The following is a 71878-nucleotide window of genomic DNA, read 5'->3' as shown; positions in this document are numbered from 1 at the left end:
AGGCCGGAGCATGTACACTGGTACAGATAAGAGCTCAGGACACACAGAATCCAGGTCAAATAAACCCTCCAGGAACAGACATGGGAGTAGCGATACCAGGAGAGTAGGAACAAGGTGGAGAGAAGAGGGGACGACGAGGAAATTAATCACAATGATGGACACATAACCACACACACCTGTAAGGGGAGGAACACCAGAAACCATGGGGGAAGGAAGAGAGCGATCAGAGTAAGATATGAAAGTAATAATAATTTATAATTAATTAAGGGGTCATGAGGGGGAGGGGGAAGGACAGAAAGAAGAGGAACTGATACTAAGGGTTCAAATAGAAAGTAAATGTTTAGAAAATAATGATGGCAACATATGTACAAATATGCTTGATATAAGTGATATATGGATTGTTATGAGGGCTGTAAGAGCCCCCAATAAAATGATCTTTAAAAAAGTGATCTCTAATATATATATATATATATATATATATATATATATATATATATCACAGAAAGTCTCTAGAATTTTTTTTAAAAAGCAAGTAAGTCTGTCATGGAAGAAGTGCAATCGGGTTGCCCCCTAAAAGTGAGTCTATTGAATATATATATATATATATATATATATATATATATATATATATAGTGATCAATTTAAAAACTGTGATTTGGGTGAAAGTTTTAGAACAAACATTGCACAATTTAGTTTTCCATTTCACAATGAATACACTTGTGTGTGTGTAACTGATTGCAATTCCCACAATGTAATAGCCACTCTTGCCACTTTATTCCTGTCGTTATCATTTCCTTTCTTTCTTCTCTGCTCTCCCTTTTGGATTGTCTTAGTTTATGCCTGGGCAAATGATGCCCTTTTGATTTTTGCATGATTAACTCTTCTAAGAAGTGTGTATTTCCCTGGTATGATTGTTCACTGTACAGGCAACTCTATCATGCTGCAAGGTCAGCCACAGGGATAAGACACCCTTCAGGCCTAGAAATGGACTCATGTCTGTGGCTCGACTATCACCTGAAGGACAGAGAGGCCTAGAAAGTGATCACTAGCACCATGGAGGTATGTACTTCTTACAATAATGAACCATATAAATATCAAAAGAGTAGGATAAAGCTCAGGAGTTCCACCAGTCTTCATTAGACTCCTCAGCTTGCTCTTTTTCATAATTTTGAGACTTTTGTTCCACATTTTTCTCCCACTCTACCAGGACCTTCCACGGGGACCCCTTTCAGAGCAGGTCGGTAGTGGTAAGCAGACACCTTCTAGTTCTTCTGGTCTCAGGGTTGTGGAGACTGGCGTATCTTTGGTTTTTTACACACTTCTTTGCTTCGAGTGGAGAGAGACCAATAATTGCATCTTAGATGGCTGGTCACAAGCCTTTTTAGACCTCAGCCCTTACTCACCAAACAGGGCATACAACATTGTCACTGTGGACTACATTGTGCCAATTGACCCTAGTGTCCCCAAAGATTATGGTACTAAGCCTCTAGGGCCACTATTTAGTTGTGAACAAAGGGGTACCAATGTGCATTGCTTAAGAACTACCTTAAAAAAGAATACCTCACGCTGACTGGGGTCACTCTTTCCAGAAGGGGGAAAGGGAAGATGACCATCCACTTAATGCCATACAACATTGAGACATTCCACAGGAATGAGAGGAGAACCTTACTGGAACATAAAGCCCAGGGAGGGGAGCATCTACATTTCAGAGGAAGCGCTGATATTTCTGAGTGGGTATGGTGCATAAATGGGGAGGAGCAATCTCACATCAGGAAGCGATGCTAAACAAACCGGTTCTGTGTTTCTGGATAGACATTTTGAATAAGTTTCTACCCAACTCTCAGTGAGCCAAGCCATGGACTAAGCACTACAATGACCTTAGACACTGGCTTCCCAAGGAATATGACATCACCCGAGGGCCACAGCAAAAGAATTCCAGGTGGAAGCCTGAATGAATGAACTGGTCCCTACTTCAAAACTACCTGTAGCCCTTGCACTTAGGATGGAAACTCCCTGATGGGAAAGAAACAAATGATGGCCACCCCCAAACTGTGGAAATGGCAGTCCTTGGACATTGGATGGGACCCCTTGCTTAGTGGACATCCACTGAATAGGGGACCCAGCACCACTGTTTTTTCGTAGCTCAATGTTCCCCTTGCACTAATATGACAGGTATTAACCTGCCCTTGTAAGGAATATTACAGGAAAGTTTCTCTAGCAGCAAACCCCATGCTCATTGTAAACAGAGCTCAATCAATTAAGAAATCAATTTATGCAAGGGGCCAACTCATAGACTGTAGCTCCAATTGCATTATACTGGCATAAATTCACAAACTCAACAGTACTGTAAACACTATGACATTGGATAAATTATTAGTGTTACCAATGCAATAGCCTTATGCCCCAGAGGGATGATTGACAACATTTTTCCTCTTTGTTTCTTTTTGTGCTTTTGTTTGTTTATTTTTGATGTTGTTCTTGTTGGATTTTGTATGGATCATAATAAGACCTCTGGAGTAAACCAGGCTCCTTCATAACCATGGATATGCAGATGGATTCTGGACTCCACTTAATTCAAGCCCCAATCCAAGGACAGTTAGTTCTTGTAACACAGTCCTGCTCGATATTTGCCTTCATGAAGAGATTGCTGACTTTAAGGATGCTACAGCAAATTGTGGCGAGGAAAGCAGATGGAGCTTGGCCATCAATTGAAATAGTGCCTGGGGTCTTAAAGGTTTGTATTCAAACAAGCAGCCATCTAAATGAGACATCAACTATATCTACATCGAAGAAGCACACCAGCTTGTGTGATCCAAATATGATTAATGGAAAAGTAGCAAAGCTTAAATTGTGAACACCCAATTTGTAGAAGGCTATGGAGGACAGTGTGGGCCTGAAATCCATCTGCACAGTATCTAGTCAGATTAAAGTCTGGCAGATCTTGACTAGCCAAAGGCAAGGGACTCGAACAACTTTACTATCAGACAGAGATTATTGGAAACTTGATTATGATGGATCAAGCCATGGTATAATATAATACTTGGTTAGTTGACTTCCCTCTTGACCCAATCTGAATTTTCTCTAGGCTCAAATATTTCTCACTTATTCCATGACAGAAATTTCTTCTTTTGTTGGTAGACTCTTCTTTCTTACTCTTTATTTTATTTATATCTTTATATTGTTATTTTCTCCTTTTTGTTTCATTTCAGCTTTGTTTTTATTGATTCCGTTAGGTTTCCCAGATTTTAAACCACAGAAGGCGGGTATGAATAGAGAAAATCACTGATGCAATGGTTTAACAGGGAGGGCAGGGAGGGTGAGGGGATTTAGGGAGCAAAAATGAATGCGGAAGGTGGGAGGGAGCACTAGAATTGTGATTATGTGTATACAACTCTTTTTAAAAGTGACTTATCTATGAAAGTGTCTGATATGTGAATTTTATGTCAATAAAGCTACTAAAATTAAGAAATGAAATCAAAGTTGACCAATGGTTATGAAGGGTGAAGAAGGAAGAGTATTTGCTTAGGGGACATTGAGTTTATGATAGTGGTGGTAGAACAATTTGGAAAAGGATATCAATAACGGTTGGACAGCACGAAGAGTATAATCAATGGCACTGAGCTATACGTGTAGACATTGTTGAATTGGAGAATGTTTCATTGTGTATATTTTTGCCACAGTTAATAATAATAATAATTACATGAATTAACAATGAGTACAAGGAAGAAGAGAATGTTCTAAATTTGTGGTAATGATTGTATAACTCTTCTTAGTATGACGGAACTATTGAGTTGTATGTTATGTGGAAGAAATGCCAATAAAAGTGCTAAAAATATTTGGTTGTGACTAAGAAGTTTTCATAATTTTGTCCCTTGCATGGTCTACTAGATTCATGGGTATATCTGCAGTACATATAAATACATATATAGAGATGTCCTCTGTCAAACCTATTTTTATAGTTCTGAGTGTAGTCACATTTGCCTTCTTGTCCCTGTTCAGTTTGCCTAGCTATGTATTCACTCACAGTATGTAAAATATTAGTATTAAAAATATATAAAAATTTAAAAAATACTGTTATATTTATGTGGCAGATTTTGAGCATGTAATAGAGTTTGCTTTGATGTCTTTAACTTTTATGATCCTTTCAGTCTCTTCCTTTGCCTTGATCATTTTGTGCGGGTGTCCCCCTTACTACGCATTGCCTTTCCTTTCATCCACACTGATACATATGTTGGGGCTGTTGGGAAAGCATTGGCTTGATAACCTAAAACTCAAAGGTTCAAACCTCTAGCCGCCATTGGGAGAAAGATGAGGAAATCTGCTCCTGTAAAGATTCACAACTTCAAAAATCCTATGTAGGCTTGCTATGTGTCAGAATGGATTCCGTAGCAGTGGGTTTAGGTTTAACCTCTAGGTAGTGATTCGGATATCTTCCTTGGATCTCCCAGTCCTTATAACTGTCAAACAATGATCCTTGTGTGCATAAATCTTTTCTTGGCTTTCTACAGTAGCGGTCTCATATAATATTTGCCAGAAATTCAAACCAGATTCAGAAGAGGATGTGGCACAGGGATATCGTTGCAGATGCCAGCTGGATCTTGGCTGAAAACAGAGAAGACCAGAAAGATGTTACTTGTATTTTATTGACTATGCGAAAGCATTCATCTGGGCAGAACATGACTAACTGTGGATAACACTGAGAAGAATAGGAATTCCAGACACCTCCTTGTACTGAAGGTGAAAGCTGTACATGGATGGACCAAGAGACAGTCATTTGAACAGAACAAGGGACTTCTGCATGGTTTAAAATTAGAAAAGGTTTTTGTAAAGAATTTATATTGTCACTGTACTTAATCAGTCTGTTTGCTGACCACATAATTAGAGAAGCTCAACAATATGGACAAGAACATGGCATCATAATTGGAGGAAGACTAATTACCAACCTGTGATATGTAAATGGCACAACCTGGCGTGCTGAAGGCTAGAACTGGAAGTACCTGGTAATGAAAATCGGACTGCTGCTTTCTGTATGGATTGCAATTCAATGTAAAGAAAACCCAAATCCTCACAACTGGCTCAAGAAACAACATGAAAAGAGAAAAGATTTAAGTGGTCTAAGATTTTTTTTGCTGGAATCCACAATTAACGCTCATGGGTGCAACAGTTAATAATTCGAACTACATATGTATTGGGTAAATCTGCTGCACACGATCTCTTTAAAGTAAGGATGTCACTAGGACCACTGAGGTGGGACTGACTCAGCTATGGTTATTTTCAATTGCTTCATATGCATGTGAAAGTTGGACAATAAACAAGGAAGACTGAAGAAGAATTGGTGCATTTGAATGATGGTGTTGGTGAAGAATATTGAAAGTGCCGTGGAGTGCCAGAAGAACAAATCTGTCTGGGCGGAAATACAGTCTAAATGCTCCTTAGAAGCAAAAATGGTGAGACTTCATCTAACATACTTTGGGGGATGTTATTAGGAGAGAAAGCCTCCTGGCAAAGGTTATCATGTTTGATAAAGTAGAGGGTCAACAAAAAAGAGGAAGATTCTCAACAAGATAAATTGACACAACGGGTGCAACAATGAACTCAAACATAACAATTGTAAGAATGATGCCGGGCCAGGCAGTGTTTAGTTCTGTTGTACATAGTGTCACTAAGATTGGAGCCAACTCATTGACACCTAACAAGAACACCCGTTTCAATCAGCATAATGTCCTCTGGGCCCACTAATGCTTTGAGGTGTTTACTAGCCACCTTTAGGGAAATGAAATTGCTTAAAAATGACTCTTCTATCAAACCCTCTAAGGAACCCTGGTAGCATAGTGCATTAGGGTTTCGGTTGCTAACCCAAAGGTCATCCATTTGAATCCATTATCGATGATATGGGAGAACGATGAGGCTCTCTGTATTTGCAGCCTTAGAAGCCCACAGGGACAATTCTACTCTGTTCATGAGGTTACTGTGAGTCAGAATTGCGCTGCTAAGAAGTGAATTTGCTTTGTTTGCTTTTGATCCCTCGCTCTATAATTCTCACCAAATGATTGAGGGTTAGTTAGGTGCTGTAGTTAGGTGCCCTTGAGATGGTTCCAACCCACAGAGATTCTATGCACAACAGCAAGAACCACTGCCGGGTCCTGAGCCATCTGCACAACTGTTCCTGTTTTAGCTCATTGTTACAGTTACTATGTCAATTCATCTTGTCCAGGGTCTTCCTTTTTCTCTGCCCCTCTACATTACCAAGCATGATGTCCTTGCCTAGGAATTGGTCTCTCCTGACAACATGTCCAAATTATGTAAGATGAAGTCTCGCCATCCTTGCCTCTACTGAACATTCTGGCTGTACCTCTTCCAAGAAAGATTCATTTGTCCTTTTGGCAGTCCATGATTGAGTGGGACCACACAAATAAGTTGTAAAGAACTCCAACTCGGGGGTTGGTCCATTTTGCCAGTTCTCTGGCTCTAAGAGAGCCATCTTGAAAGCAAGAACAGAGAGGATCCCAGGACCATGGAGAAAAAGCAGCCACCAGGGGAGTATGACCAAGATCCCTGTCGGAAGTGGCAGAGGCTACAGCATGAAGACCATGAGAAAGAGCAGAGGAACGTTGCAGAGCCTACGAAGCAGAGCGGCAGGTGGGCTTCCTGACCCACAGAGACAAAGGCTAAGGAACCAGGCGGCTGAAAAGCGGAGGACCAGAGAGAGGTCTGACTGCTGCCTGCGAAGAGCTCCTGCTGGGAGTCAAAGATTCATTCTTAATATGTTCTGATCCTGGTTGTGGTAACTTGCTATCTCCCCTCAGAAACTCTCACAATTGCACGTATTGTCTGGGAGTTCTGTGTGACTGTTGCGGTGGCTTATGGAGCCTAGCAAAGAGCAGCGTGCAGGGAGAGGACTGATCGGTGTTAGAACAGGATATAGGAAGGATGGAGGGGGAAGGTATGTCTGACCTCTGCCTTGTGACAAGCAGCCTCGGCCTGCTGCGGAGCCGGAGTCTTCTCCCTGATGAAGCAGAGGAGGTCAGAGGTGGCACCCATGTCATTTCCTCTGGCCTGAATGTTTTCATCGGGGAAGTATCTGTTCATGTCCTATGCCCATTTTTAAATTGGATGATCTCTTTGTTGTTGAAGTCTAAGTGATCAATTTTTTTTATCAAGAGCCACTTTTAGTCATCTACTAATTCTTGGTCACAGATTACACATATTTTTTTCCCTTAAAACATTTGGGGCTAGGAGGTGGAGGGGGAATCACAGAAGAACTAGTAGGATTAGAAATGTTGACAAGTATCAGATAACTGCTCTGGAGTTTAATCAAGGTAGGAACGAAATGGTGGCCGAGGATATCACTCTGTGAGTCCAGCTCACCACTGCTCAACCTCTTTCTCCATAACAAACTCTCCATGAGGCCCCTCAGCATCTGAGGGCAAAAGGGCCAAGTACACAGGGGTCTCTGCCCCTTCTTCTGGGCTTTTGGTGGCATTGGGTCCCGTCATGTCAGTTCTCACCCACGCTGGGCAGCAGGCATTCAGGAGGATCTTGTCGCCTGGCCTCTGTGCACTCAGGTTCCTGGCGTAGATCCTGAACAGCACGGTGACGCTAATCTTTGACACATCATGTGCATGGTGGGGCCAACCCTCCTTCTTGTGCTCCCCTTTCTTTGCGTCTCCTATGAACTTGTTCATGAGGGCCACCAGCTCTTCCTCTGTGATGGTGTCACTGCGGAACTTCTGCTGCAGCTCTGGGCTGCAGGCTTCAGTGCAATGACACGAGCCTCACCGGACACATTGACCACTCTGCCTTGGGGTTTTACGAGAGGCAGTAATTCTGTGCACACGGTCCGGGTATCAAAAAAGTTGGTTTTCAGGGTCACCTCTGCTTGGATATGAAAGGGTGTGGGATCAGCATCTTTGAAGGCGATGGCCGCGTTGTTGACCAAGTCCAGCCCGCCGTACTTGCGGCGCAGGAAGTCCCGCAGGGCACCGATGCTCTGCCGGTCCTCGATGTCCAGCTGGTGGAAGCGTGGGTTCAGGCCCTCCATCTGCAGCTGCTGCACGGCCGCCCGGTCGCGCTCCGCGGTTGTGGGAGGTCATGGTTGCAGGTGGAGCCGGCGGTGAGTGGAAGAGATCTGGAGACCTTGGCAGAGAGCGGAGCCCCTAAGTGATCAATTTTTAAATGATGTGCTCCCAAACGTGGCTACAAAGCATTGCTGAGTGTTTTTCATAAAGCCAGTGTGGACAAAAGTAAATGGTATAAGACTAAGTTGTTAAATATTCAAAGAATTGTGGTTGTTTTCTAAGTTATTCTAGGCCACCATTTCCTTTCAAGGAACTAATCTTTTGTGACTGTACCTACATGTGTTGTTAGAGATAATTTTACTTTTATTTTATGGTTGCCTGTGTTTGTGTTCTAAGGACACATATCAAATCCAAATCCTAATAGAAGCAAAGCTTCGATCTTCCTGACACATTTCCAGCAAATCATGATATGCCTAGCTCAATTGCACATTAAAGCATTCAGTACGCATTTGGAAGCATGAAGGAAACAGGAGTAGCGGATGCCTTACAGTGAAGCTAGGCTTTTAAGAGCAGCACGTGAAAAAAATCTATGGCAAAAGAACAAACCACATGTGCTAGCTCAGCCAGAATTCGGCAGCATCAAATATTTCTGGAAATAAATGGAGCATTGTCTGGGACTTAGAAAAATTTAAAAAGCATTGTTATATAAAGTTTTGTTGGAAAGTCATTTGTATAAGGGGATTTAACGGCAAGACTAAAAGTCAGATATTAAAAACTGAAATAAATCTCATTACATTTGCTACCTGACCCATTCAACAAGATAAAATAAAAACATCTTTGGTTCTACATGCCCAAACTGTGCAAGAATTTGGCAGCATTAAGAGCACTACAAATATATAGCAGATGCCCAAATTTAATTATAGTGGTGTTTCCTAAACCCAGTAAGGAATTCTATACAGCCTGTTTTCCAAGGTTAAATATACATACACACACATATATACATATATATACACAATTGTTGTAGTCTGAACCTTTTCATCTAGCATCTAAGCTTGGAGAGACTTTTATGTAAGTGTGTGAGTGTTAAATTTCTTTTAGATTATTGCTTATAATTTTAGGCTAGAGAGCCCTGAAAGTTAAAAATCTTTTAAAAAACTACTTCAATATGCATGGGTGAAAAGAGAGAGAGGGTTTACACTAATATGATATAGTACGTATTGATAATCATGCACTCAGTAAGTACACTATTAACATTTGTTGATTTGATTTTCACTCAGCATTATAAATCAACACAAACTTAGAAACTTTTTCACCCTAAAAGCAACTTTAATCATTAGAGAAATTTTCAAGATAAAATTAGGTTTTTTTAAAATAATGCCTGAAGACTACAGATTTGTATATGCAATTCTTAGAAATGATAGAAATCAGTGAGTTATTACAGTATGCCTTGCACTGTAAGGATCGGTCACTCAACGATCACACAACGCAAAGTATTTCCTATTTCCCAAAGAAACAATGGCTAAGCAGATCAACGGTTCAAACTTTCTCACTTAGGGCTTTCTAAAAAACCCAAACCTAATGTTTGTTTCTCATTTTCAACACCCACTTATAACCAGAAATTCAAATTGGACTTTCCATTTCAGACACAGGTTGCAAGCTTCTCCTAAACCCACCCTTGGAGATAATCCAAAAATATCTATGTGTTGAGACGTGGGAGGTTTGAAATCTCAGAATCGAAAATAGAAACTACGGGAAGACTTAATGAGAGAGAAATTAGTGTGCACCAGTGTGGGGAAGGCTGAGCAAATAGAATTGGAAACAGAAGGACACAGAGTATCACCTAGGCACCAGCTCAGCCACCAGCAAGAGCATATAACCACAGCTGTATGCCAACACACATGTCATTCTACTTTAACTTCATGGGTTTAATGTTTAGAACCAAGGAAAAAGAGAAACTCCTAGGGTAGAAGTGGGAGAGGCACAACAAATACAAAGCTCATATTATAACCTCAGAGGTTCCCTGCTTGATAATAAGTCCTTCCAGACACACACATATCTATGCAATGTACATCAACATATATACACACATGCACAAATAACTCCATGCCTGAGCTTTTATAATTTCTAATAGAAAACTAAATTCAAAAAGGATACAGATGAGGTGAAGGAATTGTCCAAGAAGGCAACAGAACAGGATAAAGAGATAGAAAATATAAAAGGCTCAATATTGGAAGAGAAACACGGAACCTGCAACATCTGCATAACAGGAACTCCAAAACCAGAAGGGAGAAATTTGGAAACCAATAACACAAAATGTTCCTGAATTCTGGATGTAAGACCTGAAAATGCAAGGGTTCATATAAAGTGTCAACCAAGATAGATAAACTCACATTTAACTATATTGTAGTGAAACTTATGAAAATACCAATTCAAACAAATTAAAAACATCAAAGTAAATCCTAAAAACTTCAAAGGAGAAAAAGCAGGCCACCTTCAAAGGAAAAACCACATATTTTAACAGTAAACTTGGTAACTGCAACAACAACAAAAAAATTTTTTTAAAGGAACAAAGACTAACTATTATTTAGTTGCTACAAACTCATAGTGACCCAATAAGACAGAGTGGAACCACTCCATTGGGCTACCAAGACTACATGTTCACAGGAGTGAATAGACACATCTTTCTCTCAGAAAGTGACTGGTAGGCTTAAACCATTGATCTTGTGGTTAGCAGCCCAATGTTTAACCTGCTGTGTCACCACATCAACAAACAAACAAAAAAACACTGCCATCCCGCCAATTCTGGTTCCTGCTGACCTTACATAGCATTTCCAAGGTTCTGGGAGGAGACGGCCTCATCTTTCATAACACAGCCTGTGGTTAGCAGTCCATTGCTTATTCGGCAGTGCCACCTGAGCTCTTTTTGCCACCGTTGTGCAAATGTTTAATAAATGGTAGCTGTTACTTTTGTAATTTGAGGGGGAAAATGTGTTATTTGAGGGACAAATTTCAAGTGAGAATGCTATCTAATATAGCATGTGCTTTTCAATTTTAGCATAAAAGTTCTCTAGCATGTCTTTAAACAACTATATGGAACATATACATGCATGGTTCAAACTCCTACTGAACTATGATTTTTCCTTTAATGTCAAATCAAAGGTACCATCCAGACATAAAAAGGACTGTTTTGTGTTTAATATATTCCAAAGTATGAATTACTAATCAGCATTTATTGGTGTAAAAATGGTACATGGTTGTTAACGTGATTACACTGAATGGATTTAATCTTCTTTGGAAGCTATTCATGTGTTATACTTCTTATTTTAAGGCAACAGGCTTTTTAACAAGGCATAAAGCACAAAGTGATTTAAGCAAGAAATATAAGCAATATATTACTCTCTAGACTTATGGGATAAAGGTTCAGTAATAGTAATAAGAGAACCTTGAATTTGCATAGTGCTTTTATAATTTCCAAAGAATTTCCACACAACCTCTTTTGAAATGACGCTAAATCGCACATTTTAGTCCCAATAGTGCAAAATCTGACTCCACTTAAAAATGGACTAAAAATATAAATCTTTCATTTTTATACAACAATTTTTTTTTCTAACAAAGACTGCACTTGTGTCACTAAAAGAACCTACCCCAAACCCCAATGATATGACTCTTTTTCTCACCACAAAACTGGGGGCCAAAATAATGTAAGGAATAAGGGGAAAAACTTAGAAGGTAGTTTAAAATATTTAGCAATTTTAGATGTGTAGAAATTATAAATATTTCATAAGTGAGTGAGAAGTTACATTCACCTTTTTTAAAACGTAAAAGATTAATTGAAAAAGATGTCATGTAAAATTTATTTTTTGCCAACCATTTATTAGTATGTTTCTCTCCCTGGCTCACAAACAATACCCTATGTGGGGAGAAAGTGGGTACTGATCACAATGATCTACCTAGAACACCCCCACCCCACGGGGGGACCAACAACAGAAACGTGGATGAAGGGAGACATCGGTCAGTGTAAGACCAAAAAAATAATAATAATTTATAAATTATCAAGGGTTCATGAGGGAGGGAGGGGGGAAAATGAGGAGCTCTTATCAAGGGCTCAAGTAGAAAGAAAAGGTTTAGAAAATGACGATGACAACAAATGTACAAATGTGCTTGACACAATGGATGGATGTATAGATTGTGATAAGAGTTGTACGGGCCCCCAATAAAATGATTTTTTTTTAAATAGCCTAGTTCATAACTTTTGCTGGTATCCTTCTTGCATGCCCAAATAGGCTACATTTGCTTGTCATTTAATGTTTTCTACTCTAGGACCTAGTCCAATCCACACTCCACCACGGAAAGGGAGTAGGAGTGGACAATGTTTACTTCCATTGTATGTCGCATCACCATGATGAGTCAGGCGGACTCAACAGCGGCAACTCTCAGACCACGTCTGGTCTCCTACTACTCCCCTCCCCTTCAGTTCATGAACACAGTTGTGATTTCTCTCGCTCCCCTGCTGTCATTTCCTTTGCTGGCAATTTCCCATAAAATTTTAACCCTACCCTCTTTTGTGGAGGCAGAGGGGAAACTTCTTTAGCGCCCATGGTTCCAGGGGGTCAGAAATGTAGACAGACAAGTAGGAAAATGTGTTCTCTGCTCCACAAAGTCAGGAGCTTCAGCTGGGAAGACTTGAAAGACTGGGGTGATTGGATGGCTGGGGGCTGGAAATGTCCAGAGGTGGCTTTACTCACTGGCAATTTCACTTATGTCTGGCACCTGGGCTGGGGTCACTAGAAAGCTCAGCTCAAATGGGACTGTTGACAGGATCACTTATACAGTGGACTCCCCATGTGGCCTCAGCTTTTCACAGCATGGTGTCCACGGGGTTCCAAAAGCAAGTGTCTCAGGGAATGAGTGCTATGCATTCTTTAAAGCACCTTTCAAAGGCATCTCTCCTGTATGAAGCCTTTCCCTGTTTCCCCAACCAGATGGATTTGCTCTCTTTTTAACTTGTATAATGGTTATCTTGGTGGCCTCATTTATTTATTATAAATCATTTATGGGAGGCTCTTACAGCTCTAATAACAGTCGATACATAAATTTTATCAAGCATTTGTACATATGCTGCCGTCATCATTTCCAAAACATTTTCTTTCTACTTGAGCCCTTGGTATCAGCTCCTCCTTTTGGTGCCCTCATTTAAACAGGTTTTTCCTCATCGTGCCTTGGGGTTTTTTTTTGTTTTAAAACATTTTATTAGTGCTCTGGTCAGGGACTGACCACATAGATGATGATTTCAGGAGTCATTTTTAAAAAACATTTTATTAGGGACTCATACAACTCTGATCACAATCCATACATACATCAATTGTATAAAGCACATCTGTACATTCTTTGCCCTCATCAATTTCAAAGTTTTTGCTCTCCACGTAAGCCCTTTGCATCAGGTCCTCTTTTTCCCCCCTCCATCTCCTCTCCCCCCTCCCTCACGAGCCCTTGATAATTTATAGATTATTATTTTGTCATATCTTGCTCTGTCCCAAGTCTCCCTTCACCCCCTTTTCTGTTGTCCATCCCCCAGGGAGGAGGTCACATGTAGATCCTTGTAATAGGTTCCCTCTTTCCAACCCCCTCTCCCTCTACCCTCCCGGTATCACCCCTCACACCCCTGGTTCTGGAAGTATCATCCACCCTGGATTCCCTGTGCCTCCAGCTCCTCTCTGCACCAGTGTACATCCTCTGCTCTATCCAGACTTGCAAGGTAGAATTTGGATCATGGTAGTGGGGGGGGTGCATTTAGAAACTGGAGGAAAGCTGTATTCTTCATCGGCGCTGTATCGCACCCTGACTGACTCATCTCCTCCCCTAGACCCCTCTGCGAGGGGATCTCCAGTGTGTGCCTTGGTTTTATAGGCAATGCTAAATTTATATGATGTTCTTGTATTAGACTATGAACACCTTGAGGGCAGGAACTTGGTTTTACTTAAACTATATATAGTTTAAAGCAATTAAGAAGGGGTCCGTCTAGTAAATTGTACATGTTCAATAAATATCTAGTGAATCAAGAAGAAAAAAAGTTTCCTAATCCTTCTGATAAGGAATACTCAGTCGAAAGCAAAAAAGGAAAAAAAAGCAATAGTTTCACTTGAAACATACATGTGCTTGGACGTATGTTTTGGTCCAATCATAATAATCAAACAAAAAAATATCATTAGGCAGTTGGCAGCGAGGAATTGTGTAACCACTGTGAGGTGGTTATTTCCAATCAACCATGCATCCATGGATGGTTTGTGAACCATGGTTAATTTAATATCCACACATGCTTATTAGAAGTATTCAGGCTCTTGCTATAATCAACTTGTTTATATATTTACAAGTAATGACTTTCTGGTTATTTCCATTAAGAAACCCTTCATTCATCAGGATTCTGTTTACTATTATAATCCCTTCCAATGGGCAAACTAGTATTTATTGCAGTTGTACGAAGAGCAGGTTGACAAATTGCCATAGGCATCCATGAAAAGGTTTTGCTATTAACCTGTTAATGGAAGAATTGAATCAGATAAGGATTCTGGAGGAGGATTCTCCAGTAGATATGAAATTATGCTGAGTTGCACATCGCCCAAGACCCACTAGTGGCGATTTTTGGTACATATACTATAACACTTACCCATGTAAATGAACATGATATTAACGGCAGCATTGGTTAAAAGAATATACATTTGGAAAAAACATATTTGTGATCAGTTCTGTAATGATACAATGGACTGCTACAGAGTTGTTAAAATGAAGAAAATCTGTATATAATACAGATACATAACCATGATATACTGTTAATCAAAGTAAGTTGAAGAGCAACATGTATATTGTGCTCTTTTTTCATATTAAAATCAGAAAACACCTACATGAGCTCATGATGTTGTTAGGTGCCATAGAATCAATTCTGACTCATAGCAACCCAATGACCAACAGAAGAAAGCCTTTCCCTGTCCTGCCCCAGCCTCACAACCATTGCTTCCTTGAACCCATTGTTGCAGCCATTTTGTCAATCCATCTTGTTGAATATCTTCCTCTTTTTCAATGACCCTTCAGTTACCAAGCACAATGTCCTTCTCCAGGGATGGGCCCCTGTTGATAACATGTTAAAGTACTTGAGATAAAGTCTCACCATCCTTGCTTCCAAGGAGCATTCTGGTGGTACATCTCCTAAGCCAGATATATCTGTGCTGTCCAGGATACAGTCAGTATTCTTGGCCAGCACACAAATTCAAAGGCATCAATTCTTCAGTCTTTCTTATTCATTGTCCATCTTTCACATGCATATGAAGCAATAAAAAGCACTATGGCTTGGGTCAGGCACATCTTAGTCCTCAAAGGGATTTTTAAATTTATAATGTTTTTCATTTATCTTTTGCAGCAGATTTGACCACTGCAAAATGTCCTTTGATTTCTTGACTGCTGTTTTCAAAAGCATGGCTTATGAAGCCAAGTCAAATGAAATTTTTGACAAATTTAGTGTTTTCCCCATGTTTCATAATGCTGCTTAGTGTTTTTTGTTTTCCTTATGTTGAAGGGTAATAAGATAGTCTTTGATCTTCATCAGAAAGTACGTAAGTTCTCTTCAGACACATCTATCTGCATATTGTAGGTTATAATGAGCCTTCATACCATCCTCATGGCTTCCAGTTTGAGAAGCCGTGGTGGCAGAGTGGGTTACATGTTGGGCTGTTAAACTGACTCTCCTCAAAATGACTTGAAATCCCTAGGGAGCCATTCTACTCAGTCCTACTGTCAGAATCGGCTCCATGACCGTTGTTCAGGTTTCATCATTTAGTTTCTCGGACTTGCTCTACATGCAGTTCGAATAAGTATGGCGAAAGGATACAACTCCTTTCCTGAGTTTCAACATGCACTATCCCTTCTTTGTTTGAACCACCACCAAATTTTCACTCCCCCTCACATTCAGTACCATGGAATGAATTCGGACGCACAGCCACCCTGTATGGCAGATTAGAACTGCCCCAAAGTGTCTCTGTAAATCTTCATGGGAGGAGAAAGTCTCATCTTCCTCCAGCATAGTGACCAGTAGTTTCGAACTACTGACCTTGTGGTAGCAGTCCAGCACGTAGTCCAATGTTCAATAATCTCTGTGTTCTGTTTGATCACTCTTTGTTGAAATGGGCACAAATACAAATGGTAGATATGTGCATTTAAGTTAGAGAAATCTAGCCAGGAACAGTTGTAGTGCTTTGAGAGGGGAGGAAGTAAGAGAGTAGTTCAGATACCCCAAAACATGCTGTCACCTTACTCAAAAATGGAATTCTAATACCAAGAAGTTCCTTCAGGTTTTTCCCAGTGCGTCTTTTTGCTGGGGCGGGAGGGCGGGGCGGAGTGGGGGGGCAGGGTTTGTTGCTTGCTTTCTTTCTTTTGGATCCTCCGTTTTTCTGTCAATCTGTCTGGTGTAGATCTCTGACTGACCACATTCCAGTCTGTCAGCCAAACCTGCCAATTCCATTTCCCTTTCTCTCTTGCAGTTTTCTTCCTTTCTTTTCAATTCCACTTTCTCTCCCCAGTAGTCCAAGTCCTTGTTTCCTTGTCCCTTGAGCATTTCTGTTGCCTTCTAGCAATCTCGCAGCCAACAGTTTTTCTCCCGAGCCTGCAACTGCCCCCCACCCTGTGTTTGCCAGGCTACCAGAAGGGTCTTCCACATCCCCAGGTCTGTGCACCCCGTCTTCGGAGCTTTTCACTCGGTGTGTAACCCACACTCCAACTCGTACAACAGCCTTCCGCAGCCTGGCCCAGCTTTCCTGATCCCAGAGTGAGGAGCCTCCTGTAGCCGGCAGGCTTCTTATAAGGAAAGCACCTCTTATCGGTCTAGCTTTGTGAATCACTTGGGTTTTTTTTGTTTTTTTTTTTAATGGTGGCCAACCTTCCTCAGGAAACTCTTGTAGTCCCCACTTGTCACTTTTGATAAACCTTCTTTTACTGTGAAGTCTGTAAGTCCCTCAGCCGTGTGTGGAAGCTCTCCAAGAGGGGAAGCCATGCCCGTTGCACTGATTGATTGATTAGGTTAACGCGAATTTCCTTAGGCTTTCCCAGTCAAGGGACAAAATAGATCTATACTTCCCTGACTTGTGTCCTTATCAGCTAATGTAAGACCTTAGGCCCTGACGAAGTGTCCCTCGGGTATTGCTGAGCGTTTCCAACTGGTTCAAGTTGTCTACCATCTGGCAGAAACCGTTTCTTTCCTCATTTTCTGCTCATGTCCACTGCAGGGGCACCAGGGACCCCCCACTCTGTGCCACTGCTGTGTCTGCTGGATATCATCGTGTTCACTAGACACTGACCTCCTGTAGACACTACAATTATATTTCTTTGTGCTTTCCACACTGCTGTGAACCTAACAGTCTTTTACAGACATTAGTTGTTGAATGAAGGATGGCATTCACTAGGACATGCTTTGAATTGCTTTCCTGGTGGTGGAGATAAGTCCCACTGATTTATCCTCACGCTCTCTCCAATCACCCACGGCACCAACAACAGACAGTTGTCAAGTGGTTATGCAGCAGGGCTGCAGCCCCCTCTCTTAAGCGGTGGAACGGAGTAATCCTACCTGCCAGGGTTGCCAGGCCAAATCAGCGTGCCCTGCTCTGACGCGTTTTGATCCTCATTTGGAAACTTTCTATCTCTGGGTCTTCAAAGTTCAAATCCAAGGAGGAGCTGCTCTCAGATTTCAAGAAAGTTCAGCTCACACCTAAAACAAAGGTGCTTTGTGCCCATCTGTTAGGTCAAGAGAGAGCTCCCTACTACGGTTCTCACAGGGAGAAAACTGAGGAAGTAAAACAATCAGAGAAACACTTCTCCCTGGTGAGGAGTGAGGCATGGAAGTGCACCTAGGGGTACATGGACAAATGCGCTGCGGACCAAAGCGTGGTGGAAGGATGATCAGAAGACACTTTATGAGTGTTTGTTTCTTAGACCAGGCAGTGCTTAACAATATTACCATTCAAATGGTCCTCCTGAGGCTTTGAAGTTAACAGACCTTGGGGAAAGAGACCTGTTCACACTTGGGGTTGCAATCCACTGGACCCAAGGTCAAGTAAACCTGGTGGTGTGAAAGACTCGTTAGTAGAAGCTCAAAAGGTAGGAAATCTATCTGAGCCCTTCTAAAATACCCGAAAGAATATGGAAATACTCTATCCTTATAAATAACAAAGGGTAATTCTGCATGTAAATTAGGTTAGTAACTTCCCAAGATATCTCATGATGGGTGTGACATGTTTTTTAAAAAATGCTGCTTGTCTGAAATGCATATCTAAAAGGCAAGAAGGTGTCAACTTTTCCCAAACTCAATTCTCATATAAACATTTCTGGCATTTCTATTATGTGCTCCAATACATGGGTCTCACCCAAGGAAACTACCATAAATAATTCTGTATTCATACAAAGGAGAAATCTTGAGTGATTCTTTACTTAACAAAAGGATCTTCAACTCCTGGAGAGCATGTAATATGAGATGTGATTTACACAAATGTATGTTCTCATCACTTTTCTTCTTCTCTCTCTAGTAAGAAAAAAACCTACTTTTCTATTCTTTTCAAAGTATCAAAGTCATGCTCATCTTTGAAGAGCATTGAGGTTGTGTGACAGTTTCTGCTACTCCAGCCTTTCCCATCCTCTCCTCCTTTGGTTCTGGCTGCCTTGTGAAGGAGGTAGTCAGGGCAAAAATTCCCACCTCTTTTTAATTTTGTTTCATCTTTACATTAAAAAAAAAAAACCCTATACTCATTATCAACATGAGTCAGAGTCTAGCAGAGCAATCTCTCTTGCCTGTACCCATCAAGTTGCACATGGTTTTTCCACCATCAGAGAGATGTTCTAACTTTTCTTACTACTCCCTAAGGAACACAGGAGGGGAGGGCCGCTGGTGTCATGTGTTACCAGTTGGCCTGCTAACTGCAGGTTGGTGATTCAAAAGGAGGAGAAAGAAGAGACTCTCTGCTCCCATAAAGAGTGGAGACGAATGGACGCCGTTGGATCATGGTGCTGCTGAAGACTATGGAAAAGGCCCTTGCACTGCCAAAAGAATGAACAAACCTGTCTTGGAAGAAATGCGGCCAGAATACTCCTTAGAGGCAAGGATGGGGTGACTTTAGTCTCACACACTGTGAATACGTTGTTAGGAGAGACCAGTCCCTGGAGCAGGACATCATGCTTGGGAAAGTTGAGGGTCCGAGACAAAGAGAAAGCCCCTCAAAGAGATGGACTGACACAAGAGCTGCCGCAATGGGATTAAGGATAAGCACGATGGTGAGGATGAAGCAGGCCAGGGCTGTGCTTCCTTCTGTTGTGCAGAGGGCCACTATGGGTTGGAATGGACTTGACGGCACATAATAACCAAGATGTACAGCCCTGGAACCCCAAACGGGGCAGTTCTCCTCTGTCCTAATAGGGTCACTATGAGTCTGAATCAAATTGATAGCAGTGAGTTCGGTTTAGTTTTGGAAGAAGCAGAGGTCATGTTTTTAGCCCAGAGACCCAAAACCAAACCCACAGGCATCAGATCAGGTTCATTCAGACGCATAACGACCCTATTGGACAGAGCAGAATTACCCCTTTTGGTTTCTGAGGTGGTAATCTTCCGGGAAGCAGGCAGCTTCCGTTTCTCAAGAAGACTAGGTGGTGCTCACCTTGCGGTTAGCAGGCCGGCTTCATCATCCACCAGGGTTCCTTAAACAAACACAACAGGCGTGGATCCCAAACCGGCCTGTGCATTGGAATCACCAAGGAGTCTGCTAGAAATAGGATTCCAAAAGCTTATTGCAGGCCTACTGGCTCAATCTCTGTTAATAGGAACCTTGTGGTAGTCCGTTGCCATGGAGTCAATGCTGACTTACAGCGACCCCATGTGGTGCAGAATAGAAATGCTCCATAGGGCTTTCAGGACAATGATCTCTCAAAAGCAGTTTGCCAGGCTTGTCTTCTGAGGCACCGGTAGGTGGATTTGAACTGCCAACCTTTTGGCTAATAGTCAAATGCTTAAATGTTTATGCCATGCAGGGACTCCAGGAGAGAACTGAAATGTTTACTTCAAATGATACTCCTGTACCTACCTCAACAAGAGGATCCTTCTTTCTCTAATTCTGCATAACGCTGCAGGTTAGGCTGTGAATCTATTAAGAAGGTTTGTACATTCATCACCACAATCAACTTTGGAACATTTATTCTCTCTTGTAGCCACTGCTGTGGACTTCACGTTCTCCCCAACCTCTCCTTCTGTGCCCCCCAATACTTATTAATCCTGTTGCTGTCTTGGTGGAGCCACCCAGCCTGACTTCTCTATACAGAAAAATCCCTAACTTTGGCATAGTATCTGCTCTGCTCCTTCTCCAACTAGGGAACTTCAGTTTTCAGTTCAAGGGAGTCTTTCAGTCCCTTAGCTCTGCTACAGTGAGTTTAGGGTAAAAACTCCAGTTCACTTTGTGAGCGTCCGTCAGGTCCTTAGGGTGAGGTCTATGAAGGGTCTATGTGTACCTTGAAAGGCTAGAGTCTAATGTCCCAGTGTCGCACGCCAGGTCTCGCCAGCAAGAAAAGAGGCGCCACAACAGGATTCTTCCACAGGCGTTTAATGTGGGTTCGATTGCAAATGTGGAAAAAGACCCCGAAGCCCCAAACTACTGCTGCTTATATATGCTCTATGGGGACGTGCTGTGCCTTGATTGGTGCATTTGCCAAAACCTCATACATTGATTGGTGCATTCGCCAGAACCTTCGTTTGCATACTCCAGGGTGGAGTTATGACTACGTCATCTCAGCAGCACGCATGCGCTAAGTGGTTGTTTACCACTTAGTTGGGCCACCGCCCTGACTGCCCGGCGCCATCTTGTAATGGCGGCGAGAGCTACGGCTTCCCACATCGCGAGAGCTGTGGCTTCCCACATCTCGCGAGAGCTGCAGCTTCCCACTTCCCAGTTGCCTATAGCATGGTGCCAAGGTCATTAGGAGTTGGGAGAAACTAAGTCAGGAATGCCTCGTTGGGAACATAATGTTCACTTGGAGTGTATAAGTAACATTGAGGATTTTTCTCACTGGCTGGTTGTCCTCTCCCCTCTGTTTACTCACCATCAGAAGTGTAATCGCCTTCGCTGATGTAGACATGTCCTCCCCTACTCTTGATCACAGTTGCCAGTGAGGCTGACTAATTACCCTTGTAGGAGTGTCTATAGATTTGGGATGACTGTAGAACTCTGCCATATGGCAGCAATTGTTCTCCAATGGTCACTGTGGCACAGTTCACAGTAGCAGGAAAGAGAAAATAGCCCAAGTACCCATCAGGTGACCAATGGATAAAGGAACTCTGGTACATACACCCAAGGGAATACTTTGTAGCCGGAAAAAATAGCTATGAAATCACGAAATACCTCATAACATAAATGGAAGTGGAAACTGTTATGCTGCGTGGAGTTAGTCAATCGCCAAAGGCCAAATATTTCATAGGAGTCCCCTTAATAGAAGGATTAAACTGAAGACCAAGACAGGCTTCTGCACTCAGGTCATGTCATCTTCTAATATTGTCCCCCAAACAACAAAGTAGTATGTCTGCCTAGTTCCCATAGATCATACATCAGGCTGTAATTTTTAACAGAACTTTATAGTGTTTGGTGGGGTTTGAAAGGAGGGTGTGGCATAAAGAGAACTGGGGAAAGCTTATCACCATTAGTTGACAATTGACAATCCCTGCAAGTAAATGATGGCTTCCTGTAATTTGCACTGTTCCAATCGATCTCCGGATTAAAGGACACCATGTGAAGTATAATTTGACCCAAATATTTCGTACAACACCAACTGTTTTTAATACAGCCAGTATGCACTTACCTCCATCTCAGGCTAGCTAACATTACATAAAAATATCCTGGTTTGTTTTTATGGGTGAAAAGAGGGACGAGTGGTTTGGAGCATATGTTCTATATCTCAAAAGCCGGAGCTGATAAGGGAACACTGGTTCTATTTTTGGAATCAATGGGTCAAATATACCCAGAAACAAGTGTTATAAATGGAGGCACCAAAGTGTATGCTGGCCAGGGGTATCAATTTCCTTCTGGGGAAATCTCACTCCTCACCTCTAGATAAAAAGGCTCATGCCCTCTTAACTAATACTACGTGAGGCTCCCATTTGCCTGTCTAGCAAATACTAGCCATGTCCAGCTCAGCACGTTCCTCCAATTGCAGTCCACAGGAAGACAAAACCTCTTGCACCAGACTGATGGTCATGCCAAATCTATTGGGAGAAAATCAGTGTGCAAAAAGATACACCCAACGCCCCCAAACAAATCCTAATGTAATTGATCTTTAGAAAACGGGGAATTAGCTATGAGAGGGTAGTTTGCTTAAACCCAATGGACATCATCAAGCAGACTGGTTCCCATCTCGTTTGTTCCAGAAGGCAGTCTGAGGGGCTTTTATGACTGAAGCACTCACTCACGTGGAGACGTCCCACACAGAAAGAGAACCTGTTCGCCCTACCCGGTTTATGTTCCTGCCACCCTCCTCACATTTTCCCTCCTGTTCAAAACTCTGTACGTGTGCCACCTTCTTCTGGCGTGTCCTACATCCTGAAAGCATTTTGCCCATAGAATTTCTCAACATCGCCACTCCAAGCTTGACTTTTTCTTCAGTGTAAGATATGCTGCGAGCGTTCTTTCCTTTCGATTTTCTAGCGCGAGGTAACGTGAGGTGCGTGCACATTGCATTATATTATGTTATTTTGTCTTTTTGAGCTGCCCTGTGACATTTTCTGTTCAGCTCTTTGACTTCAGCGTTTCCTCCCAAGTGTCAGAGTCTCTTCTGACCTCTGATTTCCTGTCCTCTTTCTCTCCTGGCCTTTTAAGGGCCCTTTGCATCCTTGCTGTCTGGTGTCCTGATGGCCTCCCACAGCTCATTGGGTTTTAGTGTTCAATGCATCAAAACCATTCGTGAGCTGGGGATACAGTGACATGTTTTCATTTTCTTCAACTTCAACCTGGCCTTACATATGAGCCATTGTTAGCCCCTGGTCTGGTTTTAGCAGCTGATATTGAGCTTCACCATCTCATCCCACAGATGTAGACAACTTGAGTTTGGGGTATTCCATCTGGAGAAGTCCATGTGTATAGTCCTCTTTTGTGCTGTTGATAAAAGTTATTTGATATGAAAAGTCGTTGGTCATGAAAAATTCTACCGTTTGATATGTAGTTTTGTTTCTAACACCAAGACCATATTTTCCCACTACTGTTTCTTCCTCTGTTTCCAACTTTCGCATTATCACTGCATCTTAATTGCGTGTTTGATCAACTTTTGAAACAGTTGGTAGAATTCTCCAATTTTTGCATCACTGAATTTAATAGTTGGTGCATAAATTTCCATCATAATTATATTAGTTGGATCTTCTTGGATGTGGATAGGCATTACTTCGATAGCTCTTGAAATGTTGATTGTGTCATTCCCAGCCTAGTAAGTCGTATGATTTTCTGATGAAAAATGGCCAATACCTATCCATTTCAGCTCACTAATGCCTAGAATAGTCTAACGTGTTCCAGAACATTCTCAACCACTTCCAAGGTTTCTAGATTCATGCTGTGTGCAATACAAATTCCAATTATTAATTGATATTTGCAGGTGTTTCTCACTTTCAGTCGTGTCCACCAGGTATTAGTGATCTTTACTGTAGCACAAAAAGCTCCAGATCTCTTCTTTGAAATAGCTGGTGGGTTTGAACTGCTGACCTCCTCACTAGTAGCCAAAGCCAACCATGGCTTCTTGATGAATCTGACAACTGTGTGTACAAAATCAAGACTGGTGAGAGCCTACCTGGGGAAAGATCAGTCAATAAGCAAAGACAGTGGTCCAGGTGAAACAGTGATTAGGACTTGTGAAAAGAGGTAGATGTACCAGAGAAAAGTGGAGAAGGATTATAAAACATTGCACTGATTGCAAAACAATCTACTATGCCAATTCCTGGGATCCAAGACGTGAAGGAAAGAGTGATCTCTCTGCATTAGATACAGTGAGCATGCTTTTACTATGCTTTTTTTGCACATGTTTACTTCTTTAGCCTTGAAGCTTCAGTTACAGTCATCTTATACAGAGCTGTGCTGTTGGTCATTAAATTGTTTGGGTTTTTTTACCAAGGAGCACAGACTTTTTTTATTAAATACTTTTAATGGGGACTCTCACATCTCTTATCACAATCCATACATTCATCCATTGTGTCAAGCACATTTGCACATATGCTGCCATCATTTTTTCCCCAAAGCATTCTCTTCCCTCTTGGGCCCCCGATATCAGCTCTCCATTTAAGAAGCACACATTTTGAAGTATTTGAATTGTAGTTATTTCATCTTGGAGACAAGCCACAACATTGTATCCTTAGGATTAAAATATAATCATCCATACCCAATATTTCTGCCTGGTTCAGATGTCTCGATTGGAATAATAGCCAAGAGAAATTCAAGACGACAAAGTGTATGTGATTCAGGAGCCTCATTTCTCAAAGTAGTATATTATTTAAAATAAGAGATATTTAACTTGTTTTCAAATCAGGAATTTGGACCTAATCTGAAAGTTTAACAGAAAGAAAGGCAGAGGGGAGTCAGGTGGGGGTGTAAGGGGATGAATAGACAGAAGAAAGAAAGAAAAGAAGAAGAAAAGAAAGCTGCAAATGTGGGGTTCTTTTCCTTCATGCTGAGTTCGGGGGGAAAAAACCCGAAAAGCTAAACTTGTAGATCAAACTACTTTTGAAACATGATGCAAACATGAATACACTTTTTCCTCCTACTTTAAAAAAATCATTTTATTGGGGTTCATACAATTCTCCTCTTACTCTTCTATCTTGCCTAATCAGCTAGCCTCTACCTAGATTTTTCCAGATGTCTTGATTATTTTTAGATCTCCAGAGAAGTGTTTTGGTTAGATGCTATTAAGACAAATGATAATGTATTGCCACCCCCCCTGTATTGCCCCCCAATGACAAAGACCCACTGTGTGCGTACCATGTTTTACACATCACATGCCTGTCGGTGACTTCAGACACTTGGTCCTGTGAGATGACTATTTTTCCAATAGTGCCTTCAGTACATTGTGGTTCTTGGAGCCACAAGAAAAGGGAATTCTTTTCTAAATTCAGGGTTGAAGATGCACTCTTTTGCTGAGGGAAGGAAAGACACTAAGTAAAAAGCACACTTGCTCGATTTACTTCCGTGATACCATGGAATTCGGAGGCTGATGCACCACGATCATTAGCATAGGACTTGGCTCCACAGTGGGCCCCTCCAACTCTCCTTATCATCTGTCCTGGCTCAGTCATAGAATGGCTCGCCTGTAAGGTTTTCACTGGAATGGGAAGTTCTCCTATTTTACTGCATTTGGGAAGCCCTACTGTATCACGCCTCTCCTTGGTGTGCATATTGTAATAAAAGCCATATGTGGGTTTATATTTTAAAGATGTTGTATGCCAATCTGTTCTGAATTAGGGGTTTTGAGAATACGGTATAGCTTCCACACAGAGCTAACTGAAAGGTTAATCTTCCCATTGTTACACTTTAATTAGTGAGACCTGTCATTACAACTTTTTATGATGGAAAGTATCCGGCTTTCATCTTACTTTTAAGCCCCATTCTTAAAACAGCAGAAAAGAAATTGAAATGACAAAGGAAATTGCATTTTATGGAACAATCAGGAGAGTCTTTAAAAGTCCAGAGAAGGTCACAAATTGCCAGTGAAAACAACTTGGAGACAGCACCACGGGGAAGGGGGCTCCTTTACTTACTGAGGACACGGTATTAGCAACCGGCTAGCTCCCTGAATCCGCTCCAAATCTAAAGGGCAAGGAAGAACAGGACATTTCAAAACAGCAGCCTGTGAGGGTGACCTTTCAGGGGTTGTATCTCTTCATATGCAGGAGTTTAGAGATGAGGCCCCAAGGCCCTAGTTTGCATACCTGTCTTCCTTCAACACCTCAAAGGTATTCAACACACATATATTGCAATTAATGGCAAATGCATTATAATGATTGCATTCATTCATTCTCAAAACATTGTTGGGACACCTACAGTAGAATTTCTGACATAAAAAAAGACCCCAAAAAACAATTAAAAAAGTACTGAAAATGCCTAGGATAGTGAAAGGTTTGCAGAATTTGCGTAAAATGTAGAGCCATGCAGCTGAAAATGTTACAGAGTGAGGCTACTTTTATTAGATGAGCTACATTGAGCAAACTTTGACTTCTAAGTCAATAACAACAACAGAAAGGGCTAAAAATGCAAGAAGTCACAGACGAAAATAAAGTTGCTTTCTTTGTACAATTCCTTTCCGCAAACACTACTTATGGAGGCTTTATTAAACTTTGTCTTCAAGATAGAAAGATTTGATATGAATCAACACGCTGATTGGAAGAAATTTGTATTTTTGAGAGCAACTAGGCTCAAAATGCAAAAAAATTAACTTCAAAAGCCAGTTTTCTTTTTACTTTTTTGGGGGGTGGGCGTGGGAGATGAAAAATGCTTCATCACTGTTAACAAAAGCAAAGATGCACTTCCCTTCATTTGCAGTGAATAAATATATTACTGAATATGGTTAAAATATTTTTCCTTCACTGCGTCTACCTTTGGGCAGATTCACAATGGCATTTGCTTCTGACTTGGAGAACCGAGTTTTACACTTCTCAAGGTAGAGTTTTAAGCATCTCAATGTAGAATAGGAAAAAAGACAGGGGTGGGGTCTGAAAAGAGAAGACACAGCCTTACACCACCACCACCCTTCTTAGAGAGTTTCTTCTCTTTACCTACAGCTAAAGGTTGGACATTTAAAATAGAGGAAAAATAAAAACAAAGCAAAGAAACTCTCCTTTTAAGTCAGTTGCCCTAACTATCACTGATTCGACAAAGAAAGAAATTCTGAGTTTAAAATCATCTAAAGCTAAAAAAAAAAAACAGTAAGAAGGAAATTTGGAGACAAACTCATTACTAGTTGGAATTACTTGTATTGAAAAGACTCAGCAGACAGCCCTCGGTGGCTTAGGAAAGTCAAAAGAACTAAAGATCACTCCTTGCTGCATTCAAATAGGTATTTTCTTTAATATAATGGGAAAACACTCCTTTAGCATCCCTAATGCCAAAAGTTAACTTCAGAGTTCTCTTTTCCTCCCAGCTAACACTGTTGTAATGTCTAACATAAATATAGAAAAGGTGAAGGAATTATTGTTCTTACTCATTATAGAAAAAGCAAGGGCATTATTTTCTGATTCAGAACGTGCTAGAAATTCTTAAGACAGCACAGTATTTATAATGTTACCAATTTTATTATGCCATGATCATTGACACAGAAAGCTGGAGGAGGACTTGGCATAATGAATGGGAATGAAATACAAAAAGGCCTACGTTTTGCATGTAAGTCAAATGTTAAATCAAATAAACACATGCTGAGGAATCTACTCCCTGCTTGTAGATACCAATTTGTCTACAGATCTACAACTATGTGGCTCTGAATGGGTGGCAGTTTTATCTTGGCAAAATGAAATAGAATTGAGACAATTGTCCAAAGTTGTATGGGTGGAAAGGAGGAGAGGAATTGGCCTGAGACAAAAGTCATTTGGAGTTCATTAATTGGCAGTCTTTTTCCATATTCTGAGTGGTTAAAGGACCATTGGGAAAGAAGTGTATAAATTGGTCACAAAGGTTTTCAAATTGGTCACAAAGGTTTGCATTTTTTTTCATTCTCCATAAAACAATCGTTCTAAAACCTCCAGAACTCTCAGATTCACCTATGAGCGGGAATCAATTTGATGGCTGTCACGTTGGTTTGATCTGATCACTGGGATGTCTGATTTCATTTGTCTGAGTTGGGCCCAAGAAATTTTGAGAGAGATGACCTACATCCCACAGACCAGTCTGCTCCATATTATTATAATTTTGTATAAAATATCTAAGTAAGCAAGAAGAAAATGGCAATTAAGTTTTGCAGTCAATTCAGTGAAAACTAAATTTGATTGATTGATTCATTCAACAATTATTTACTGGTGGACATTGTCTTGCCACAGAGTAGATGCACAACTCCCTTCTGAATTGTCTGTATGAACACAGTCTGATGCCAGGACACCCAGTGGATTTAATGAAACAAACCGTTTAAATGGACACAATAAGTTCAAGATTAATATTGGATGTTTTCTGAAATGACTGAAGTTTGGCTTCAATTAGATACAGCCACCCCCTGAGTCTTAGAATGCCTAATGAAACCAAGGAGGACCAGCACGAAAGCCTTGCCTGAGAACATTCTTCAAAGGGTGAACTAGAGAAGTTCCTGGAATGCTCGGTCAGCTTGTGCTTTGAATTTAACTGGTTAAGAAGGTTTGGAAAAGCCCATCGTGATACCAAGGAAAAAGTAGGGGGTGGGGTGGGGCGGGGCGAGGGAGCGAAGAGGAACACAAGCTTGAGGCCAAAGCTCAACTTGAGGAACAAGGAGGTCCCTCCCTTCTTTCACTTTAGACACAATACATTGAAAAAATCAGGCATAACTATGCCAATCGTTCAATGTACATTCAGCGCAGCAATTGCAGTCCTTTTTTCAGCATGGAATAAATGGGTTTTAGCATATATTTTACCTTGTGTGCACACAAGTCATGGGTCCTTTATTGACCATCACATATGCACGAAATATGTTTCCGTATGTACAAGCTACAGGATCCATGCTTCTTCTACCCAAACAACAAGCAAAAATGCCTAAGACTATACGCTTAAAGATATGAGTGCAAATTAAAAACAAATGCATGATGATCTTTCCAGAATGATTTTAATTAACATATTCCCTCTAAATGTGGATACTCAATTTATATCACTTAAAAGAAGCAACCATAGGAAATTTGATTAAAAATATTGTGTATCAAGAGTTTGGATTGATTCACTTCTATCAATTTATTTTCTTAATATTTGCTCTATAGAAATCCTAGTGGTGTATTTATGAATTTTAAAATATCTTGTTTTTGCCCTTAAATGGAAGAAATGGTTATTGTCCTGTGCGCAGATTCGTAAGCACTACATCCTAACTGTTCACTTATTCAAAATGATGACACTGTGAATCACAGCCCTGGGGTAAATTCAGTGTTCACATACCTGCATTCTGCAGATAGTTAATATGCACTTATATGGAATCGAATGGCGCCAGATGCATGTAATCTGGAAACATGCAAACTAGAGGCTAAGACTTCCTCGGTTTTATGCACACACACAAATGATGCCGTTCAGCTATTGTTGGTTCCAACTCATCATGACGCGTGCACACCAGAGGGAAACACTGCTCAGTCCTGTGCCATCCTTCCAATTGCTGTCATGCTGGAGCCCACTGATGCAGTCAAGAATGAGTTGTACACATTTCTAATCATTGTTGTCATCATGATTTTCCATTTTGGAGAGCCAGAGAGATGCCTTAAAGCACGATAATCTTTCAACACTGTGAACACGAAGTTTCAAGTACCCTTGGCAAAGACAACCACCACAAAGATGCCCTTCATGTTTCCCCTACATTAGTGATTTGTTCTTTTCTCCCACTCAATTTCTTTCACAACACTGTCCTCTTATTGGAGAAAGACTTGGGAGATTGCTTCCCTTCTCCCACTCAATTTCTTTCACAACACTGTCCTCTTATTGGAGAAAGACTTGGGAGCTTGCTTCCCTGCAGTCTCATTTGCAAGATTAAATCTAGGATCTTGAACATAAAGATGGTGTTTCATTGTGTATAGCTGCATAATGCCATTCCATGGCAGAAGCTTCACCTCACATCTCTGAGATGCCAGCAAAACAGGCTCAAAGCTCACGGAAGGTTTGCAAGTGATCTAGGAAGGGATGCCTGATGGAATAGCTGAAGTGCATAATGATGGTGTCAAGATTTCTTTATCCAACGTGTCATTTGTTGGAAGGACCACAGTTGTTGGCATGAGCTGTGGGTTATCAGCTTGTTAGCAAAGTGAAACATAATGGCCTGCTACATAGCAGCGAGTGATGAGTCCATTGAAATCACTGATGTCACTCATTTGAGCGTCTTCATTTAAAATGTCAGTGAATGGAGTGAAGGAAATCCCTTGTTTGGGGTTACCAACTGCAGCCGATAACGTATCATACCTACGTATGGTAAAGTCTCCAAGAAATGCTATCAGCTAGCCACTCACTTACATATTGTGTTGGGTGTTCAGCTGCAAAAATACCATATGAGTGCAGCAGTTTTTCCATGTAAAAATTGACTATGTAGAATGATTTGTAAATCAGTTATAGGCACTGGATTTATGTTGATAGTAAAAATGCATTTTTTTGTTGTTCCCCCAAATCATCTCTGCTTGTTAACTCCAGGACATTTCTCAGTGAGAAATTGCTGGCAATAAGGCATTTCTTATTTCACCAATGAAATTTCACACACACACACACACACACACACACACACACACACACGGACTTCTCTCCTAAGGGAAGTCCAATAAAAGGAAACATAGACTGTGCTGGTTGTCTCGACCCTTCCCACTCGGTTATCATCTCACCTATAGGACCATCTAAGCCAGGCTGGACCCAGGGCACAGTTCAGGACAGAGAGAGAGTCCTTTTGAAATTGCTTATGTGATAGAACTATGCTCTTACTGGGTCACAACCAACCAACACGCAAACTATGTTTTGCAGTGTTTAGCTCCAAATCTAACAAGGCAGACTCCATAGAGGAGGGTCAAGAGGAAACCGGTAGACAAGGTTGACAAACTAGCGAACAAATAATGAGAAGTCCTCCAGGTCTCTGAACAGAAGCCCTTATCATTCAATAGCTCCACCTCCAGGGAAAGGTCTGAGTTCTCCAAATCAGGGAAAAGAAAAGAAACATTTCCTGTTCAGACAGTTCATCTGAGAAAAGCTTAAGGGTACCGGTGTTCTTGTTTTACTTCACTGCATAAATAGAACTACAATTAGGAGGAAAAGACTTTTTATTGTGGTAGGAGAGCATTGATACATTCCTTTTCCATCCAGTCTCCATTTTATTAACGGAAAATAATCACTGCACCCTTTTAAAACACAATAAAACCAAAAGACCAAAAGTATGGCTGTAAAATAATGAGACTGGTGGCTGCCGTTTGTTCGGCGTTTTGAATCTTAAGTGAAGCCCTCGCCTTCAGAGTCCATAAACTCAGTGTAAGGATGCTGACATTGGTCGAAGCAGCTTGGGGACCCCTCTTTGGGAACTGCTTTCAGGGCCAGCCTCCAAACCACACAGAAAAACCAGTCCCATAACTCTGTAATCACACCCGCATAATACCAACATCAATTTAGTAAGGGGGAACTGAATAATTTAAGCAACATAAGCTTTAATAGTTTTGTTACATGTGAAAGCCAATATTCACATTATGGCATTGTCATTGAATTGTAATATAATTTAGGAACCAAGCTATTGACTACAGTAAAAAGTCTATCCAATTAAAAGTCACCCATTAAATTACCATGTTTACAGATGTTAAGTACACAACTTATTTTTATCTGAGTGTATTCATTGGAAGATAATGAATAACAAGCATTTAATATCATTTTAATTTTATGTGTTTAAATATTCATAGTGCTGTTCATAAACCCACATGCCAGATCTAGTGAGTATGCTTATGAAATGCAGTATTTCTTATATGCCTGAGTCTCCATCTATTTTCTGGAAACTATAGTAATTTGAACCGTAGTCCTAACCACTACACTGGTGTGCGTGTGAAAGATTTGCTAATATTAAAAATAGGAAACAACCCAAAAGGAACCAAACAATAACTACCTGCAGGAAGACCCGAAGGGACCATGTGTTCAGGGACAACTCTGTGCCAGGTCTTTGTGGCCATGTTCTTGCTTCATCCTTAGAACAAGCGTGGGGGCTATTATTATCACAGTGCAACCGGATCCTGCGAAGCTCTGTACTTTATCTTTCCCCGGGCTTTGAAAGCAACCCCGTGGCATACTCCACAGTCCTTGTTCTTAGAAACAAAAATGCAGAGAGAGAAAAAATCCCCAACACTGTTGCCAGGGACATTAATGGCAAATGATAGGGAGGCTGAGAATCAAAGATGCAGAGCTTTCCTTGACTGGTCCAGAATCCGATCACTTTTGATGTAAATGAACCACAGAATCAGAGGGAGGTGATCGCTTCCCCCTAGACTTAAAAATCCCAGCATCCTCAGTCTACTTACCACAGTTTTAAATAAAACTGGATCTAAAGAACCCACAGCAGTACTTTGTCAGGCTTCACTTTTACAATACCTCATCATGGCATAATCATGCCAAATAAATAGAATGATGGCCATTCACAGATTACATTAGATTACGGATGTTAAATTTAAAATGTGAAATCAAGTATCCGGAGTTCTATGAATTTCTCTGAAGTGTCTTCATCTTCTCTAACACTACAGTTAATTAATGACAACTTGTGTTTTAATAACACCTATATTCCATGATTCTCTAAGTGTGCTAATCAATGGTTGCCCAGTTGTCTGTTCTGAGGACCACTTTAGAGGCTTCTGAATAATATGCATGTGGTGCATATATAGAAATGTCCCCTCTCCCATTCCACAGAGACTTCTTTAAACCTTTAAGGTTATGTTCAGCTTTGTCTTTCCCTCTCTTTCTCATTCAAATAGAGGTGTCCAGATGAGCTCATCCCCGCCCCCCCCCCCACCCCAACCTCCACTCTTTCTGTCTCTTCATGCCAGTCCTGGACTCTGAATTCTCCCCCTGACCTCCGGCACCTGGTCCTGAGCCCCTCCAGGGCAGCCTGGAGCACACAGTTGATTCAGGGGGTTGTTTTCTCGAGTTTATTGCTCAGTGAAAACCCAGCTACACCATAAAAAAGGCGAACAGAATACAAATCATTCAAATTCAACAGGTTACACCAGGATATTTCAGGGCTAGAGTTGTGACTGTAATAAAGCAATAATCACAAAAATAATTTAAATGGTTTTATTTAAATCAAACAGCGATACTAGGGATTCTGGGCATTGCTTTTTGAACACAAGCACATGAAGCTAACAAGACAAAACCAACATCGTGTTTCTGATTTTAAACATTCTAGTTCTACATGTGGAACGTAGATAGGTGGAAACGATTTTCAACAAGGTCAACACAATACATGAGATAATACACACTGGGTTAGGAATTAGGCCAGTCTTAACCTCCATCTTCCCATTTATCAATCCTAAAGTGGGGGTGGGGAATAGCTTTTCTGCTTTTTCATTTCACAAATGATTGCTCAACACAAAATGAAATACACCAAAAGAAAATAGTTCTCGCTGTCTCTCTCTCGCTCTCTCTCTTATACCTAGGGAAGAAGCTACTACTCTTAAAATGATTACTTCAAGGTAACATACATCCAAATTGATGTGGTTTTCTTTGAAACCTCATCAGTAAATCATTTCTTGCACAGTAGGTTCGGCATTAACCCTGCATTTAGGATAGGTAGTGTTATGGAGGGCTGGCTGCTGCATACCAACGTCAGTATCAAGTTCTTCGTCAGGAATTAGAGGCTGTCCCGGATACCAAGCAGGACAACACTGGCAAAAAAACAAAAAGTGAACTGCAGATAGGTCAAAAAAAGGCCACAAGCACTCTTAGCAACGATTCATAACATGCTACATGGCTATTTTGTTTGACAATAAAACACAAGGAGATCCCTTTTTAACACCTTCGACGCAAATGGCCTTTACAGTGGTTATATGTTAATAAAACACATTAGGTAACATACACACCCTCTTATAAGAAGATACAGTGTAAGTATGCTATCCGATGGAGGCTGTTTTCACAGATATTGTCCAGCTCGGATTTCTCTATTCATATATTAAACTGCCATCAAATTAAAACAAGAGAAAAGTTTGGTTTGTTAGATGCTTTGAAAGGAAGATTCATTCTTCAGTTGGATCAGCTTTTTGGAAACTGGAGTTTCTCTAAGGTTATTCAGAAAGCAGTTTTGCTCCTGTGTGAAAAGTAACCATTCACTCAAGTCCTCTGACCCCTGCACTCTTGAAATGCTTCCTGCAAACTTGGTTTTCAAACTGTACCGTTCAGTGGTTAGGTAGAAACCAAACCTGTGGGGGAAAGCAGTACCCTTTCCAGTAGGCACCCAAACAAATCTGAGAGTCCTACCGATTTGTCACTTGGCCAGTTTTGTGGAAATTCCATTCCCATAACGCCCATGAAAATCAACCAGAGTTTTCACATATCAAGTGACCCAAAGAACACCGCAGGTATCCAGGGGCGACGGTTCTTCGCCAAGGCATCTTTAGCTGGATTTGAAAGTCAGTTTGGAGATGATCAGAGCTCTGGTGCTCTTAAAGAGTCAAGCCCCCCAAACTGCCTACCCATCACTGGCTACAGCCGCTAAAGCTTTGGAAAACGAATCCATTTTCTTTCCCCACACTTTGAGTACCAAGACATTCCCTCAGGAAAATGCTCAAGCTTCAGGGTTCAACCTATTACAAGAAAAATACTATAGCAAGCATCATCTAAGAGTCTTTGATCTCTCTGAGATGTTAATACACTAGTCCAGTTGAGGGGGTGGGACCAGTGGCTGAGCCTGGGAAGGAAACTTCATTCACAGGAAAAAGTGGGGGGGGCCAGGATTTGTTAGGTGGCAATTTCAAAACAAATTTCCAAAGGGCTCATTGACTTGCAGAAATCGCACATAAGAAAAGGACCTAAAGTAGTACTGGGCAGGTTTCTTTTAATTGTCAGGGGTTTCCAATGCAAAGCACCACAACTTAAATGCATATTCCGAACTCTTGCTCCAAAGCCATCTTCTTTGTGCACTGTAAAGGAGGAAAGACATTCTCCATTGTTCTCTACAGAAAAAGCCTCAGTTCTGTGGATGCCCCTACCCCACCCCAGATCTGGGTCAGCCAGGCTAATGAGCTGCCCACCCACCTGGGGGCCCTTCCTGAGGTGGCCCTGGGTCCTTCCCTGCACCTCCTGAAGCCTCAACGCCTGACCCTGGTCAGGCTCCAAGGGCTGGCTTTGCATTTGGCTGTTGGCCTCCACAAGGACACAACATGAAGCAATTCTTTTTCTCTTCTTTGCCTCGAGGTGCTGGGGTCAGAAAGGACACTTTCCCATTTTTGTCTCACATGCCCACCCTGTCCCCCTCCGCACCCCCTCACCAGACCCATCACAAGGTGTCTCCACAGCATTTTCCTGTGGAGCAACTCCGAGAGCTGGGGCACCGATAACTACCCGGATTCTTTCCCTCACCAGCCAGCAAGAAGGCAGTTAAGCTAAAACGGAATGAACATTTCCCGCCAGTGGGCTTTTTTTTCCTCCCCCGCCTCCTTAATGTAGGGTCACCAGCTGTTGTCCTGGCCCTCACAAAAGGCACAGTAGTGCCTATCCTCAGAGGCTCCCGTTTAAATGAGATATGCAGAAGATGGGTCCTGGGGCACACCTGCCATGGGCAACCTGCCCTTGTCACGGGACCCGCTATGGCCCCGGGAAGATTCATTCTGGGCATCTTTGAGGACTGGAAGATGTTGAGGATTCCCGATTCGGGTCGGGCATGATAAATCCAAAAGGCCAGGTTTGGGGCTGGGCAGGTGTGGGGGGGTGGGTTGCCTCTGGAACTTTTGAGGCCCAAGTCCCCTGGGATCTCTCGGCCCAACTTCGCCCGCGCAGAAAACCCTGGGAGAACTACTGGACTCCCTTTTCTTAACAGTTCTGTGCAGGGCAGCGCCGACCCCCCAGTCCCTACCCGCCACTAACTGGCGGGGGCCCTGACAAACGCGGGAGGGTGCTCTGCGGGGGTTCGTATCCGGCCGCCATGTTCCCCACTCCAGAGCTGCCCCCAACCCTCTCCCCCTTCCTCCGCCCTCATTCCCCTCTTCCCGCTGCAGAACTGCATCAACTCGACCCCCATCCATGGCCCTGGATGCCTCCCCAACGACGGCACTGGGCTGTGCGCTTGCGCCCTGCGGACCGAGGCGGGGATGGGGGGGGGGGGGAGCGCGGGTGGGAGGGACCCCGGCGAGGAGACCTTAGCCCGCGGCGCCTGGGTCAGGGCCTGGCCTGAGCTCCCTCTCCGCCTAGCGGGGCACCGCTCAGGCCCGGCCCGGCCCGGCCCGGCGCTCGCACGTGCGTGCTAAAGCCCACTTCAAAGCCCCTTCCTGACCAGGGGCGCCCCCGAGGCCGGCCCCCCTTTCAGGCCCGGGGACCCAGCCCCCCATTGCGGCGGGGAAATCCCGGGAACAAAGTTTGGGGCCGGCGCGGCGCAGCGGCCTTCGCAGCTCACCATTGTTTGGGCGCGCACTGACCCAGGCTCTAGATTAGGCAGCGGCGGCTTTCGCTTGGCCGCCCCGCCGGCCTAATGAGGCCAGGAGGCGATGGGGCGCGAAGCGTCCGAGGCGCCCGACCGCGGCCCTGGAGGCGGAGGTCAAAGGGTCAGCGGACCGGGATCCTGCCTCGGAAGCTGGCCGCTCCCCGCGACCCCCCCCCACCCCCAGTCGCCAAGCCTGGGTGTCCTGGAAGGCGCTCCTGGGTGCCCGAGGGCGCTGAGCTGGAGCCGCGCCTTCCGAAAACCGGTCTCCTGGGGCAAAACCCAATTTGGGCCCCGAGGGTGAGAAACTGGAGAGCCAGGCATCACCCCCACCCCTGACTCCCCCACCCCAGTCAGGTGCCCAGCCCGTCCTGAGGAGGGAGGTGGGCACGCCAGGGGCCAAGCATTCGGAAACTTACGTGGCCAGAGCCGATTAGATTAGCCTTTCTCCGTTTGTAGAAGTTTGGAGGGGGTCCGGGGTTTGGAGGGAGCCTGGGACTAAAGGCGATGAGACACCAGGCAGTGAGAAGGGGGAGGGGCGAGGAAGTCCTGAGCTAGTCCACTTTCTTGGAGACTCTGTGCGCCAAGGGCCTGGCTCCAAGGACCCCCAACCTCCGCAGGAGCCAAGCCTGACTGCCTGGCCCCTCACTTGGTGGGTGAAACCTTCCGTGGTGAATGAAGGCTAGGCTTCCATCTGCGTGGCCCAAGTTTGGGAAATAGACACTTCTCTTCGTCCCCACCCAACAGTGGGACTGAAGTGTTAAACCACACATCCTAAAAGGGTAGGATAGGGCCTTCTTTTTAACGCAGTCTTGCTAAGTCTGTGCCTGAGTGTGCGCGCTGACTTCATAGCTAACGCTGGTTTGAATCATTCTTCACAGGGATGGTTGGGTTTGTGGGCAGGTTTTTTGTTTGTTTGGGGTGTTGGTTTTCTTGGGGGAGATGCTTCTTAGTCTTTACGTTATTTTACTTATAATTCAATATTGTAAATGTGCATCGCCAGAGGTAAATTAGCAGCAACAGAAAATCTCAAGTTTTCTAGCAGAATCGCTTGCTTGGACAGAGAGCACAGTATTATTTAAGAGGAAACAAATACTACCTCCAAATTAGGAATATTGCTTGATATGATCTTAATATTTGTTGTCATTGCTATTAGCATGGTTTTAGGACACACAATGCTTTGCGAAGTTCAAGCTCATAAGGAAAGATCAAAACCAGGGAACGTTTGAGGGAATAATCTTACAACTAGTCCCATCACTCCACTCCCACTTAAGGTTAGTTCAGGTGGGTGGGTAACTCCTGCCCTCTCTGGAAGCTCACTACATGTCTTGGGGGGGGGGGGGGAACACTTCCATTTTCACAAGGGAACTTGGCTAGAGCCAGTCTTAGCAATAGGCGCTTTCTGAAAACCGCCTCTGGTTTGAAGAGAAGGCACACCCCAAACTGGGAATCTGGTCTTAATTCAGTGTCAAGGTCAAGATTGGAATGTTGGGAATGGGAGGAGCAGACAGACCAGGTTACCTGGCTCCTCACCCTTGGAGGCTTCTTGAGGTCTCCTGATATTCAGGCCCTCACCATTTCCCTCAAAGTTGCCTCCAAAGCCATTTACAGTCAAAAACTGTCAAGAATTCCTTTGTTGTTGACACAGATAAGTAGAGAACTTTAAAATATTACTTCAACTGTATCCAGGGACTTGGGCTTTCCTTTAAACACCAGAAGTTCTGAGCATTTAAATTTATGGTTGAGTGATTGTAACATGAAAAAAAAAACACAACTAAACCCAAACCCAAACAAAGGGCAACCAATACAATGATATTATGGTTGAAATAAAAATGTGCCAAGACTTTTATTTCTTTAGAAAAGAGCAGTGAACAGAATTCTATAATTTAAAATGTCAAAAGTGACTGTCACCCAAATACTGAGAGCCTTGCCCCTTAAAAGAGGCGCTTAAACCTATTCATTACATTTTTTAATACTTTACAATTACTTATCTCCCCCTTTCTATTTGCTGACCTGAAAACTCATTTTCATGCAGACAATGGGCTCCCAATATTAAACAACACCCTAAATTAATTAATAAAAAAGATCTCTCACCCTCTGTCCACTCCAACCCCCCAAAATAGCAAATCTATTCCGTTTCTTTTTGAAACTCCCATTGTAAAAGAACTGTTTATTCAAATGAGTTGCCTCACTGAAGGAAGATTAATTGGATTAATATTTTATCACAAAGCAAACAACCATGTTTCATTGTTATTGATTTTAATGGAAACAATGTTAACATTTTTGCCTACAAACCATGAACTTTGAAAATACATATTTTGAAAATGTTTCTCTTTCCATAGTTTCATTTCAAAACCACTGCAGTTATTCCACCACTATGTAAATGATATAGTTGGAAAATTATGAACTATGTACAGCAAAACAAATCAGGCTTCGCCTATGAAAACTGTCAATGGACTATGGTTCTTTTAAGAAGCACTTGAACTGTAAGTAAGCACCGCTCAACTGGCCTTACTCGTTGCCACTGTTCCAGATGTACGCTATCTTTGGGAAATATATAGATAGCTAGATAGACTTGGTAGGCAGATTAGAGTAGATAAGTCCTAGATACAAACATATACAGGTATATGGGTGATCTCTAGATAGAACAGACATACATGCATCCTGCCACAATGTTCATTTTTACGTACGGTAAGAAAGAACGAAGGGACATAAAACTCATTCGGTTACCTTATGTTTACATATGTAGGGCAGGGATGATTAAATCCAGCTTCTCAGTCTTTGAAGTACAAGATTGAGATGTCTTGGCCACTAACTGAACTGATCAGTAATATTTGATTTGCATGCCGAAAATCCAGGACAAACACATTTAAACTCCCAATTAAACACCCATCTGAGCTAGAGATAAAGAAAGGAGGGTCTTCCCAGGTGGAAACGGACACAGTAAAGAGATTCTAGACTGCAATAGAAAAATAATTTAACAATTAAAAAGGGGATCTGAGTGAGTTATAAATACCATGAAACAAGACTGAATTTGCTAGAATCTCCTCTGTGTAGAAGGAGGCTGTTACAAAACACGTGAAAGGAGTCAGGGTTTCAAAACTTGTAAATTGTGTTCTTTCAAAACAATCCATTTTTAATGCTAAAGCAGTTATCATCAAAAGCTGTACAGACTTTGTTAGAAAACATTTATCCATAAATATTGTTCAGTTCCCGGCACTTGTAGCAATAATTAAATTACAAACGATAAATATGGCATCAATGGTTATGTATTTACAAAAAAAAGTGATTACAAAAGGCAACTGCATACTAAACGTCACAATCTGCGTAGAGTAACAACACATCCTCAGCCTGAAAAAATACTGAACAACAGTTTCGACCCCATTAGACAGAAAATACATTCACAAGTGTAATGCTTTGAGAAAAAGTTCAAGACATAACAGGACTTTGGCACGGATTAAGACTGTGAGAGTTTAAACAATCACCACTAAGGCGAAGAAGATTTTCCATCAGTTTAACATCACCACCACCAAACCTCTCTCAAGAAACAGGACAAGTGTTCAAACTAATTTAAAGGAGGTTAGGGATGGGGTGGGTGGAGAGCAGAGGGAGGGGAGCATGTTAAAGATTTTTTTAAAAATCCTTCAAATGCCAAAACATTATTTTCTAATCCTGAGAAATGGGCGTGGTTACGTTTGGCTCTTGCCCCAAACCTTCCTGGATAATTGCAATTAACAAGATGTAGCCCTATATATGGCTGCTGGCCTTAAAACTCCATTTCCATCTGATTGGTCTCAGTTTTCTTTTTAAAATGCATTTGGTCCGTTCTATGGAGAACAGGGGTTGTGTGTCCTCAGACGTACCATTCGTTAAAATTGGGAGGAAGTCCAGGGTTGTGGCTGCTGCTAGTTTGAACTGCAGAAGGGGTTTTAGTGGTATCTTTACTGTTTGCAGAAGCTATAGCGGGTGGAGTGGAAGATTCATAGCCTGAACTGGCAGCAGGGGAGGAATCTGACCCTTGAGATTCATGAACCTAAAATTAACATGTATATATTATAATGAATATAATTCCAACTGGCAATGTGCAAGCAAAAACAGCAGAATTCGAGCCCCGTATGAGGCCAGACCGCCCAGTGACCCACTTCGAAGAGAAATGGTTATATTTTTTAATTGCCATATCACCGATGTCTAGAAAGGCCTGGAGATTCTCGCCAGCCAAACAGTTGCAGCCCTAAGACTGGCATTACGGAAAAGGGAAAAGAACCCAACGCTCCCTCGTTTTATTCCCCTCCCTGCAAAGACTGCTTTCTCTGCGGACGGAGTTAGCTAATGCAGTGGCTCTCAGGCCCGATCAAATACTTTGGGGCTGGGGAAAGTGGGAACAAACAAGAGTGGTACAGGGGCCCCCAGGCGTTGGGAAGTCCGACAAGCCTGAGAGACCCAGACCACTCTCCTTGGCTCTTGCTCCATTGTTTTGATCTGAAGCCGGTGAGCGAACAACCCACCCATCCCGCAAAAGGTCGGCGCGGTCCCTCTCGGTTCATTCTCATCGTGGGCCACGCCAGGAGGCTGCGGCCACCAAGCCTGAGCTTGGCGAGCTCCGCCAGGGCTTCCCTGTGAACCACCAATTGATCCCTTCGCTTCCCTCCCCCACCCCCACCCCGCCCGGTCTCCAAAATGGGTTCATGGTGTCACCGCTGGAGCAAATCGGATTTCACGTGGAGGACAGAGGGCTGGCAGCGCGGACGCTTCCGTTCCGCGGCCGTATCCCGGGCCAGACAGAGTGTTTATAAACCGCCGACCGCTAATAAAGAGGTAATTACCTTCATGTGTTTGCGCAGAGAGCTCGGGTGCGTGTAAGACTTGTCGCACACTTTGCAGATATAGGGCTTGTCTGAGGTGTGCACATGCATGTGCTTCTTGCGGTCGCTGCTGTTGGCGAAGCGTCTGTCGCAGCCTTCAAATTCACATTTGAAGGGCTTCTCACCTGCAACGGGGCCGAAGGAAAAGTGGGGAGGGATGGTGGGGTCAGGACCAGGCACTCCCCGGGGCGGAGTGCTGGGATGCGGCGCACCCGGCCATCTTCCAGGGCAGGGAGCGCCAACTGGGGGCGCCTGCAGCAACTCTTTCCAGGAGAAAAGGGTGAAAGTTGGATGCGCCTCAGCGCTGGGGATTGGGGCCAGGGCGGGGTGGGGGGGGGCGAAGTGGGGGCAGGGCCGGCCCCGAACCTGACCAACCCTTTGTTCTTCCCCTGCTTGGGCGCCTCGGGCTCCTCGAAGTTTCCCCGAAGTTGTGGCTCGCCCCCTCCCAGCCCAGGGCTCCCTTAGCGCAGCCGCAGCCCGTGGCCACCTGGGAGAGGTACCCCAGCTCCGTCGGACAATGGGCTTGCGACGGAACAATCGCGTCCGGCCCCCTCTTTTGTACCTTTCACAGTGCTTCTTTTAAATGCGGCTTTTCCTTTAAGTGAGCCCAGCGTTTAACGGCCTGGGTCGCCGCACTTCGCGTTCGGAAAGTGAGAGCTGTGTAAATCCGAGAGCCACAGACAGTTTTACAAGAGCTTCCGAACAAGGCACACAACTGTGGTGCCTTTTCTAGTTTAGCTTTCCTCCTGGAGGACTGAATTGAACCTGGAACTCCAAATAAAAATACTTTGACAAAAGTAGCAGTCATTTAATTAGGAGATGTGCCAATCAAATGTAAAAAAGAGCGGAAGTAACCGAAAGTTCGTTTTCATTTGCATTTCTATGGTGGCCTTCCTCCAATGTGTGCCAAGAGCGAAGTCGCTTGTAAGCAATATGCTCTCAACATATTCGAAGTCCCTTCAAAGTAACCAAGAAAAGGGAGACAAAAAGAGGCGGCGCCACTCGCATCCTGGGCGCGAGAAGGTTCCCCAATTATTCCCGGGCGATGGCTGAGCCATCCGCCAGGGAAGCTATAAGTGGGCAAAAGCGCCACGGGGCGGATAGGACCAGGGCGGCAGGGCGCTGACAGCGCTCCTCTCCCTGAAGGGCCCCGGGTGGTGTCGCCCCTCTCTTCCGCGGTCGGCGGAAGGCTCGGGGAGGGCGCGGGGTGCCCTCAAGTCCACCGGCCTGCCGCCCTTACCTGTGTGGGTCCTCTTGTGGATCTTGAGGTTCTCCGAGCGGGCGAAGATCTTCCCGCAACCCGGGAAGGGGCACGGGAAGGGCTTCTCCCCCGTGTGCACGCGGATGTGGTTGACCAGTTTGTACTTCGCCTTGAAGGACTTGCCCTCGCGGGGGCACTCCTCCCAGTAGCAGACGTGGTTGTTCTGCTCCGGGCCCCCCACATGCTCCATGGTGACGTGCGTCACCAGCTCGTGCATGGTGCTGAAGGTCCGCTCGCAGCTCTTCTTGGGTCGGCTGAGCTGCGCCTCGTCGATCCACTTGCAGGACAGCTCCTGCTTGATGGGCTGCCGCATGTAACGGAAGAAGGCGCCGGGCCCGTGGTGGGCCGCCACGTTCACGCCCATGTTCATGTTCATGGGGCTGTAGTTGGCGAACTGCGCGCCCGCCGCATAAGGGTCCGTGCGCGGGCTGGCCACCGGGCGGTACGGATCGGCCCGACCGAACAGCTCCCCGCGCAGCCCCAGGTGGACCTGGTTATTGTCGACGTGCCCGGTGGGCGACGGGTGCCCGGCGCCCTGATCGTGTAGACCCGGGAAGAGTAGGTAGCCCGGGGGTTCGGGGATGCCCGCAGGCGCGTGTAGGCTGCCTGCCGAGCCGGCAAAGAGCCCGTGCTGCCCGCCGCCCGAGGCCGCCTCGCCAAGCCCGGAGCCGCGCTGGCGGAACAGAAAGTCGCGCGTGGAGTTGAAGGCGGCTGAGGCGGCGCCGCCGTAGCTGGGCACCTGGCCGGCGTGGTGGTGGTGATGGTGGTGGTGATGGTGATGGTGGCCCAGGGCGTTGGCGTAGCCCGAGCCCTGCGGCGTGAACGCCGAGCTCTGGCCGGAGGACAGATCGTGAGCCGCAGCAGGGCTCAGCTTAAAGGCGGCGGCAGCGGCGGCGGCAGCGGCGGCGGCGGCGTGGGGCGAGTCCCCGAAGGGGTTCAGCCCCACGCCGGGTGCCTCGCGGTTGGGCATCTCGTGGTGGCGCGGCGCGCCGAAGCTGCCCACTCCCAGCGCGGGGAACTGCGGGCCTCCGTCCAGGAGCATCGTCATGGGTGGGGCGACCTGGTCCAAGTGGGTGAGCGAGCCCGTGGACGAGCTCTCCGAAGTGCTGTGGTAGCAGAGGAGCGGTGGCTGGCAGCAGCCCGGAGCCCCCCAAGGCTCGGCCGGGGGCTGCAACTTTCGGTCACCGCCCGGGGCGCCTGCAGAGGGAGAAGAGGGAGGAGGGAAGGCGCGGGAGGGGCGGGGAGGGGGCGGCGAGGGAGGAGAAAGGCTCGGGACTAGTCTGCTTGAACTAACTACCCGGCGCGCACAAAGAGCGGTCGCGGCAGGAGCGGTGGCGACGGCCGAAGGGCCGCGCGGGCCGGGCACCCTCCTCTCCCGGGACCGGGCGTCTCCGGGTTCCGGGCTGCGCTCGGCGGCTGCGCTCGGCGGCGGGGCCGGGCGGCAGGCAGGCTCGGTCCTCCCGCGCGCCGCGCCAAGTCCCAGCCTCTTCGCCACCAGAGTAATGTCCTTGGACTGATAAAGTCAATCACTCACTCCTTGCACATAAACTGAGCGGGCGGCCGCAGGCGCGCGCCAATGGGGAGCCGGCGGGCCCGCGGTCAGCTGACCCCCGGCCCCGCCGCCCATTGGCTGCCGCCGCGCTGATTGGCAGCGGGGCGCGGGGAACATGGCAGCCGGGGCCGAGCGGGCGCCTCTGATTGGGCCGCGGCTGGACGCCTGGCAGGTGAGGCGGCTACGGCCCGTCGCCCTGCGAAGTGGGCTTGGCGGCCGGGCGGCGGCGGGCTGGTCTCGGGGCTCCGCGACCCGCCCCCGCGCGCGCGAATGGGTACCCGCTTCGGCCCAAACCGCCGCTACCCGCGACGCCGGTCCGCCGCCTGGAGGACAAGCCCGGCTGCGGGCGCAGGCAGCAGAGCCCCGGGGGCCGGCCCGCCTCCGCGCCCTCTCCACCTGCTGCTGCGGCCCAAGGCCCCAAAGTCTCCGCCGAGACCGGCCCAGCCCGGTGAGCGCTGCCGGGGCCGCCAGCGGGCGGCCCCCAGGCCGAGGCCCAAGCCCGAAGAGAGAATGCCAACTCGAGCCTTTGTGGTAGCCCGTTAGTTTTCGAGAAACAACTACCCTCGCTGCTGCGTCCACCACGCCACACAGCACATCTGCGCGCACCCGCGCACCGCAGAGAGACGCGCGCCGAACAAAAATGACAAGTACACCACGCGACACACGCTCCCGAGTATGCACCTCACAAACTCGGGTTCAGCACCTGCAACTCAGGCGCACAACAGATTATCCACACGACCAAGTAAATGCACTCACATCACACAGGAAGCACACGCGCAGACCACTGCCCCACGCGACACGTTAAATGTGGCGCACACAACACGCGGCGGGCACACAGGCTCACGCTGAACACGGGATCAGAGCTGCTTTCAAAACACAGGGCTGAATGGCTTCGCATTCTCATCATTTTCAAATGCAAAAAGCGCGGGGTGGAAACTGGGAGAAGGAATTTTCTTCCCAGGAAGTCCACCTCCACCGGATGGCCACGGGCTTGGGGTTTGGGAACAGCCCAGACAGTGCTCCCTTCCACCCGGTACCTGGAGAAGGGACCAGGGGCACCTCTTTGGATTGCTTTCTTGAATTGTAAGTGGGAGTGGCCTCCACCTTTGCTTCCATCTGGTCCCAGGTCTGTCTATCGGCACGTGAAGGTCAGGTTCGGCCAGGGCTACTTACTAGTCTACTCGTTGGGGCCCCAGCAAAGAAATTGCAAAGGATACAGGGCCTTGAGTGGGGGAAAAAGGCCACGAGACAGACGATTTTGACGGTCACATCCCGAGCTGCTTCAGACAAAGTTGGCGCCGGGAGACAGCCTCCCAACCCCGCAGCCCCTAGCTCCTGGAATCAGATTCTCTCAAGTTCAGAGGCGCAGGGAGAGACGCTGCAAGCAGTGCTTCCAAACTGCAGCCCTTCGCTTCGTGGCCCCCAGCCTGCCCAGTCTAGACTTAACTTTCCTCTTCTTCACTTCTCAAGGGAGTCACTCCCTCCCACCTAAATCGTCCCCCATTCCCCTTCCACCACCAGAACCCTCTCCCCAGTTGGAAGGTGTTCCCCAGCGGCCTGAAATGATTTCAAGTACTGAAAATGAGCTCTCTCTGAATCGTCGGAGGGTCGCTTAGCAGAGGTTTACTTTGAGGGAGGAGAGATTTCAAGAAAGAACAAATGCTGAAATGATGCAAATGATTTCCCTGAAGGCAGGTTTATTTCTATATTTCTAGGCATTTCTCCTTTCTTCACTTCCTCTAACTCTCCTGGACACACACACACACACACACACACACACACACACACACACACTCCTCACCCTCACCCCTGGGCATGTTAGTTGGGCTGAGAAAGTTGGGATTTTCCCTGGAGTCCATCCAGGGAGGGCGGGTCTCCAGGCTCAGGGGTAGAAAAGGGGCATCTATGAGCACGGCTAACCTGGCCCCTAAGTGTGTGTTTCCAGGGAACCCGAGAGCCAGTAGACCGGGAGGAAAGGCAAAGAGAGGGGCAAGTGGAAAGAGAGCAGCCAAAGGAACCCCAAGTGCCCTTTCTTGGGGCAGGGTCCCAAGAGCTGGGGCCCAGAAGCCACCTAGGCTGACCTACCAGGTGCCCAGTGTCCGTTTGGATGTGGCCACATTCTGATAATTAATTGCCTCCAGCACGAGCTCTGTAGTCCTGGAACAAAAAAGCATAATTCAATTAGATCATCAACAGAGACATGGGGGGGGGGTGAGCTTGTTAAGAGGACAACCTGAAAGATTTCGGCCAGGCCTACAGCCTGGGTTGGAAGTCCTTGCAGGCGCAGCCCAGTCCGATTCGGCTCCTACTGGGGAGTGCAGCTGCTCCCTGGGGACACAGGGGTCCGGGTGCCCTCCAGAGGCAGAGAACTCACCAAGGGGCTTGGTGAACCACACGGCAGAAAGAGGCTATTTGGAACTGTTTTTCAGCTGGGGCGGATGGAATAAACCTTGACTCTTGAAACAAGTTACAAAGTAGTAATCTCTCCAGAGCCTGCTAATTTACAACATCGGAAAACAAAACCACCCCCCACGCCACCCCACCCCTGGAAGCAAAGCACTCCTGGTAAGAGGAGGAAAGTTACGTTTTCCCAAGGGCCTGCAGCTTTTTTTGCCCACCCCACCCCCACCCCTTAAGTTTTAAGCAGACTCTAGGAACAACTTTTGGGGGACAGGGGCCTTGGAAGTGCAGGCAGGGACGGGGAGGTGGGGCGCCGCGGGGAGGCTGTGTCTGAGAGCAGAGTCTTGGCTTTAGAAGGAAAGTGAATAGGAGAAAAAGTTTTTCCTTCACACAGCCCTCCCTCGGCTGTTTTTCCGTCTCTTGTTTTTGTATTTTTTGTTCCTTGTTTGCAGGTGAAGAGAGGAACCCCCTTGAGCTGGGCTAGGCTGGGCTGGTCAGGAAGGCAACATGAAGTCAGAGGTGGTGGTTCTTGTTTTCCACTTGAACTGGGGGCTCCCATGGCAGCCTTGGTGTACTGGGGTTTACATGTGTATTAGGCAGTGTAAATTAACCAATAAATCTCTTTTATGTGTCCCCCAGTTGTATGCGGTCTGGTCTAAATATCCACATGTCTATATGGGTAGGGAATGTAATGCGATCCTTTCCCTCACATTGAGGTCAAATAGTAAATATGGGAAACCTTCATTTTGATGCCCAAACCTGCAACAATAAATAAAAATCCCCGTAACTGCTCACTGCCAAGCCGACAAAGCTGAGGAGCCTAACTTTTAGGACCCATCCTGGAGCAGGAGGGGGATGGACCATCCTGAGGTCGGTGGGGAAGGACCTTCTTGCTCTGGAGCTCAGAGCCCCGCTCAGGACACTTCCTCTGTGACTGCAGCCCCCTGGCCCCTGCCACACAAGTACAAGCCCAGGGGCTCTGGGGCAGCGTGTGTGGGGTTCTTTCTGCACACATTTTCTGTGGCTGACACGAAATTACCCTAAATCGAAGACCTAGCAATTTTCTCTAAATCCAAGGGAAACAGTGCGGTCTTTTCTTCTGTTTTGTATTTAGAAAAGACGTGCAATTTAACACTCGCAACATTTTAAAGACCCTTTAAACCCAGCAAGCGGATTTCCGTTCCGCCAATGCTTCCTGATGTATTTCAATAAATGGATCTTTGAATCCAGGAAGGGAATTATTCCAAGACGCTGAGTTTGGAGCCCCACCTTCTCCCGGGTGTTTCTCCTTGAAAGGTGTCCTTGAAATTCATCCTTATTTGCCTCTCCCCCACCCCCCAGTCAAGAAGTGCTCTTCACTGGAAATCCCTACCCTCCCTTCCCAGTTCCATATGTTTTCGTTTTTTGCTTTTTAAAAGACTGCAAATTGCACTAATGTAAAAAAAATGCAGGGGGAAGGACAGTGGGGGGGAATAATGCATTTTTAACTCCTCTTTGTTTTTTATGTTAAAATAAAGCTCTTTGTTGACTTGGGGGTGTGGGTAGCAAGCTGAATTGTGGATCTCCAGATCTGGGGACCTGCAGACACACTAGCCAACTGCTCTCTGGGCTCTGAATTTTATGGACCCCATCCAAGTGTTCTCGACTGTCCCCACATTTCAAAGATATTTTCTAAACCCAAAATTCCTTTACAATTCAATACAGAATAAGTAGCTACTGTTAATCAACCTTATTATTATAATTATTATTTTTTGGAATCTCCCTTGCCTTTGTCTCCTGTACTCTGGGGCATATCACTACCCAATGAAAGGAAATGCAAACCAGACGGAAAGGAGACATTTTCATTGTACTTGTCAATCAAGACTGCAGGCAGAGAGATATACTTGAACTTCAGAGGCATAGGCTGAAATAAACAGGGCTGAACTTGGAGAATACAAAAACAAGAGCTAAGGGAATACAATTGGGGCTAAGAAAGGGAGCCCTTGACATCCAGGAATGAAGTAAAAACCCTAGGTGGTGCATGGTGGTACCAATTCTATTTGTAGTGTAAAGACCAGTCAAGTCTGGGCACAGGCTCCCGCCCAGCTGTGGTAGTGGTCCAAGAGTACCTGTTACTAATGAGTACCTATACTCCATCCACTCAAAGGGGCAGGTCACCTTCTAATTACCCATTATCCTTTGCATCCGAATAGCCCTGTAGCTCTGGAGTGCCAGGGCAGGAAATAGGGTGACAGGCAGAAGTAGGTTTGACTTGACCTTAAATCCTTCCCCAGAGAGTCATACAGACCAAGGAAAGAGGAAGATTTGGGGTGTCAAGCCCATTTTACCTTCAGAAGCACACATTTACTCAGGATGCCAAGTCTCTTCTAGCAGCTAAATGCCCCGTTAGTTTTAAAATACAAATTATCTCCAGTCCAACCAACTAGAGAGTCAGTAGTAGCCTTGGTCTGTCCAAAAGCATCAGGTCATCCTTTTCTCTGTCTTGGAGCCAAGATCCTGCACCCAAGATAACAGGAAGGGTACCTGGGGCCCATATCCTGGTTTCTGGTGGTGACTTTCCTGTCTATGTCAAGGGTCTTCATCGTCCATTCCTTTCTAGCTTTCGTTCCTTAGTTCAGGCCCCTTCCACCACCTCATCCTCCTCTTCTCCCTCATGGCAGAGGCTGCAGGGCCTGTAAGCATCTCTTTTGCCTAAAGGGAGAGAACTCCAGTTCTCTAAAACTAAAAATACACAGAAATGCCCAGTCCTCGCTGCTCTCAAGGCAGAGTGGCTATTTTCTAAAATTGCGTGGTGTCTTTGCCTTGGGGTTGGGGTCATTCATTTGGTCCTTTCCAAGTGAGGAATTGGGAGGACAGAGCTCTGATATTAAAGCATAGGATTGGGCGTTCCTCCCTCCTCCACCCCCCCCCCCCCCGCACATACACACACAACAGACAATACAAAATGGAGGTAAATTTGGCTAACTTTTGGTTTGGAAACGAATGGCATAACTTTTGTTTTTGTGTGGTGCCAAGAGTTAAGAATAACTTTTTGTGTGTGTTTAAAGGAGGAGAGGGAGATTGTGTGATGGGAGACAAATTGTAGCCAGCGAAGTCTAAACGATTTTGTTTGGACCTCACCAGAAAAGTTATTGGCCCCTGGCCTGGGGGTTAGACCAAAGCCTCAGAAATGGACTAGATATTTTTTAATTGGTGGGGCTTAATCCATCAGGACCTTATTTTTCAAGCTTCAGTTTGAAAAGGATTTGATGTTGTTGTTGTTTGTAATTGCCATGCCTTAATTATTTCCGGGGACCACTTTGGTTTTGGGAAAAGGGAGAAAGGAAGAGAGTCAGGCAGGAGAGGAAGAAGCCGCAGGAGGACAACGGTGGAGGAGAGAAGAGAGAGAGAGAGAGAGAGAGAGAGAGAGAGAGAGAGAGAGAGAGAGAGAGAGAGAGAGAGAGAGAGAAAGAGCCCGGGAGTGGTAAATATCTCAATCAGTGACTAGGTGACCTCTGACCCATAGGGTGGTTTGATTGTCTTTCTTCTTTGGCTGTAGAGACACCGTGTATTGACCCTTTATGCGTGACTGAGCCCTGAGGGCCACCACAGCCAGGCAGGCTTGAGGGTCACTGAGGGTGGGGTGGCAACAGCTGCCCAGCCTGCCCTCAGGAGGCGGCCCAGCTCTTCCGCCTCAATGGGGCTCAATCCTCTCTCTCTCTCCCTCTCTCTCTCTGAAGCACACTCCTTCCACCCCATCCAAGTCCCTCTTCAAACCGTTGTTGTGAGGTGCTGTGGAATCAGTTCACCAGAACTGAACAGCCCACTCTAGCACTTTCTTCACCACTGCTACATTTGCACCTAAGGGTGCAGCCGCTGGCCTATCAGCCCATCTCCTGGAGGGCCTTCCTCTTTTTTGCTGCCCCTTACCAAATGGGATGGCCTTCTCCAGAGACTGGTCCCCCCATGTGGTTATTATAAATTCCCATCCAGTGAAGTCAGACTCCCAGCCACCACCACCACCACCCCCCATCCCGTGCCATGCCCCCATAGGGTTTTCAAGGCTTTGACTTTTCAAAAACAGCTTGCAGGTCCTTTCTTCTGTCCGAGGTGTCTGTGTGCTTAACTGTTTGCACCACCGGGAGTTCCATAGACTACGCTATTGGTGGGGGCCGTGGAGCCTATGTTCAAACTCATTGTCACCCATGTGAATGAGCAGAACTGCCCCCATAGATTTCTAGGCCACAATCTTTGGGGGAAGAGATTGCCAGTTCTTTCTCCCACAGCACCGCTTGGCAGATTCAAACCACTAACCTTTGGGTGAGCAACCGTGTGCTTAATCATTGCATGACCAGGACTCCTTAAACAATAAAACCAGATGAATGTGATGATTCTGGGATGCTTCTGGCTGGCTAGCTTGTCCACATTAGGTCGTCTCTCTCCCTCTGGCTCCTAGCTCTTCTTCCTGGCCCTCTGGCCACAACAAGCACCTCTGTAAGATTATACTTTTCCCATGCTTCACCCTGGTCTCCTCACTTCACCTTTGAGCCGGCCCAGGTGGTAGGAAGAGCAAACAGTCCCCTCGGTCCCAAGTAGGGGCGCCGTTCAGATAACAGCTGCGAGTTTCAGAACATGACACGACGGGTGGTTTGCATAAAGCTGAGTTTCAAACAAACAACATGTTATTATTGTTTAAAGTATAAGTATGCTCCAAATCTTGCAGGGAGCCGACCCACGATAAAAGAGCATTGGCTGTTTACCTAGAATTCTCATTGTTTGGTGTCTGGAATTTTATCTGGCCACCCGATGCTCAGGAGTCTGGCCTAGATGGGTTAGCTTGTCACAATAGTGCTTTGACAGAGATATGGCTGGAATCAGTGCCAGGATCCATCAAGAGGAAGCAGGGAGGAAAGTAAATGGGTACTTACCTAGCCTAGGTTGTTTCCACAGGTACCTTTACATTCTCATACTCACTCCCATTGAGTAGATTCCAACCCATAGCGACCTTATAGGGCAGAGTTCAACTGCCCTTGTGGGTTTCCAAGATTGTAACTCTTTACAGGAGCAGAGAACCTCATCTCTGTCCTACGGATCGGCAGGTGGGTTTGAAATGCCTACTCTGCGGTTAGTAGCCCAACATGTAACCCACCACTACGCCATCGGGCTCCTTTTAGTGGAAAATAAACTTGGCGACCAGGTGCTCTGCGGGCCCACGAACGCCCGGGCCGCCATTCCTGTTCTTCTGCCGTGGGAATTGTAGCTCTCAAGAGTTGCCCTGGCCAGATCATGGTGGAGGTGAAAGGCAATTTGGAAATGTAGAGCTCACCCGTTCCTGGCTAGTGCGGTCCGCAGCAATCCTTCACTGAGGACCTTGGCGCCAGTCTGGGCAGGGTTGACCGAGGTCTAAGCTTTTACCTCCCCACTTCTTCCCACCCCGTCCCTGATGGCTCCTCCCACTCTGGCTTCAGCCCCTCCCTGGGACAAGGACCTTTGGAGTGGGTGGGAAGAACTTCAGGGCAGCTTCCCACCCCTCCTGTCATGTGTGGGTGAAAGGCCTGTGTGCTTCCAAGCAAGAGACCTAGAATGCTGCAAAGGTGGAGGAGCCACCTACTGCAGATCGCCGATTCCTGTGCAGGGCCAGAACCTTCTATGGCCCCTGTGGGTCCCGAAGCCAGGGTGGGTCCTAAGCCGCCTTTGCTACTTCGCTTAGCCTGTGCATGCCTGCTGCCCCTGGTCTGGAGCTAGATGACTGGGCCCGAGCCTTGTTTCTTGGGGTTCCCCCTGGTTCTTCTCACCCCTACTTTGTGGCCCTCAAGAGATGGAGGAACCGGATTTCACCAATAGGCTCACGCTTCAGCACACAGCAGCTTGCAGAAGTCAAGTGTTCCTCATCACCAAGGATCCAGCAAGCATATGTTATTAGCAGACCCCAATTCTTATCCCTACTCACCCCCAGTCACAAGTTCCTCACTATAAGTTCCTGTTATCCACCTATTTAATGCGGGGTGGGAGGGTGTGGACCTCGCCTACCAGAACCACCTTTTCCCTACTTCTTCTGTGCTTCTCCCAAGGGCTAGATCTGCCCACAGTTGAGTTGCCCCCCCCCCAAAATTCTCCAAGCCCCTCCCAAATTCTCCAAGCCCCCCCTACCCCAATCACCTAAATAACCCCTTCCCTACTCTACATAAGCCCAGTAAGTCTTTCCGTTTATCTCCTCTTCCCTGCCAAAGCGTTGTTGGTCTCCCAAGTCCTTCAGAAGCCCTGGGAGCCTCCAGTGCCGGCTAATGCAAAGCGATGCTTGGGCTGCTGCTTTGATACACGCTCGCCTGTCCGGCGGAGTTTCTAATACCCCCTCGAAGCGTGGAGGGGGCTTTATTCCTTGGACACACAGGTGTAAAACCTCTGGCTCTGGCCTGCTCTGTTGCGTGGCGTTCCATTGGAGACTTCCATTGCAATACCTAGATTTCATTCGCAGACTACAGCCTCCCAATGGGACGTGGACTTCCAGGGGTTGCCTGCCTTCTGCTCCAGGAGCAGTCGAGTGGGAGTCTCACACGGAAATCTCTTGGGGACTGCCGAACTCTTCAGCTGTCCAGGCCCACTCAGACTGATTGTCTCACTTGGCTTATGGAGGGGTACCTTACCATCATGTAACCTCCCCCCCCTTTAATGGTTACTTTAAATAAGTGGCATAGTGGTTACATGTTGAGCTGCTAACCGCAAGGCCAGCAGTTTGAAGACACCAGCCGTTCCACGGGAGGGAGACAGGGTTTTCTAGGCCCGTCAAAGAGTGACAATCTCGGAAACCCACAGGGGCAATTCTACTGTGTCCTCTAGGGCCAAGGTGAGTCCGAACTGACTCAATGGCAGTGAGGTTTGGTTTTAAATTATCTGCATGGAAAGATGAAACTATTTCCAAGATCTGAAGCCCATAACAATATTTCAATTTTTCTTTATCCAAACAACGAGGGTTGCGTTGTGAAATCAAAGCATGGGGTTTTAGCCCTTCCTCGGTGAGTCTCATGAGGGAACCACTGGGGCACTGTCGGTCAAGGCCTGGGACACACACTGACTCCAAGGGTCCTGAGGCCATTCCCTTTGCCTAACAGATGTGCCCATGAAGAAAACCGTCACCTTCAACTTTTGCCTCGCTCTCCCCACTTTCTAGAAGTGCTCTCTTTCCATGCCTGGTTTGAAATACAAGAGGCTTCTGATCCAGAAATGGTTTGTTGCTAGGGCTGATCCCCGTGGATTCACCTTTGGACTGCTAACGCCAAGGTCAGCAGTTAGAAACTACGAGCCCCTCTATAGGAGAATGATGAGGGTTTCTACTCCCCATAATTAGAGTTTCAGCACCCCACAGGGCCAATTCTACCAGCATATAGGGGAATTAGGAGTCAGAATGTGTTTGAAGACAGTGAGGTCTACCTATTATTTCTTCCATAAGAGCATTTCAATGAAAGGACGACATGTTAGCTGCTGTAGAAATGGCCGTTCCATCCCACTTCTCCCCAGCCTGCTCTGTTCAGCCCTGGCTTCATTTCAGAAGAAAGAAGAAACGAACAGGTCTTTGGAGAGACGTCCTTTCTTTTGGAGTTGTTCCTCAGCAGTATTCTCTTTGCCACCCCATTGCATTTCCTGCTACCTCGGGTAGCCTGCCCAAGATTGGTGAAGCGAAGCGGATGCCTCTCAGTGTCTATATGCTGACAAAGGAGCATGCCCTTCCGTCTAGGCTGCAGGGACATCTCCCTGAAGTTGTGGAAAGCAGCGAGAAATGGGGGCAAGTGGCTGCAGCTCAAGTTGCAGAGAAATTGGACACATAATTTTTCCCCCTTAAGAAAAACATTTTTCATTTTCTTTTCTCAGTTACTCAAGTGATGTAGTTTGATGTGGCTGGGTTTCACGTTATTAAAGAATATGTGTAGTTGGCCTACTCTATGCAACATGCTATCCTAGGTATTTCAGGGGAGTTAAGGGTGAATGATGCCATGGCTCAGTCTCACATGTGGACCAACACAACACAGTTTTAGCACCTTGAGAGGAAATACTGGCGTTTCAAGTCCGAGAACAAATATCTCACGAATATTATGACTTTAAAGTTGAAGCTACCTACCAGAGTTTGTGTGTGTGTGTGTGTTTAAATGTGACTCTCCTGGTTATGCCCTTTTCAGCTCAGATATATTCCTGAGGTTTACTGCAATGAATACTCATATGATACTCTTCTCAGGGCAGAGTGTGTCTTCTCTCCTAGAAGAACTTGAATTCTTTATTTTCCCAGGTGGGGGTGGGGCTTCCATAAGGAGGTTTCTACTTTTGTCCTCTTCAAGATTAAGGGGTCTCTTTTAACTGATTTTAAACATCATTTGGTAACAATGTGAGTCTTCTTAAATTCTCATTTCTGACCTCCTTCTGAAACACACACACACACGTGCGCGCGCACACACACACACACACACACACACACACACACAAACTCTGGTAGGTAGCTTCAACTTTAAAGTCATAATATTCTAGCTATGGGCAGAGTGCTTGAAAGCTGTTTCACACATGGACTCCAGTTCTTGAGCAATGTTGTCATTCTACAGCAGGGTTGGGTTCAAATGAGCTGGGGGGCAAACTGCTTTGGGAGCTGGCTTGGCACTACTTTGTCATCACGCATGTCACTTAGTTTTGGTTGATTGATTGCTTTGATAATATAGGCCCATCTCAGGTCATTTCAAGAAACAAAAGGAGCCCACTGGGGTTAATAAAACGGAGGAAGTACATTGTACATTTGCTCTGTCATACTGCATGTTTTGATTGTATGGAAACCGCATATTCAAATGAATCCCTTTTATTTCAATACCCGGTGATCTTTGCCGTTATCTAAAAATAGGCCCTCCAAAGAAATCACATGTTGTTCATGCATCACATGGAAAGGATCGCACCATTTGAAATGGAGTCCTTGATCTTGGCGACCATGGGTCTCAAGCACTAGCACCAACCCCACCATTTAAAAAAATATTTGGTGGGAGAAGCATGCAGCCTTCCTGTTTGCTAGAGAGGCAGCATGGCCAGGCTCTTTTGCAAAATCACACAGACTAAAGAGGCATCCCGCAGCTCCCCTGCTTTCTGTTTCATTGCATTGAATGGAAGACGGCAGAAAGAAATTTCCCTCTGAGCAGAAGGTGGAAAGGAGGCCTCCCAGTCACGTGGTGGCTGCCCCCACTTCATCCTCCTCAGAAGAACAACTTTGACTCAGTACCTTCCATTCCTAGTTGCAGAAGATAGAGCAAATTAGAGCAGGAGAGGAGGTTTCTGCCCAGTTACTCAAATGTACAGCATTGGGTTCCGGGGTTTGTTGGGCGGGGGGCAACATCTGTATCTGTGATCTTCCCCACCTCCTTTCCTCAGAATCTGTAGGTTTATATATTTGAGGTCCTGATCTCATCAACTAACTAAAGAAAGCAAAACCTCTAGTTTTAAGGTAACGTGCCAGCTGTCACTCCTCCCCAGCGCGCAGGGCAGATCCTTGTTGAGAAGGCTGCATGGGTCTGTTCTGTGTCCATTCTCCAGGGCTGGGGTCAGGCAATAGGATAGGTGTGGGGTAGGGGTTGACTACAGGCCCAACTGAAGTCTCTAGAGCTTCCCATGAAGTCAGGCTCTGTGTGTGTGTGTGTGCGTGCGTGCGCACACACGCGCACGCGTATTTAAGAATAGGCATGTTTGTGTTTCGTAGGCAGGCCTATTGCATGTTCTGTCATCCTAGACTTTCTGTAGGCGCCATGCCTGAGCCCAGCCCTCTCAGTGATTGGGGTGCTTGCTAGGTCTCCTCCTCCCATTGCGCAGGAATCCAATGCCCAATACTTCAGGACCCAGGGAGAGGGAAGTAACTGGAAGTCCCAGTCGAAAAGAACGAGAGGACAGGAACCCCAGAGCTCATTTGGTGCTACTGCCTTGTCATCCCCCAGGCAGGAGAGACCAAGAGCCTTGCAAGGGGGGGCGACTGCAGGGGAGGGGGGGGGCAGATGCTGGCTTGCATGTATGGGGGCGCCCAACCTGAGCGACTGGCCTAGCCTCCATTTTACTCTGGGACCCAGGTGGGGCGCTGGAGGGAGGGAGGGTGGCTTCTGCCCCTTCCTCTACCCTGATTTCCTTCCCTTCCCCTCGGCCGTCCCGGCAGAGATCCCACTGCTCCCCAAAGCCCAGACCCTCAGCCTGCTATCAGGGCCCTGTGGGCACAGGGCTTGGGAGGGAAAGGGGCCAGCATGGCCTCCCGCACCTCCCTTCTTTGCCCACCGCTGCCGTGCAAGGGGGGCAGTTTAATTAAAGGGGAACCCGCAATGTATACGCCGGTTAAAAGCGAGGCACCGAATAAACTAATTAAAACATTGTGTTTGCAACACATTTTAGTTCCCCTCCACCCCCGTCTTTTTTTTGAATCTGAGCTACGTTTTAAAGAAATGTCATCGCGCCGTAAAGCGGGCCGTGAAACGTTATTTCCTTAGAGTGTGCGGCGCTTTTCAAAGGCCAGTGTGATATATTTTAGAGAAGGGATCCCGCTGGGAAAGCTTGCGTGTCTCCCCCTGCACCAAACTAAGCTCTTGTCAATCACGCCGAGCCCCGTCCAATCACCGAGATCCCCTTTGGAAAGCGGCTCATCCCGCTGTGCTTTTATACCGCGCACCCCAGCCGGTTTTGATGCATTTTTACCAGCACGTCCAGGCCTTGAATGATGGGGCCTCGGCCAGCCGCAAGCCCGGTTCCCCTAGAGGCTCCCGGCCCTCACGAGGCGCCAGGCGCATTGTGCGTCGCCTCTGCCTGCCCGCGGCGCAGGGGACCGCGACGTCACTGGGAGCCCAGTGGTGGGGGCCAGGCTGGGCAGCCAGCGCTTTGGCCTCGGCCCAGCTGCACTCAGTCTAGGTCGATCGCACTTTGTAGGCGCAGTCCTCCCCCTTCTGACTAGGAAGGCCAGCCCAGGTGCAGCCTGGCACTGCCCCTGCAGAGTCAGGGTGGGTGGCGGGGGGGGGGGGTGTCCCTCTGATCCAGCCTCGGGGAACCAGGTCGGGGTGGGGTGGCACCATCGGGGCTGCTGCCCCCACGTGGATGTGGTTGTGCCCTAGCTGAAGTGAGGAAGCTGCTTCTCGGTGGGCAGCCCTGTCCTTGTTCTGGAGGTTGGGGGGAATTCCTCAGTCTACCCAGGAAGCACGGTTCTCGCCAACCCCCCACTGGGTTGTGACACCACGCTGGCTCTGGAGCGAGCTAGCAGAGTCCTCCCAGTGGGAGGCCGAGCCCAATGCCACCCATCCGTGGGACCTGGCTGGTGGCTCCTTCCTGGCCGTGCCTGTCACTCTGCGCTCTGCCTGGCGGGGGAGGTGCCACCTGAAAGGCCACATATAAACGACTGCCAAGCACCCGTGGGGAGAGAGCCTCCGACGCCTTCCCGGATGCCAAGTCGGGAACCCGGCTCGAGGCCTGTGGATGCCCCGGACAGCCGGATGCCCTTGGAGGCGCCGCGGGCCGGACTGCCAGGGAAGCTGGGATAGGTTCCTCACAGTGTGTTCGCAGCTCCGAAGGAGAGGCGGGGAAGGAGGAGGCTTGGCGGTCCTCCTTCCCCGCTGCACCGAAAGCGTCGCCGGCTTTTGTTTCTATTTTCCCGTGGAACGTGAACCCGGAATGTGTGGTTTGGCAAAGGTCTCCGGGGGCGAAGCCACGAACGTCGTGTGCGATTTCGGCACCTCTGGAATCGACCAAACTGCAATTTTAGTCGTCTTATCTCTGTCGCTCTGGCACACACACACAGAGATCACACACATCCTAGATGCAAGTGTTTGATTTCCAGGGGACGCCCCTCTCCCCCACAGCTTGCTTCTTTCCGGAACATTCCTTCCAGGATTTAATACATTAATGGTTGCAGCCCGACTGCCTTGGAGCCCAGGGCTGAAGCAGAGTGCTCAGTAAGGCCGAATGTTTGCGAGCCCCAGGCGTTCTCTCTCTCTGGAAGGTACAGTCCTCCCCGCAGTGACCCCTTGGAAAGGGGGCTCAACCGTGATGACCCAAAAATGAGGGAAGGAGAAGCAACCCAGCCCCCCCCTAACAGGAGCCCCCCAATCCGGGTTCGTTCGAAGTAGGGCTGCAGAGTAGCTTCAATCTCTGTCAATTCCTGCTGCGGGGGGGGGGAGGAGGGGGGGCGGCCATTAGTGTTCCATCTCCTCCCTTCTCTCCTTGGCAGACTTCTTCGATCTGGATGACAGTCGCGACTGTCGGGTAACCTCTGGGCTCCCTGGCATTTCCAGGAAGGTTTTGGGGAGCCTGCCCGGAAACCAGCATCGGGCCACAGTCCTCCTCAGCGCCTGTGAGACAAAAGGGTGGGTTCTGGTCCCCACTTTTTCAAAACCTGATAGGATGAAACTGGCCAGGAGAAGGGCGCGCGCGTGGGGCGGGGGGGGGGGGAGGTGGGGTGGTTCAGGTGCTCCAGCTGACACAGGCGCTGGGGGTTTGATTTCCTTCTTCTAACAAGTCAACGGAGGGTGAGAGATTCGGCGGGGAAATGCCCGTGCCATTCTGGGAGCAGCGACTCAACCCGAAATTTTGGGCACTTGGAGTGCAATGTGGGTAGTAGGAGTCTGGGCATAGAATGGGTCCTTTGCGGGCCTCCAGCTACCACTTCCAGACTCCCAGCGGGCGAAATCCTCTTCCCGGCAGGACTCCCTAGTGGCCCCTTGGAAGCACCTCCAGCTTGGGGATTTCTGTTCCCCGGAGTTCAAGTGTGAGCTCAAAGGTAGTAATAGGCACCTTGCTAATTGCAGCGAGAGGGAAACAGCATTCCTGCATAAGCCCAGCGGAGAGCCGTGAGGCCTCTTAAAGACCTATGGTCCCGGAACAAGAGCCAGAAGGAGCGCCAGAGACCCACCGGTTGGCCCTGAACCGCCTCCTCCCAGGCCCAAGCCAGGAGGCCTCAGATGGAGAGACCAGTAGTGGTCCCAAAGGGCGGCTGCTCCTGGATGCCCTCAGCTGGTCTTAGGTCTATGCCGGCACAGGCGCGACCATCAAGAGGGGTGGGGTGGCTGGGAGCTCCGAAGATTTACTGGCGTCCAGAGAAGCGCTGTGCCCCTTCCCCCCAGCCTTCGACCTTACTCTTTACTGAGAGGGTGGGAGGGAGTGGGTGTGATGGCATGTAGGGCAGTGTGACACATGCATTAGTCAAGAAGCTGGCATCCAATTACATTGGGGGCCAAGCCAGATGCCTGGCATTGGATCAATTCTGGTCCCCGTTGAAGCCTCAGTTTCCCCACTGAAGTGGGAAGGGCCTTTGGGGGCGTATCCTCTGTTTGGCCAAGAGAGAATAGACGCATTCCCCTTACCCTCACAGCACAAATTCGTTCAGAAACATTTTTGGTTTTTTTTATCCTACCTGTCCTGTAAACAAGGGGAGTCCTGGTGCCGTGGTGGGTACACCTTGGGCAGGCTACCCGCAAGGTCAGCAGTCCTAAATTACTAGGCAGCTTGGTGGAAGAAAGATGGAGCTATCCACTTCCTTAAATGGTTACAGTCTGGGAAACCCACCAGGGACAGTTCTACCACGTCCTAGAGGGTCGCTATGGGTTAGAATCGATTCGATGGTAGTAGACTGGTCTCTTTTCTTCCTTCTTTCCTTTCTTTTTGGAGGGGTCCTGTAAGCAACCGGAATCCTGGTGGTTTAGTGGTTTATGAGTTGGGTGGCAGTTTGAAACCATTAGGCGCTCCTCTGGAGGAAGATGAGATTTTCTCTAGAAAGAGGAGACGCCCGTCAAGAGTTCCAGTCTCGGAAACCCACAGGGGCAGTTCTAGCCTATCCTCTAGGGTCGCTAGGAGTCAGCAAGGGCTCAATAGCGGAGAGTTGGTTTTTTTTGGTGAGCAGGAGGAATCCTTAAACAAGGAACCCAGGTGACGTGATGCTGTCTGGTGGAATTCGCATCCACCAACTCTCCTGCAGGAAAAGGATTACGGCTTGGAAACTCTCTAGAGTAGTCACTAAGAGTCGGGATGGATTGTGTCCCTGGTGGGGTTGGGGGAGGCTTGGTCTTTGGATCGGTGCCATAAATGGATCATTTCCTCCCTCCCCCTCTCTGGGCGGGAGCTTTGTCAAATTTGGCACCTCCCAATCAGAGGAGGTCCCTGGGACCTTGGCGGTTCCCCGCCTTATTCCCCCCCACCCCCCCACCCCACCCCCGCCACCCTGTGCTACTTGGTCCAGGAGTCCCGAGAGCACGAAGCTCTGGGGGCTTTGGTGGCTGTCCGGTTTCTGCCTGGCTTTCCCTAGGTGGCCATCTCAGGGGCCAGACTGTATCCCCTTTCTGAGAGTCCAGAGGAACATGTTGCTTGACTGGCTCAGAGGGAAACCCTGGTGATGGGTGGCTTGGCAGCTCCTGGCGGGGGAGAGTGACGGAGGGGGGAGAGTGACAGAGGAGCAGACCTGGCCATCAGGCAGGCTGCTTCCTCGACCAGCTGTGGACTGGCACTGGCCGAGAATCGCGTGTGGCTCCGCCACGGTTTCCCCAGCAGGGCAGGTGTCCCGCATGCTAAAGTGAGGTGTGAGGCGCCCATTGGAGCGTCCGCTGAGCCCCGTGGGCACTTGGTGGGTCCGGTGGTGGTGGTGGTGGTGGTGGTGGTGGTGGTCACTTTCCAGTCGCCAGGTCGCCGCTTCCCAGCCCTAGCTTTCCTCTACTCTCCCTTTCTAGGGGCCTGGGCAAGGCGCTCTCCACCACCTCCCCAGCCCAGAGGCAGGAATGGGGGGACTTTGCCCCCCTGGCGTCTGGGAGATTGAGCCTAGGGGGATGAGAACGCCTGGGGCCAACTCCCTCAAAAGACCAGGCCCCCCATCCCGCCCCCAATCAACAAGGAGTCGGGCAAGGTCTGGCCATGCCAACGCAGCTGGCTTAGCACCTCCCGTGGAGCTCAGCACCTGCCCGGCAGAGCCCAGTCTGGGCGTTTGTCCTCTTGCTGGACTTCCATCTAGTACAGTCCTCCCAGCCCAATCAAAGCTGTCACCTCAGCCGGCTCCCCACCGCCTCCTGGACTTTTGGCCATTTAGAAAATGCCTTCACAGCATTGCAAGGCATAGATAGGCGTTCAGAAGGCAAAACCCAAAGCAAACAACAATATCAAAATGGTCTGTTTGCCATCGACCCAGTGTGTGAGGCATTGTATGTAAATTGCCGTATGAAATCCCGGCCACAAGCCTCAGAAGTTGTACGACGGCCCCCTCCTCTATCTGACACCTAATGGGGCTGAAGCCCCAGCCAAATGACTTGCTCCTACACGGTTAGAATCAGTAAACCCAAACAAAGGGAAAAAAACCCAAAACAAAGCAAGCACAGAAAACCCCAACCTCACTGGCATCTAGTCAATTCTATCTCATAGCGACCCTACAGGACAGAGTCGAATTCTCCCTTAGGATTTCCGAGACGAATTCTTTACCGGAGTGGTAGAAAGCCTCACAATTCTCCCTTGGAGCAGCTGGTGGTTTTGAACTGCTGACCATGTGGGGCCAGCAGTGTCACCACTATGCCACAACATTCCTGTAGACCCCGTTGCAGGACCTCTCAAAAGGAACCTTGGTGGGAGTTAAGGCTAGAGATCCGCTGCAAATCAGTGGTTGGAAACCACCTGGTGGCTTCCCTGGAGAAAAGACTTGGAGATCTATAATGGTCAAATGATAGGATTTTGGAAATGCCAATAGGTTTGCCAGGAGTCCCAATGAGCCCCAGGGCACACAACAGCAAGGACCCTCCCCAAGCAAACTTGACCCAGGTCTACAGCCTGCCCCTTCTTTGGACTTAGTTCTTGCTGAGGCTGAAAAGGGAGCGCTCCCATAGGAGGGGACCCTGTGGGTGGGGGCGCACCTTGACCACTGAGGCTCCCTTCAGCAACTGCATGCCTACTGACTGTAGTCTTTTGGGGGGTAGTCATGTCTCTCTGAGTTGCACCTTCATCTTTATATAGGAAACAATGGCAATCGCCTGTCCCTTCATGGGGTTGACTTCAGTATGGGGGACAAAGTGTCTTTGACATCCTCTGCCCAATAAAATGTAAGGTTGAAATCAGCTGAATCTGGGGGCAGGCTGAGACTGGATCTGAGGGACCCTCACTCACCAAGAGACGCCTGTAGCCTCTTGCTCCCTTCTCCCCAGAGGCCACCTTGCCCTCCCCGCCCCCCACCCCCCACACAGCTGGAGTTATAGGGGGCACTCCCTCAGCAGCCTGCCTGTTGCTAGCGCCCCGGAAAAGCAGCAGTTTTAGAAAATGCCAGAGCTCTAGAGTGCCCCGCAACGCTGGCGGTTAGCGGTCACAGGGGCCACAAGCAGCTTGGGTCTGCAGAGTCTGGGGATCATGTGTAAACAGGGGCACCTACTCCGCTGTAAACGATTTCTGAAGGCTTTCTAGAGCCATGCCAAGCCAAGCCAAGCTGACAGGCTTGCTCGGAGGGAGAGGTAGAGAGAGGGTTACCGCTGCCCAGGGGCGGGGCGGAGTCCAGGGCCCTGCAGTTGGTTGTCTGAAGGTTAAAGCAGCAGAGTGCCTTGAACTTTCTTTCAAGGGAGCGCGTCTGGGCAGCAAGGGCAGCAATCAGAGGAGTTGGTCGGAACATGGAGGGGCCCTGAGGCTTCTTGGGCACACACCCCCACCCCCCACCCCCGCACAGAAAACCAGTGTTCAAGAAGAGCTGGGGAATTTGGGGAATGAGTGAGCTGAGCGCGCCACGCAGAGAGGGGTGAAAGAGCCTGGTGTTACAACAGGTTGCTTGTGCCTTGGGCTGCGAACCGAATCGCAAGGGCAGCAGTTTGAAACCACTAGCAGCACCGTGGGTGGGGGGCTGGGGGAAATGAGGCTTTCTACTCGTATAAAAAGGGAATCTAGGACAGAGGAACCCTTCAACACCAGCGGTGGGAGTGGCGACACCAGGAGGGAAGGGCATGTAGAAAGGGAGAACCGATCTCGGAGATCTATGTGTAACCTCCTCTCTGGGAGATTGGCAAGGGGGAGGCGAGTGAGGGGAGACGCCGGGGAGTGTAAGATAAGATATAATAATTATTTATAAACTATCAAGGGACCAGGGGTGGGATCGGGGAGGGAGGGGGATGGGGGAAAAAAAAAGGGAAACCGAGCTGATTCCAGGAACCCAAGTGGAAGGTGAATTATGAGAGTGACGAGTGCAACGAATGTATAAGGGTGCTTTGCTCAATTGATGTATGTACAGATTGTGATAAGAGCCTTATGAGCCCCAATAAAAAGATTTTAAAAAAAGAAAATGATTAGGGCAAAGAATGTACGGATGTGCTTTATACAATTGATGTATGTATATGTATGGATTGTGATAAGAGTTGTATGAGCCCCTAATAAAATGTAAATAAATAAATAAATAAATGGGGGAAAAAAAGGTACAGTCTTAGAAACCCACCTTTCCCTGGTCGCTATAAGTTTGTGGTCGCTGTAAGTCTGAATCAACTCAATGCCAGTGAGTTTGGTTCGGTTGGTAGTCTTGATTTAAGGGACCCGTGTTGCATAGTGACAGTCTTTGAAAGCCACAGATCTCTTCTGAATGATGGGGCCTCTATGAGGTGGACTAGACTTGGGGGCAGTAAGTGTGAATTCTGAGTCTGGATGTGCTGTGCTGCTGGGTATGGGGCTGGCATGTACTAAGAGGCTTTGGGCGGCAGCGGCATTAATTCTTAGTCTTATGTATATTTGACAAATTGCATCTTAGCATGCCTATTAAATTACAGATACTTCTGTTTGTGAAAATGATGACTTGCCATTTTTTTGAGTTTCAGCATCATCTTTGCTACCAAATATTTAAACATGGAAGGATCATTACATAGCCTAAGCAGCCAGAAGTCTTCAGAGATTCATGCTTAGAAAAGAAGTAAGGGAGGGTCCTAAAGGACCCACGTCAATTTGTGTTACAAGAAACAGTATTACTAGTGAATTTCCAGCATGGGTTGTTATTACTGAGATCCTGCACAGGAAAGGAATTTGGCACCAGCTTGTTCTAGCTGAATTTGACCTGGAACGGAAACAAAATTTTGGGTCCCAGTGAGGCCAGGATGGTGGGACTCCTTGTTGCTAGAGGGAAAGCATGCTCTATGAAGACTCCAGGGGAGTCTTACCGTTTGAAGTAGTTTTAAAAAACTCTTCATTGTGAATTACGTGACAGTTTAGAGAGCCAATTATAGTTTTGCGTTTAGCAGTTCATATGCATTCTGGTTCAACTCATATATTGCAGTTGCCTCAATATATCATGGTTGATCCCAGGTCCTTCATGTATATTCTATTTCCATTCCTTCTTCTCTTGAAACCTTCTGAATTTTGTCCTTGGGTAAATGCTGCCCTTTTGATCTTAGACACTTGATTATTTTAATTCAGAGGTGAGTTCAATTCCAGATCCGAGGGTCATGGACCCTCATTTGGGGGTTCTACTAGTTTCTATTTGACTTGTAATCCTGGTTTCTCAATCTGTTCCACAGTTTTCCTACTTTATCCCAAACCTTATAATTTGTTCGTATTGAAAGTACATGGTCCTTGTCACCAGCTACCATCTAGTTCTGATCTCAGACTGATATTTACATGGTACATTAGTTTACTGTACTAAATGCTTCCATGTTATTTTCCATGTTTGTTACTCTTCTTTCATCTGGGCAGGGAGAGACTATGAGTTGTAACTTAAATGTCTGCTCACAGACCCAGTTTCTACTTACCAATGTAGCACATAGAACATAGTAATTGTGTACTTTGTTCTGTCAATTGACCTTGGTGTCCCCCCAAACTATTGTCTTCATCCCAAAGTTGTAGTGACTTGTTTCTTCACGATATTCGGTTATGCCTAAGAAATTTTCTTAACATAGTCTTCCAGGGGAACCTTGTAATATGTTTTTCAGGGATGTCAGGAGATCTCAGTATAGATTTCAGAAGACAGAAACAAGTATGCAAAATGGAGTCAAAGCATTGGGTTGTTTTAAACTCAAACAAATGAATTGTGATAGAGTCGATTCTGACTCCTAGTGACCCTATAGGACAGTGTAGAATTGCTCCCTGTGAGTTTCCAAGGCTGTAAGCCTTTATAGGAGCAGGACGTGTTATCATTCTTCTGAAGATCCAGCAGTGGAGTCAAATTAGTAACTTTGCTGTTAGTTAACCCAAGACACCACTTCGGCTTCCCAAACTGAAAATAATGGTAGGATGTGAGCTAGCCAGTAAGATCCATGAAATTTTCTAAAGGTTTTTGAGGCAGAAAGAAAAAGGCAGAGAAGGGGGTGGATAGCATCCTAATAAGATAATAGCACAATACTAAATCCATCACTCATATGTCAAGGTTGCACTGTGGTGACTGGTATGTCTGTAATGTTTTAAGTGACATCACGAGTAGTTCAAATACCAGCCTTGTCACTACCTATGTTGGGCAGATTTCTGCAGAGCTTTTAGACAACAGAGGAGGAAGGTGAAACAGGTGGGCCATTCTGAAGAATTAGCCTTGTTCTAACTGATAATAGTGAGTTTCTCTAATGTCTGAAAATGTTGTCCTTTTGACTGTCCGCTCCATTCAGTTGGACACATGAATACAGTCACCATTTATGTTATTGAAAAAGGTTATTTGTAATGAATATATCATTAGTCTTGCAACATTCTATCATGGGAGTGTGATATCATGAAGGCTAGACTTTCCAGCTACCAATATGTAGTTTCCAACATTTGCATTCCAATCACCAGCAAATCATGAACTAAATTTCAGACTGCAGAGGGTGGTCAAAATCTTTAATTTTGAATTAGTGGTCAGTGCACAAATTTAAATAATCATTATATTACCTGATCTTCTTTGTAGGTGTATGGTTATTATCCTTCTACGGTCAGTGTTGTACTTCAAGATAGATATGGAAATGTTCCTTTTGATGATGAATGCAACACCATGCTTCTGCAATTTTTTGTTCCTGGCACAGTGGACCATTTAATTGTACAATTCCAAAGAGCTAATACCAATGCATTTCAATTTACTAGCTCCCTATGCTATCCGTTTTTCTGTATTCCTTTTCATTAAAAAAATCATTTTATTGGGGGCTCATACAACTCTTATCACAATCCACACACACATCCATTGTGTCAAGCACAGTTGTACATTTGTTGCCATCATCATTCTCAAAACATTTGCTTTATACTTGAGTCCTTTTCAATTTTTATACTTTCCAATTTTCCTATATTCATGAGTTTAACAGTTCTGGTCAATACAAAGATAATATTTTTAAATACACAGAAAGGTAATGAAGGAGAACATTTAACTGGCTCATTACAGAAATAAAAAGTTGGGAATCCTAGAGTGCCTTAGAGACAAGGAAGCTAAAATACACAAAAAAGACAAATAGCAAAATGGCAGTTGTAAGTCCTTCCTGATTGACAGTTACTATTCATGCAAAAACATACACGAAATGCTCCAAATAAAAGTCGCAGAATGGATTTAGAAAACAAAACATGATCCATTTGCATGCAGTCCCCAAGTCATTAGGAAATGTACATCTTAAATATAATGGCACATCACTCCTATGCCACTAAACTGGTTATATAAAAAGGAAAGCAGGTTGAATTCATTGCCTATAAGGATATAAAACGGCACTGCTGCTGTGGAAGAACATGGCAGTTCTTCAAAAAATTAAACATAGAATTTATGTATGATTCAGTGATTCCACTCCTACATATATACCCCAAAGAATTGAAAGAAGGAACACATAGATACATGTCTACCGATGTTCATTGCAGACCTTAGTCATCATAGTCAGCAGATCAAAGCCACCTAAATGTCTGTCAACTGGTCAATGGATAAACAGAACGTAGGTCACAAGGGGGTTTCAAAAAGTTTGTGGAAAATGGAATGGCAGGATAACCGAACTTTTCCACAAAATCTTTGAAGCCCTTATTTATTAGTTAAGCATCCTCAGAACATGTTAGTTGAGCAATATGCTTCCCTGAGTTCCTCTTCTCGGGGAAAGCACCAAGCCTAACATTGACCCATTGACCAGCTGAATAGGAATGAAAACTCAATGAACTCCTTCTGTGTACCACAGTGGTTCTCAACCTTCCCAGTGCCACGACCCTTCCATACAGTTCCACATGTGTGGTGACCTCCCAACCATAAAATTATTTTCATTGCTACTTCATAACTGTAATCTTGTTACTGTCATGAATCAGGCAATCCCTGTGAAAAGATCTTTTGACCCCCAAAGGGGTTGCAACCGACAAGTTGAGAACTGCTGGTGTACCAGGTACATGCGACAGAGAGAAGGCATTGTTTCATGCCTCACGGACACCCTGGTTTGTAGGGTAGATCATCAAGGAAAAGTCCATTAAAACGGGCAGTTACAGTGTCTAAATGCACATGCCCCACCCCATCAGTTATGCACGACAGGCCTGCGTTAGGCATAACCCTGATTGATTTATTAAAGTCATTACAATTTTATGCTAAAATAGTCTGATCCTATATTGATCAGAAACAGTGTTATTAAAACTAAGGTTTTTTTTTCCTTTAGTGCTTATGATTCTAGGTACTTGACATGTATCATTTTATTGAAAATTATTCTCACGTTTCAGGTGAGCAAAAGTCAGAGAGCGAGTGACTTACTTGTTTAGGCTCTCCTGACTCGTGAGTGGCAGATTCAGAGCTGGAATCTACCGACGATGAGAATCCAACGCACATGCTTCCTTCCACACCACTGTCATAAGCCGAAGTCAGCCTCTGCGCTCAAGATGCCCACCGCAGTCCGGAAGATGGAGAAGGAAACAGACAATCCCCATTCCATGGGGTGTTAGGATGAAAGTGGAGAAGTGTGCTGGGCTGAGGGTGTTAGAAAAGGGAATGAGAGCAGATGATTCTTCTGAAAGTGCTTTGAGCACAGATTCTTCTTCCCACTGTGAGTGGTTGCCTGAGTCTAATTGAGTGAGAAGGGAGGAACTACACCCACAAGACTTGAGGACTGCTGGACAAGACTGAAACAAGATAACGTTCCCTCTCCTCCCAATGTACAGGGCTGTGTGAACGATTCAAGAAACGTGCTTTGTGGGTACAAGAGTGTTTAATACAATTGAATGTTGGATTGTTATAAGATTTGTAAGAGCCCCCCAATAAAATGCTTTTAAAAGGAGAAAGAAATGTGCTTTGCGTGTAGGTGGGAGTTACGTTCATTAGCCTTACCTTTAAAATTGGGAATGCTCAAATCAGTAGGGGGTTGAACAAATAGTAAAAGCACTTTATTCACTTAGAAACAATAAGTGAAAGGCAGTTTCTCTCAAAAATTTTACATAAAACAAATGGTATTCCTCAAAATAGAAACTGTGAAATGTCAAATATTCTGATGACTTCATTTTATTTTTTTTAAATTTTATTTTGTTAATTCTTTGCTTTAAAGGAGTATTCAGAGTTAAAAAAAGAAAAAGTTAAAAGAGTTTTCATGATTTTCTCCCTGCTTCCTTACAACACAGTGCAGACCCAGATCTCTCCTTGATAAAGGTGCTGTTAATCTTTTGAACACCTAGGAAGTGAGTACATAATGCCACAGAGTAAACCTCTTTCTTTACATTTACACTTTGCAAACATGGAGCTGTCAGAGATTAAGCTGCTCAGTCACTCTCAGTGGCTGTAATGTGCTAAGCACTGCACAGGAGGAATGCAATGCTGTATTTCAATAATGTTGCAATTCCATACCCAGCAATTGGACCAGATTCTCAGGTACTCAGTGGGATAGATGAGTCCCACACAATCACGAGGCAGTCTTTCTACAGATACTAGTATCCCAGTTACATCTACTGTGAGTCTGAAGCCATTTTCAGGACCTCCTTAGAGGTTGGTGACCCAATGATATCCTGTGGGCAGATGGTAGGGCCTGCTAACAGCACCCCAGTTTGTGACTGACTGTGGAGCTTCCATCAGAGTAGATCGATAGTTGGCATGGCAACAAGCTTATTTCTCCAGAAATGAGCTCCTTTTATTAAATTTTGCCAGCTATTGACCAATTCCTGATCCACATATCAAAACAGGACAAACAGTTAATGAATCACAGGCATGGTTAAGTTAAACCATATATATAGTTAGTTTATATATATATATATATATATATATATACACACATGTATATATGTGTGTATGTATGAGGTTTGAATCTTTTCCTGCACGTTTGTTTCAAGGGCTCTATGCAAACAGTGACTGGTACAGCAGGAAGCCATTTATGACATGTAGATGGTCCAAGAAAGGAAAATGGAATGAATAAAACACACTTTCACAATAAGTGTAAAATTGCGATTTCATCTTTTTTCCCTCTTTAGACTACTTAAGACAAAGCTATTGTTCATACCGTGCATGCCCTAGGTTTTCAAGCTTTATGCTGAAAGACAGGCTACCTGTCTAATCTGGGGGCAGGTCTGCCCATTTCTTTCCTTTAACTATTAATGGCCCCAGCACTCTGCTTTCTGCAATTTTAGGCTGTCAGGCTTTGCGCATGAAAGGAGAAGCTTTGAGGAGAAAAAGGATCCCATTGTGAAGAAGAATGGTCAAGACCATGGAGGTGGCCTTGACTCCTTTCCTTCCCATTTTCCTTTCTTCGACTTCCTTTCCAATTTCTGGCCACTCAGCCTCCCTCTTCAGCTGATTTTCTCCAACCCAAATAGTAGTCTGATTTCTCCTGTAAGTAATGCTTTCGGTTGGGAATCCTCAGGGGTTCATCTTCTTCCTTCCATTAAGGAAGCTCATATCATTTTGAACAGTGAAAAGAGCTTAACACCCACGAGTGTCCAAACTGTGGATTAAAATCATATAAAGGGTGTTAATGATGCCGCATAAGCCACACAGTCCATTCAGGAAAATCATGCCATCCAAAAAAAAGGGAGCTCCGATCCTTTTTTACACGAGGAGTAATAACAGCTCTACCCTTAGTTTCTACATATCTGCTTAATAAAATGTCATTTAATATAAATTTCTACTTTAATGACAGATTATTGGGGGTCTAGGAGTCACATTCATAGCCTCTATCAGTTAACTTGGTATAGTTTAGAAACTGCAGCTCTCCATTTACTTGGTTTTTGTTTTCTTTTTTCTTCACTCGTGTATTATAGAGTATGATAACACCCCACGGCAATTGTTGGGAGAGAGTAGCTGGGCTTCCGTATTATTGTGTGAGACCTTTTTGTTTAAAAATTTATTCTCATAAAAAGAAAATTCCTTAATAGTCACCCCATAGAAGGAGCAGCCTTGAGAGCTCTAGCATGGATTCCAAAACTAAATTAAAATAGGCTATTTTGCATAGAAGAAATTAGACCCAAGTAATTGAAACGTGATTTCCTTATATGTGACAGGGTCAAAATGACTGGTGGAAGAATTAAAAGTGCTTAGCTTTAGAGTATATGTAGTACCTGTTTGCTTCTCTCAGTGCCCAGGAGCTTTTAAAAACTGCAATTAGTTAAAGGGAAACAAAAGCAATCTAGGTGAGATAGTTAAAGTTTATTGAGCCAACCTGGCCAATAAACACATATGGGATTAATTGAAGGGCGGAGAGATAAATGCCTCCATGAGCCTCGCCTTTCTGGTTGTCTGGTCTCTTGTTCTCGGATGGTCGGACCATGTGCGGCTGCTTTAGCTGACAAGGCTCACTTCCTGCAAGACATCCCTGAGGAGAAGCCGCATGGACTGACTGATGCAGCCCTGGGTGCTGGAGCAACTGCGTGGAGACCCCTGCCAGCTCTGAGATGCTTACACGCTCACTAATTTGGCTTTCCTCCTGCATTTGGTGTTATTACATGCGTTTTGCAAGTTTGAGGAGGACTTTGTAGATTGGTGTCAGACATATGGGCTCAGTCAGACTTATGGGCTTGGACTGGACTGTGTTGGGATGCTTTCTTAATGTAAACTTACCCTATATATATAAAACTTGTACGTATGTCTGTGGATTTGTTTCTAATAGGTAACTCAGACTAATGCACTAAGACAAATAGCTATTTATATATGAGTGTATATATTCATGTATGTGTGTACACACACACACATAAGGGGATACCAAAAAACAAACCAGAGTTGTGCTGGGCAGAGCAGAGCTTTCATAGGACACATTTTTTTCCCACTAGGAAGGTGAGCATCAAGCAACTCGCTCTGAGTCAGTGCACCCAGTGGCATGACCTGGGAAGGTACTCTCTGGTCACGGTGAATTTTTTCATCAAAGCAGTTTCGCTCAAAGCTTGGTTTTTTTTTGTTTTGTTTTGTGTTTTTTTTGATGGCCGATTGAAGAGAACAGTGCGCATTTGTGAAATTTTGTTTCCTGGTTGGGAAAAATGCCATTGAAGATGTTGTGTTGTTGAACACAACTTACAAGGACAGCACTATGGAAAAAACTCAAGTGTACGAGTAGTTTTCTCCTTTCCAAATGGTGAAATGTTGAAGACAAACCCTGTTTTGGATATCCGTCATCTTCCCGAATGGATGAAAATGTCGATTTGTAGTGCATTGGAATGGGTT

General features: G+C 45.9%; 1 protein-coding gene and 1 pseudogene across 2 annotated transcripts; both read right to left on the bottom strand.

The window, feature by feature from the left end:
- Positions 1-7364: 7364 nt before the first annotated feature.
- On the bottom strand, positions 7365-17055 carry LOC142433803 (carbonyl reductase [NADPH] 1 pseudogene; annotated as a pseudogene).
- A 16380-nt stretch (positions 17056-33435) lies between these two features.
- On the bottom strand, positions 33436-43658 carry ZIC3 (Zic family zinc finger 3). 2 transcript variants are annotated; one of them, XM_075538924.1, is made up of 3 exons: positions 42432-43658; positions 41153-41316; positions 33436-33585 (listed from the first exon to the last, which is right to left on the bottom strand). In XM_075538924.1, the coding sequence occupies exons 1-3, from the start codon at positions 43498-43500 to the stop codon at positions 33436-33438; spliced, it is 1383 nt and encodes a 460-aa protein (XP_075395039.1). In that variant the 5' UTR covers positions 43501-43658. The 2 variants fall into 2 exon arrangements, with proteins under 2 accessions (XP_075395039.1, XP_075395038.1); XM_075538923.1 differs by lacking the exon at positions 33436-33585 and adding an exon at positions 38485-40362.
- Positions 43659-71878: the final 28220 nt, after the last annotated feature.

This window comes from Tenrec ecaudatus, chromosome X (genome assembly GCF_050624435.1).
Source record: "Tenrec ecaudatus isolate mTenEca1 chromosome X, mTenEca1.hap1, whole genome shotgun sequence".
In the NCBI taxonomy this organism is placed as follows: domain Eukaryota; kingdom Metazoa; phylum Chordata; class Mammalia; order Afrosoricida; family Tenrecidae; genus Tenrec; species Tenrec ecaudatus.
The sequence above is the reverse complement of the archived record's forward strand: the minus strand, read 5'-3'. Positions and strand labels throughout refer to the sequence as shown.

Coding starts and splice junctions, on each gene's coding strand:
- ZIC3 (XM_075538923.1), bottom strand. CDS start 43,500: ATGACGATGCTCCTGGACGGAGGCCCGCAGTTCCCCGCGCTGGGAGTG. Junction 41,317..42,431: donor CCACAAGAGGACCCACACAG/GTAAGGGCGGCA, acceptor GCCCCGTTGCAG/GTGAGAAGCCCTTCAAATGT. Junction 40,363..41,152: donor CTCTGCGCAAACACATGAAG/GTAATTACCTCT, acceptor TGTTAATTTTAG/GTTCATGAATCTCAAGGGTC.